Source organism: Diorhabda sublineata, chromosome 10, assembly GCF_026230105.1.
Source record: "Diorhabda sublineata isolate icDioSubl1.1 chromosome 10, icDioSubl1.1, whole genome shotgun sequence".
NCBI lineage: Eukaryota > Metazoa > Arthropoda > Insecta > Coleoptera > Chrysomelidae > Diorhabda > Diorhabda sublineata.
Window position 1 is genome coordinate 24563862 of NC_079483.1, and position 72089 is coordinate 24635950.

General features: G+C 32.3%; 5 protein-coding genes across 8 annotated transcripts; 1 reads left to right on the forward strand and 4 right to left on the reverse strand.

The window, feature by feature from the left end:
• Positions 1-4040: 4040 nt before the first annotated feature.
• LOC130449194 (uncharacterized) lies at positions 4041-4379 on the reverse strand. Its single transcript, XM_056786876.1, has one exon. The coding sequence runs from the start codon at positions 4377-4379 to the stop codon at positions 4041-4043; it is 339 nt and encodes a 112-aa protein (XP_056642854.1).
• A 14944-nt stretch (positions 4380-19323) lies between these two features.
• LOC130449566 (glycosyltransferase-like protein gnt13) lies at positions 19324-36442 on the reverse strand. Of its 4 annotated transcripts, XM_056787474.1 has the most exons (5): positions 36216-36442; positions 35979-36155; positions 35192-35275; positions 34617-34770; positions 19324-21254 (listed from the first exon to the last, which is right to left on the reverse strand). In XM_056787474.1, the coding sequence occupies exon 5, from the start codon at positions 20617-20619 to the stop codon at positions 19324-19326; it is 1296 nt and encodes a 431-aa protein (XP_056643452.1). In that variant the 5' UTR covers positions 20620-21254; positions 34617-34770; positions 35192-35275; positions 35979-36155; positions 36216-36442. The 4 variants fall into 4 exon arrangements, with proteins under 4 accessions (XP_056643452.1, XP_056643451.1, XP_056643453.1 ...); XM_056787473.1 differs by lacking the exon at positions 35979-36155; XM_056787475.1 differs by lacking the exon at positions 35192-35275.
• Positions 25118-26881, forward strand: LOC130449195 (piggyBac transposable element-derived protein 4-like). The gene has a single exon (XM_056786877.1). The coding sequence runs from the start codon at positions 25118-25120 to the stop codon at positions 26879-26881; it is 1764 nt and encodes a 587-aa protein (XP_056642855.1).
• Positions 36443-53636: 17194 nt separating the features above from the next.
• LOC130449196 (uncharacterized) lies at positions 53637-53996 on the reverse strand. The gene has a single exon (XM_056786878.1). The coding sequence runs from the start codon at positions 53994-53996 to the stop codon at positions 53637-53639; it is 360 nt and encodes a 119-aa protein (XP_056642856.1).
• A 655-nt stretch (positions 53997-54651) lies between these two features.
• On the reverse strand, positions 54652-71472 carry LOC130449622 (uncharacterized). The gene is made up of 2 exons (XM_056787565.1): positions 71344-71472; positions 54652-54972 (listed from the first exon to the last, which is right to left on the reverse strand). The coding sequence occupies exons 1-2, from the start codon at positions 71404-71406 to the stop codon at positions 54667-54669; spliced, it is 369 nt and encodes a 122-aa protein (XP_056643543.1). The 5' UTR covers positions 71407-71472; the 3' UTR covers positions 54652-54666.
• Positions 71473-72089: the final 617 nt, after the last annotated feature.

Here is a 72089-nt window from a genome sequence, read left to right on the forward strand (position 1 = left end):
AGAATTAGAATTAGTAGAGATGCAAGAAGATCAAACTCTACAATTAAAATATAAGTCGACGCCGATTACTCAATTTTGGAAATTTGTAACAGAATCGAAGTATCCCGAATTAAAAAAGGCTGCTTGTCGAATTATTTCAATATTCGGAACAACGTACTTATGTGAATCATTTTATTCTACTTTAAAATTCTTGAAATCCAAACACCGATCAGTAGATCAGTATTAACTAACCAGCATCTGAAAGAATTATTGAGAAGTGCTCTGACAAATTATTCACCAAATTTTAAAAAATTATCAAAAAAATAAATCATGTTTAACTTTTAAATTCAATACAAACATTTTGTACTTTTATTTATATGTTTTCAATAAACATAATTTCTGTAAAAAAAGAAAAATAATACCCTTTTTGCCTACATTTTTAAATGCGGCTCGCGAAACATTTCAAATTTTTAAAAATGGCTTGGCAACCCCTGTCCTATATCTTTGTCCATAAAATTGTAAAAATTTTCTAGTCTCAATGAGGCTTATATATGTCTTAATACACTCGAAGACTAGCTGCCGGTACATGTAAACCTGTTTCTAAAGTTCGCAACAAAATTTTCTGATGTGATTCTTCTAATGTATCTAGTGTTTCCTATGTTATATTGGGACATTTGGTAAACACACAACTATCATTACATTTTATAGATTTAAATTTTTTGATCATTTATTGCGTTAATTTTCATAAAAAATTTATTTCGATTATAGTAGGCAGGGGCACATTGATACGTATCAATATGCCCCAATATTTTTTTGAATGTATGGTAATGTAAGACATATATTTTTATTTTCTTTATAGAAAAATCGTTCGAACATTTAAACGCAAAACGAACAGAACTTCAATCGATGAAATTTCTGCGATATTTGACGTGTTGGATGGAAAATTATCAATAAGAAAAACAGCTGCAGATCTAATTAAAGTGAGAAGAATCACATCAACTATTAAATTTTTTGTTGATGCGTTTAGTAACGATGATTCTTCCACATATGTTCATTTAGAAACTTAATTGTTCAAAAATACTTTAGAATGTATTTAGGGAGGATTATGTTGGAACAACCTCATAAACTATTGTTTCTGTAATTTTTTAGCCAAGCCATCTTCAACTATTCTTCATCAAGATGTATTCATTGCCTTTTTATTTCTGCTATTTGGAATCCAACAGAAAGCTATAATGGTGACGAACAAAGTTGAAACTATTATCGAAAATATAAAATTATGAGATACTTTTTATATAAGATTTAATTTATATGCGGAGAATCATATTACTTTTGAATTTTAGTTGATGCGTTTAATAACAATCATTCTCCCGCACGAGTTAATTTCAGTTTTTTCAAAGTTTGTTGGGAAAATTATTTTGGATTCCCGCAAATAATGTATACGTGTAAGTAATAGCTTCAAAACCGATAGGAATTACCGCGCGCTATTTACTTGTCTAGCAAAGCAAGTTAACATTTGTCACCGTTGATTCCATTATCCAAAGTTTAACATTTAAATAAGATATCGTTTCAAATAGACAAATCTAAGTTATATACCAAAAATTGTTTGAAAGTTTTAAAAAATCTCTTAAAATTACGAAAGTATAAAATGTACAAAAGTTGTAAACGAAGTGTGGCGAAATTATAAATTACAAGCAAAGTTCGATAAAGAAGATATTAGTGTATCTAATCCAATCTACATTTTTTTCCAAGGTGGGTGACGAAATCATTTTAGGTACCTATGAGTAGTAGAAATATTAGACGATTATCTGTAAACCTGCAGAAAAAAACACAAATTATTCAGCAAGCTTCAAATATTAAAAACAGGAAGAGGATAAAATAAAACTCGGTAATTAATCACATCAACAGCAATGCAAAAATAATGATAATGCAGATAAACAGAGAGCAAAACCTCCTCAGGAAGCTATGAAAAATAAGATTACTCTACGTGAAAAAAATCTGAACGCTTTGTATTCTGCCAGAGATACTATGCCAAGCCGTGCTGAAGTTTATAAACAGATCATTAAGTTGCGAATACATTTTTATTTGAGATTGCAACAGATGATATAAGACGAACGGAATCTATTCGCAACGTAAAAACTGTTGATGAACTCACAGAAAAATTACGTAAAATAGAATTTGACATTAGTCGCAGTGGGACAGACCTTCGTTCAATTCCCAGAAAATCTAATTCTGTAGAGGGACGAAGACATATATCGACAGTCCCTTTTAAGCTCATTAGGGCTCAAACTGATCACCACCAGAGCTACTTAGCACCTCTCCTAATGCACATGGAATATAGAATCAAATTGCCTGACTAAGATTGGGAAATCGCTGAGCGTCATAAATTAATACCATCTGTTTATGCTGATATCAAAATCACTTCCAATATGCTAGGACAAATGCAAGCCGTTGGATATTCTGGACCAATATACATATACAAGTGGAAAGCTTAGCTCATCTACTGTTCCTGATTTTCCAGACATTAAATGATATTCATAACATGTGCGTGAAAGCCAATACTTGCTTCAAATTGTAAAACAAAATGCTGTCGTCCATGTAGTGGCCTATTCAGATTACTAGACAACAGGTTTCTTCCACCACCTGTAAAAGAAAAACAAACAGTTGATGACTTGGTTTTGGATGAAGGGGGGCAATTTCTTGATCTTCCAGTCAATTTAACTGTACGCTTAAGTGCTTCACTCAAATATTTCCTGCGAATGCCATACAATAATTTTTATCCGACGGTCAAATCGAGGCTATAAAGTCGAACACGCAAAACGTGGTCTTTGTCGTGCTTCCGTCAAGTCATTAAATCGTCACATCGAGAAGATCCATAAAAAAGGAAACACGCACAATGATAGGAAAGTTAGACCTGTAAGAGTCGCAGCTCGTCTTGCTAATGAACTGATGTATATTATTCAAAATTTAGAGGACCATGATGTTGAATGGCTCGATGAGAACGACGTAGACATTCCAAAATCGGATGAAAGTGAGCAGACTCACAACACTGATCAGCAACCCAATATCATCGAAAACTTAGAATTATGGATTCGGGTTTCATGGGCTGAAGACTTTTAATTTGAATGTATTATGTGTGTCAAAAATTTCAAATAATTTTGTTACCTCGTAAGATTACAATATTTTTGTCCCTAAGCCTCGATGACACTGGGTTAGTTTACAAGCTGCTAGTCGGCGAGATTAAAAGCCAGCGAGTGAGCGAGTAAGCGAGTGTCGATGACATGAAAATCTTTCTATTCGCTCAGTAGCCAACTAGTCAGCGAGTTGAAACCACGTGTTGTTTTGTGTGACTGTGTGGCGTGCTGTCTGCATTTTTCGTTTAAATTTTAAGCTGAAAAATGAAGTGGAACACTCGTGATATAATAGAGTTTCTCAATAACTACGAGCAGTACCCAATTCTAGGAAATATAAAAAACAAAGACTACTGTTACACAAAAGTAAAGGATGAAAGTTTCAAAAATCCCTTAGTTAAACTTAATGAAAAACAATTGACTGAGGGTATGGATGTGAAGCAATTAAAAGCAAAAATAAAATCAATTGAAGACGTATACAGGCAAGAAATAAATAAAATTAAAAAATCCAAGAAAAGTGAATGTGGTACTGAGGAAGTATACACGCCAAAGTTGGTATTGTTCAATGTAGCGAAATTTTTGGCAGAGGTTAAGGTCACACGAAGGAGCAAATCAAACCACGTGAGTATTTTAGCTATTATATTAAAAAACTAGATATTAGACCGTTATTCCAGCTTTCTCCCACTGCCACGGCAAGAGAATTTCATCTGTAAAATGGGTAACATATGCTCTTCTGATCTCCTCAGCAGATCGACTGTGATGATTTCCACGTAAATGATTAATAGGCTGCATATTAATAGCATTTTCCCTCCAAAGTCCAGGTGTGATATTTCCGGTATTCAAGTCTCTCCATCTACTGCTTGTTGTGGCATGTAGTTACCAGGATCAGTCTTTCTTAGCCAGTGGTGAAGACAAAAAGCAGCCCAAATGACTTTATCTATTGTTTTCCGGCGCCAAATCAATCGGTCTCGAAAATATTCTGAATCGCCATACTAGTATGCAAAAGGCATTTTCTACGACTCGTCTGGCACGGGAAAGACTATAATTAAATATTTTTTCGACAGCACTAAGACCTATTTTACTGTACGGTTTCATGAGATTTCTCCTCAAAGAGAAATCATTATCTCCAATAATAACGCCATATTCAGGCAAGCCAAGAGTCTTAGTTTTCATTGCAATGTTCAACGTACTATCTCTAAATATTGCACTATCGCTTGCTCGTCCATTTGCACCTACGTCTATGTAAATAAAACAGTAATCAGCATCAACCATAGCAAATAATATTATACCGTAGGTTTTTTTGTAATTGAAACAGACTGAACCGGAACACGGCAGCCTCTTGACGATAACGTGTTTTCCGTCGTTTGCACCAAAACATCTAGGAAAATTCCAACGCTGAAGACATTTATTTTCGATTTCTTTCCATTCATCAGCTTGTTTTGGGACCTGAGAACAAATAGAAGTTAAATTTTAATGTATTTTCTAGGAACTGTCACAAAGTAGGTCAGACACAGCACAAGATGAAGACAATAAAAGTGTCGATTCTGAAAACGACAACGATGTCTTCTCAGAAGAAGTCGCCTGAAAAAATGGGAGCACCCTCGACGCCAAAGAATAGGTCTAAAAAACTACCAACATCCGAAACACCTACTGAAATATCGCAAGCTATTAAAAAATTGGATGAAATTGCCAAGGAGTCATCAGATGAGAAGCCTTATGACCAGTTTAGTAATATTGTAATTGTAATAAATCTACTCACGTTATATTTAAACCGTCCCCCACTCAGTTGTCTCGGGTATTTATTTTCATTTTCGCCGATACTAAAGAGTTTGACTATTCAAACTTCTACTGCTGTTATTATTTGGAGACTACTTTCAAACAAGAATTGTTACAAATAGCAGTTATAAGAATCAAGATGCAAAAACTGCAGATTCAAATAAAGCCATCAATTTGTCAAGTTTGAAATTCAAAGTTGATGAGTAGAGAAATAAGATCATTTTAAATGGAGATTTTTAAAATTTCTTTAAAAAACGAATATTGAAATAATTGGTTTGATATCAGTTTTGTGTTACGAGGGTTTTCCGGCCTGCAAAATTTCTTGTGCTATTACACCGCTCTTATTTTAGGCTTAAACCGCACGTTAGAAAAGGTTTCACGGGCGCACGAACTTTTTCGTTTGGGAAAACCGGCTGGCATTTTCATATCCGACCTGTGCTGACCTTAAGAAGTGGCGTTTGGTGATGTACTAAGTTGGGGCCGCCAGTTTACAAGCTGAATTGATGCGCACCTTATCAACCCTGTTTTTTGTAACCAGCTCTGGGATTAATATTATCTCGATTGAAATAAGATCATCATACCTTATAATGTACAAGCAAACAAGCAGAAAGCGAAACTTATTATTCTCGTTGAACAATGTGAGTGGAAATAGTGGGTGTTCACATAGTCTTCTATGAATATATGAAATTTGAAAAAGACAATGTTCTAGAAGATGTACAACTGCTAAAACAAATTTATCAAACCTAAAATTTCTGGTAGCCCCTAGGGTTAATGTAACAGTATAAACTATAAAAAAATTTGTGCTCGGGCTAGGAGTTCCGAGTTATCCAGATAAAATAAAATTGGTTGATTAAATTGGTACCTTTAACACCAAAACTGGACCATAAAAAGTTCACATTTCCTTTTGCAGTTAAAACCAAAGTCAGTTCTATATCATATGGCTAACCAATTTGGATTTTTCAAGTTATGACAAGACACACTAGTCAACAAGTTGCCATATTTATTCCAACATATGATAATATGATCACTCCTATGTTTCCAATTCAACCAAACTTAATTTGTAGAAGATATGTTAATTTGTTATAACGACCAATGGTTGAGTCTTAAAATGTTTAATTGGAAATAATTTCGAATTTATGCATGAGAATACACCCCCTAAATCTAAATCCCATTGAAAAATAAAGCATACTTCAGCAGAATATGAAAAAATCTTTTTAAAATAAATATCTTAGATGTCAACTATAAATCAAAATCGACAATTCCAAATAAACTTCTTAACAAATGTACACTTTTGAATACAAATTTTATGATCTTGGCTGAATTTGATTAGTACTAGCATGCAAATATTAGGGATAGATAGGATTATTTTTTTCAATAGGATGTTTTCATTTGGTGAAACAAAAATATATTTCATTTACAACTGCTTGATCATATGAATTGGTTGTAGGATAGAACACCTTATCCGTACAGAATTATTCAAAGAATGCATTTCCTATATGGACAGGCAATAATGAAAATGTTAACTGGCTACTTTATAGTCCGGATTTGAGCCCTATTGAACTCTTCTTTTAAATATCTGACTTCCAATGATGCGTATAATAGTTGTTACTGAATGAGAAAAAATTTTCAAGGTAGAGCACGTTTCATATAAAAAGTATAATTAAATAAATATTATGCTATGTATAAAATAGATATTTATGCAACACGCGAGTAAAGTAGTCTTTTTTCGACAAATGTGACAATCACACGAATCGCACACATTATTTTTTCTACTGGCGAACATTTCATCAACATACAGAAGTTTGATGATAATTTTTATTATAAAATACTAATATTGATGATGCACATTATGTAAGTATTACATTTTTCAACTTTTCTCTTCGCCATGCATAAATGCCACCTAAAAATAATTATTGCCATGTAATGGAATGAACTTGGAACCTCACACATGTGAGCCTCGTACTCTAACCACTACGCTACCTTAATAATTATTGTCTTTACGCCCTACTGCTCAAAATATGTTTATTTTGTATTTTGTTTTACTCAATCAAAAGTATGTCAAAAGTACGTACTTTACGCACGGTAATAGAAAGAATATATTATTTTATCCACAACTATTAATTAATATATCTGTTAAATATGCGATTTTTATCAAGTAATGCCATGCATTACCATATAGAATTGAATAATAATGACAGTTCGATGGAATAATATTACTCAATCGTTGCGTCAAATTTGACAATTTGCTTGTCATTGTATTGTAGATATACTGTCAGTCGGTTTGTGAGTTATTTGGTGTGAACATTCTTATCTCTGGTATCATTAGAGAAATGTCTAATAGTGAATCAGATTTAGAAGATATGTCTTATATACCGCCAGACATTTTAAAATTAGCAGCTAGCGCTACAGAAAATCTCCTACCTAACAAGTCAAAAGATAAATATGATACGGTGTACAAAAGTTTTATGGATTGGCAACTGGCAAAAAAAAACATCGTCTTTTTCTGAAAACTTGCTAAAAAATACAAGTCATCACCAATGTGGGAATATTATTCTATGCTGAAAAGTACATTGAATCTTTACCTTAGTATCCACCTAGAGACTTACATGAAGTTACGGGCATTTTTAAAACGTCAGTCCGAGGGCCATCAACCGAAAAAATCTATAACTTTTACACCCGAGGAAGTCAGTAAATTTATTAAAGAAGCACCAAATCATATCTATCTAATGACAAAGGTATTCTTACAATAACGTAATTTTCAGCTTAGAACTTTCCAATTTAATCAAATTATTTTTAGGTAACCTTAATCATGGGGCTAATGGGAGCGTGCCGCTCTAATTAATTATATTCTATGAAAATTGAAGATATAGAAGATTACAATGGAGCTCATATAGTAAAATTCCTTTCACAAAAACAATGATTCTTAGATCATTTACTGTATCAGGTGAATTTTACGGTATTTGCAAAAAGTATATAAATGCCCATCATTATTTTTAAATTATCAAAATGGCAAAGTTGCCGAAGGTTATATAGATGACAACATAACCAATAAAATAAAAAGAAGAAATCAGATTTCAAACGGAATTAACAAACATTATACTAGCTCTAATGAAGAAGTTTAATTTTTTTTTATAGATAAATTATTAAATTATAAAAATTTAAGTAAAATAAAAAAAACACGTGAAAGAATTAATAAAATATTTCAAGAAAAGTTATGGAACTTTGAAGTTGCGCTTGCAAGAATAATTTTATTACAAGCGGCGCTCCATCGTGTGACGTCATTTGACCTAGACGACGCAGCACGTATTAGCTGAGTACGTACGAATGTATTGTTGTGTAGTTGCTTGCGCTGTTCAATTCGCATTTTGTTTATTACCCGATGGCAGAAGTTAAAAAAATGCCTACAAATATTGTATTGTTCCTATGTGTCAAAGCACAACAGTTAAAAGTCCCAATAAATTTTTTTTCGTGTACCAAATAATATAACAAGGAAAAAGTGGTGCAAAGTAATGAAGCGTGATTTAATTGGCCCTAAAAATGTCTGTGAAGATCATTTTGCTGTAAGTAACTATTAATAATAGGTGCCTATTTCTGACCAATATACCTATTGAATGGTAAGTAGGTCTGGAATAACTTATTCAGTAAAAATAACTATATATTTTATGTAAATATATTTGTTATTTACTTCATATGTATGTAAGTACTGTGAATATCGAATTTATTTACAGGTTGAAAATGACACAGAAAATTTAGTTAAACATCGACTAGTTGGGGGAACATTGAAGTTAAAAGCCTCATAAATTTGACTGTCAAAAGACGATGAAACCTCAAAAAGAACGAGTAGCGTATGAAAAAAGATGCCGAATTGAATTTTATGAAAATCTATTAACAAAAGAAGTACCGTCGACTTCAAGTCAATCATCTTCGTTTCAATCTCTTGAAATGATTGTGTGATGAAATGGAGTTAGATGAAATAGAGGATCCGCTACCAGAGAGCATTATTTTTACAGAATCAGATAATCATCCCAATAAAAAGAGAAACAAAGGAGTTCAAGTAAATATGAAAACGTCACAGAAAAATCAAGCAGTGCAAACAATTGTAAAGAGAAATAGTGCGAAAAATACAGGAAATAAATACTCCCAAATTGTTTATGAATCTCCTCAGCACTCTCCATCGAGAATATCGATATCTTCTCAAAGCAGTTCCCAATCAAAAGCATCAATATTTTCATTGAACAGTACAAGTTCAGCTAGCTCCTTCTCAAACACAATCAAGCCTCAATATTGCAATGATACCATAAACAAAATAACTAAAAACGTTATTTTTTATATGGGGTTGCCACAAGAGATTTTTTTTCTCACGAAACTACTATCTGAAAGTGTTGTTAGTCCAGTAAGAGATATTTTAATATCATTGAAGAAAATTCGTTTAGACGATTCCTATGTACGTTTGGCTATAGATTTTGATATTTCTAAAAGCTCAGTAAGTAAAATATTCAATAAAACTGTTTCCTTAATAGCTGACCGAATGAAACAGTTAATATATTTTCCACCTATCGAAGAAATTCGTGAAAAGTTACCGATATCTTTTAGAAAGAGATATTCAACTAGTTAGTATTTTGGACTGTTTTGAAATAAGAATCGAAAAACCTTCAAATGCAATGCAACAAGCTTTGACGTGGTCCCAGTATAAACATTGTAATACAATGAAATATTTGATTTCCATTACACCTGTTGGACTTATTAATTTCATTTCTGAAGGTTATGGGGGCAGAGCTAGCGACACAATAATATTTGAAGATTGTGGATTTTTACAATATTTATCATTATGTTCTGTAATGGTTGACAGAGGATTCAAAAACGTATCCCACTTGTTACAAGGTAAAGGATGTCATCTAATAAGGCCTCCTAGCGTAACCAAAGGCAAAGCTAGTTCGAAACTGGAGGTCATTTTCTATGGTAGCACCTCACGCTTGCATCGATACTAGAGTAATTTATTTGTTAGATTCCATAGTTGTTATTGCTTGTGCTATGGTGAATGTTCAACAGAAATTAATAAACGTGTAATCAAAGCTTATTGAGTTTTATTTAATCATTTTATCAAAAATATGCTTCCAGAATAATGTACATTATTCACTAATTATTTTTCTACAATAATCTAAATTATAAAAAATTTCATAAACATCAACTTTTTGAGATGTCTCAAAATCTGCATGAGCAATGCAAAAAAAGGCTTTTGATTTATTCGCGAAATGCATTTGTAGTTGTACTGGAGCTTCACATTTTGCATTGTTGATGTATTTTTTCATGGTTTCAGTTTTCAGTGGACATTTAATTTCAATAGTATGTTCTTCTGTTATGCCGTCAGGAGAGGCCCCTAACATAGGATGTTCCTTGGACAAAAAAAGACCGCACTTTCCGATCTTGACTTTTTTAACAGTTTCTATGTGTGCTCTAACTTGGTCTTCAAGAAGTTTACCTTAAACAAATATAAAACAGGTACTTAAATACGCGAATATTTCTACGTTAATATAAAATTTATAGTTTTTATCAGTTGTATACCTCTTTGTATAGCAAATGGTTCTTTAAATTGATAAGCTCCTAAAATTTTTTCTACAAGTACACCATCCTCAGTATTACATTTCGATCCTTCATGAGCTATAGAAGTCAGTCATTTCAATGTTAGTATCCATAAAATAGGTCATTATTTGCACGTTGTTAGTTCTACGATTTTTACATTCTTGTTCTACGATTTTTACATTCCGTTACGAATTTGTTAAAAAAGGTTGTATCTTCCGTAATATTTGAATCAGAATACTTTTTGTTTTTAAAATCTTTAGCTTTTATAAATTTAATCTGACTTCCAACTTTAGAAAGTGCTGGTTTGGCCCAGTAACATTTTATTGACGTAGTGGCAGGTTCCTCACTTCTTTTAAAGAGCCATATCAAAAATGCAACAGTGTGTTTGCACCCTCCTTGATTAGCAGCACAATCATGACAGACTATACTTTCCACCATTCTTTCGTTTTCATTACAAACCAACGTGCAGTGATAAGGCTTACTTTTCACTTTATGTTCAGGTGAAATTCTGCATTTCACTGTGCATTTAGAGCCCTCACGTTTCACTTGAACATATCCAATAGCTTCATCTCTGTAAGATGCTCGACCGGCCCTGAAAAAATATTGATACATTTGATATCGTTTCCATCAATGCAACACGGTGGGCAATACACGTATGTATTGTAAACATGACGATCCAAACAACCAGTACTTAACTACAATCTGTTTATGAAATGTTTTTTATTTAGAAATCATAGTTGTAAGTTAGACCATGTGGTTGATGAAAGGAACTTAAAAGTATATACTTACTTAAAAAGTTTAACTCCTTTTATTTCAGAACTAACATAAGACGGATTTGACGAAAAAAAGTCCATTACTGTGTATACAGTGCTTTTCGGATAAAAGTATCCACCTTTAATAACTTTTGTAATACTGGTATTTAGAAAAAATCCAAAAACACGTCAATTTATGTTGGAAGGGGCAAGTATTATGGCTTATTTAAACTTACTGGAAAAGCCACCCCCTCACCCCTGGCAGCATCCCCTTTATTTTTTTAAATTACTTTTCATATTTTTTATGTAAAATTTGGATACTCCTCTTTGAGCTGATTTCAAAAATGTATAATACTTGTAGGTTAAAGTGATTAGTTTATGAGATAAACAATTTTTCTTTCAAGAGCACAAATTTTACTTATTATTTACTTTCACCTTATTTGCCTGTACTAAAATGGGTTGTACAACAGTTCAAACTCTTTAATCTTTTTAACTGTCCTATTTATTCTACTTAAAAAATCCATACAACAAAAAACTCTACTTTTTATTAAAGTTTGATATTGTCAACTAGAATTTGTAGTCACTATTGATAGTGTAATTTGATACATTATTTATTTTGTTTCTCTGAAATGGTTTACTCTTTGCATGAAAGAATTGAAATTGTAGGTTTATACTACCAAAATAATAATTGTGCAAGAGCTGCTGCTAGAATATTTAACGAATTACATGACGGAAGACATGCAACTCATAAGTATGTAATTCAACTGATGGAGAAATTTACCACAACAGGGTCTGTTTGCAATAAAGTGCATAAGCGAGAGGGACTCGTAAATAACGAAGCAATCCAAGTGGCAATTTTAGGGCAAGTCAGCTTAGAGGCTCAACAACCCCAATCGTTGTCAACAATAAGTAGAGCGATCGGTGTTTCATCTTCTACAGTTTTCCGAGTTCTACATAAATTCAAGTACCACCCATACAAAGTTAAGTTGGTGCAAGAGTTGAATGAAGATGATTTTGATCGTCGTCTAGAGTTATGCGAATCAATGACGCAAATTATCATTAACAAACCACAATTGTTAAACAATATTTGCTTTTCTGATGAATGCTCATGGTCATTAAATGGCTTAGTAAGTAGGCATAATTGTAGATATTGGGCTGAAAGTGATCCACATATTATGCGTGAATTCCATACACAACATCCCCAAAAGTTAAACGTTTGGTGTGGTATCCTAGGTGACCACATTGTCGGACCTTTCTTCATCAACGGAAATTTGAATGGTGAATCATATCTTGAGTTACTCAGGGAAGGGGTTCACCCACGTATTACAACAATAATAGAAAATGATGATAACCTTTCCGAAGACTTACTGGTATTTCAACGAGACGGAGCTCCCCCACACTATGCTATGCCTGTCCGACAATTTTTAAACGAAACATTCCCCGCTCGTTGGATAGGTAGAAGGGGGCAGATGATGGAGTGGCCACCTGGCCACCATTGTATGGTGAATGGTACTCATTTTGAACACTTATTGTAACTTCATAATAAATAGCACAGTTAAAAAGATTAAAGAGTTTGAACTGTTGTACAATCCATTTTAGTACAGGCAAATAAGGTGAAAGTAAATAATAAGTAAAATTTGTGCTCTTAAAAGAAAAATTGTTTATCTCATAAACTAACCACTTTAACCTACAAGTATTATACATTTTTGAAATCAGCCCAAAGAGGAGTATCCAAATTTTACATAAAAAATATGAAAAGTAATTTAAAAAAATGAAGGGGATGCTGCTAGGGGTGAGGGGTGGCTTTTCCAGTAAGTTTAAATAAGCCATAATGCTTGCCCCTTCCAACATAAATTGACGTGTTTTTGGATTTTTTCTAAATACCAGTATTACAAAAGTTATTAAAGGTGGATACTTTTATCTGAAAAGCACTGATCAATATTAGACAAATTATCACTTTGCCCTTTGACGAAGCCTTCATTCATTATAGTGAAATAAAAACTACACGCTCATAAAAAAGAAACAAAAATTATAAATTTCGGGTTTCGAAATTTATTTTTAAAAAACTTTATTTTTGAATATTTATATGAATACAATTAATCTCAAGATCGAACTAATTATAAACATTAAATATCGAATTGTTTACAAACATCTTATTTATAGTAAAATAGTGCTGATACATGTTTACGTTATTTGATACAAAAATAGAATAAATGCTGATACATGTTTATGATATTTGATACAATGGTATTGTTTTAATAATGTCCTTCAGGAATTCTTCGCATGTAACTCCTCCATCCCTAAGAATGAAAAATGACGGAGGTATTTTTCATCCTTTGTTGTCTTTCCTCTTCTAATTCGATGTCTTCTTTCTTCATTTCTTCTATTTTTTGTTTTCTTACAAATTTACTTTTATATTTACGAATTATCCAAAATATTATGAAAATTATACAAATTATTATTATTACAGTAAATAGTCCTATCGATACATGACTTTGTGGATTATAAATTTCATGAATTGGTTTTATATTCTTAGCGATGTTATTAATTTCATACAATTTATTAAAATCTATATTAGTTAAATTAGGAGATTTATAAATTTGATTATTCAAAAATTTAAAGTTTAATTTCGGTAGTATTATTGATTTCCCTTTTTTAATTTGTACATTAGTTGAGAAAATTTCACTTCCTACTTGAATATTACAATTTTTTGGAATTTTTATAAGTGATGGATATATTAATTTAAAATAGCGGTCTGATACACATTTAGAAATTACATCAGTTTCAAAATTTGGAATCACTAAAAGTTCATCATTTGTTACTTGTTCCAATATTGTTTCTTGAAGATTAATTTCACTAATTACACAATTTTTACCGGAATGTCCATTTAAAAGTTCAACAGTACAGTTATCTTGTAATTTGAAAGTTTCTTTACAATAATATTTTCCTTCTAATTCGGGGCATTCTTCTTTGATGAAAGTAACTTCATTTTGACTACTGGCCAAGTAAGGTTGCGGAGGGATAAATATTGTATGGTTTTGAATTACGGGGTATAAATGAAAGAATTCATAGGTTTTAGGTTTTAGGATAGGAACATGGGTAGCAAATATTATTTTGGTTTTGGAAAAGGTTACTTGTGAACCAAGAAAGAGATAATATGTCAAAATATTACTAAATTTTGGTATTTGTTCTTCATTATAAATGGTGCTTAAATATTTTATCATTTCTAAAATTTCTTGGCTCGATATAACTGAGCTATGAATTGTATTTAATTTAGAAAACGTTATTGCATTTTCAATATTATCAATCAATGTAATTAAACTCTGACAATCCAGATTAATCTGTGAAATTGTACTTTGAAATGTTATAAAATTATTTAAAGTTGTTATTTTGTTTTCAATTGAAATGTGAAATTTCTCTATATTATCAAAAAGTTTCCGTTGATTATCCCATAGAGTCGTAATCGATTTGTTATAATGATCAATTAATTTTTTATGTAGTGATATTTGTAAATTAACTTCGTGAATTATTTGTTTCTGATTTTGTTGTAGGACATTTATAGCGTTATTATATCTTTCTTCATCGTCCGAATCTAAAGTTCCAAAAAGCCATTTATCTATTTTGCCTACAGCATTTATTAATCCTCTTTTCAATCTTAAATGTGGGTAAATATTTTCTGATTTTTTATCTAAAGTGTTAATTAAAATTTCTGTTCTACTCAATGATTGTTCAGCTAAGTTATGGTATGAAATAGAATTTGTTGCGTTCGCTTGAGATAAATTATTTCTTAGGTTATAATAATATTGTTTTAAATTATTGATTTGTTTATGAATGAATTCTAAATCTATATAGTAGATGAAAATATGTTTAGTATGTATAAGATTACTAGTTCCTAAATTGATAGGTAATAATAAATTATTTACGTTCGTAACTGTTATGTCTTCTGTTTTGGTCATCTTGTAAAGTAATAGTAACGTTAATACTATTGTCAACTTCATTATCTGTAACAATTTTTTTTGTTTTAGTTTTTTGGTTTTCTAATTATATTTTTATGAGATGTCCCTTTGTTTGTTTCTAATAATATGCCAGAATCTTTTATAACTTCGGCTTTTTTGAATTTAGGTAGTTTCTTGTCTCGAAATTTTGTTTTCATGTAGGCTATGTTTTGATTTTCATAGGATAGGGGATCGTTTCTGTTTTCATTTCTCTTATTAATTATTTTTTCTTTAATGTTAGTATTTCTATCTTTAATTTTTTCATATAATAATTTGGAGGTTTCTTTGTGATTTTGTATGTAATTAGATATTATTAAATGATCGTCTAAATCGAATGGATCAGGGTTATTTATATGGCCTTTAATAATTTCAAATGGCGTAAATTGCGTTACGGAATGAATTGAATTATTATATGCTAATATTGAATGTTTTATCAATTGATCGGGAGTCAAATCATTATTATTTTCTTTTATGCACCGTTCGATTAAACTGGAATGAAAACGTTCAACAGGTGAATTAGAATTGCTATTTTTAGACGTGGTATAATGTAACTCAATTTTGTGTAATTTGCAAAAATCTTGTAGGTCATTATTTTTAAACTCTGAACCACAATCAGCTGTTATTTTATAAGGTAACCCATGATGAGTAACGTAATTTAATATGTTATCAACAACTGAAGTTCCATTCACACTTGACATTGAATAAGCTTGACCGTATCTAGAAAAAGCATCTATTATGGTTAAATATGATTGGTTTGCTATTTTAAAGGTGTCAATGTGAATGTGTTCAAATGGTCTACTAGCTGTTGGGGTTAAATTGAATTTTATTATCGGTGGATTTCTATCATATTTATTCTTTTGACATGTTTCACAATTATTAACGAAATTTTCTATATCTTGTATCATTTTAGGCCAGTAATATTTTTCGGTTAATGATTTTTTTAATTCATTGATCCCTCTATGTCCTTTCTTATATATATGATAATATTCTAATTTTTCTTTTTGTTCTTCCTCAGTTAAAATATCTTTTACTACATTTATACAATGAATAAATTTGAATGATGCGTTTTTGAAATATTTTTGTACAGTGGCTATAAATTGTTCTGGTTTTAGAGGTTATCTAAAATATAATGCATAGAGTAATTTTGGGTCGATATCTTCTTTAACAAATTGAATTATATTGCTTTCTAAATCTCTTTTAGATAAGATTACATATATACGAGTGTTGTCAAAACATTTTTCTCTTTTAATCCTTATATTATTTACTTCACCGCTTGTTATTAAAATTTGATGTTTATATGTATTCAATGATCTATTTGAAATTGGAATTTCTAATATTGGTTTTTCTAAAGAAGAATGTATAGTTTCTAAATCTGAATCTCTATTTAACGGTGGTCGTATTTGAATATCTGATATAATGTTTATTTTGTTATTATTTTTATTTTGTATAATTTCTTCGACATCGTCTAAATATGATAAGTCAGGTAATAAGTCATCGTTTATCGGCTCAAAATCATTTGGTAGGTTATCAATTTCTCTTTGAATTATTGAATCTAAGTCATCGATATTAACATTAAGTTATTCTGTTTCTAAAGCATTTACGTCACAATCTGGTTTTATTCGTGATAATGGGTCTGCTACTAGATTGGATTTTCCTTTTAAATATTTAATTTCATAATCATATTCTTCTAGTTTCAATCTCCATCTTACTAATCTTGAGTGACATTCTTTGAGTGACATTAGCCATTGTAGAGGTTTATGATCTGTGTATATAGTGAATTTTCTTCCAAATAAATAGGGTCGATAATATTTACATGCCCATACTATTGCTAATAGTTCTTTTTCTATTGTTGAGTAATTCGTTTCTGCGTCGTTTAATGTTCTTGAAGCATAAGAAATTGGATGTCCTTCTTGAGATAATACTGCTCCTATTGCGTAGTTTGATGCATCAGTAGTCAAATCAAATTGTTTATTAAAATCTGGGTAGGCCAATATAGGTTCTGATGTTAAAAGTTGTTTACAAGTATTAAAACAATTAATAAATTCTTGTGTATGTTCTACTTTTCTATCTTTTTTTAAGCATGTCGTCATAGGTTTAGTAATTTTTGCGAAATTTTTAATAAATTTTCTGTAATATCCTAATAATCCTAGAAATGATTTAATTTGTTTTTGAGTATAAGATATAGGAAAATTTTTTATGGCTTTAATTTTTTTCGGGTTAAGTTTAATTCCTTCTGGTGTAACAACGTGTCCAAGAAATTCTACTTCTTTGCATAAAAATTCACATTTGTCCAATTGAATTTTTAACTGGGCTTCTCTTAGTTTATAAAATATTGCTTGTAGATTCTGCATATGTTCTTGTAAACTTGTGCTAAATATTATGATGTCATCCATGTATACTAAACAAATTTTATTCTGTAGTTCTTGTAAAATTTCGTCCATTACTCTTTGAAATGTTGCGGGTGAATTCTTTAGTCCAAAGGGCATTCTAAGAAACTCGTAATGTCCATTATCTACACTAAACGCTGTCTTTTCTATTGATTCTTCCGACATTTGGATTTGATGAAAACCGCTGGCCAAATCTAATGTTGTGAAGTATTGCGCTCTTCCTAATTTGTCTAATATATCGGTAATATTTGTAATCGGGTATCTATCAGAAATAGTTTTTTCGTTTAATTTCCTATAATCAATTACTAATCTCCATTTCTGTTTTCCAGATGTATCTAATTTTTTACTGACGATCCATATAGGTGAACTCCAAGGGGAATATGATGCTCTTATTATTCCTTTTTCTAACATTTCGTTGATCTGTTTTTGTACTTCTTTTTTGTGTATGTATGGGTATCTATAAGACTTTACATGTACAGGAATTTCATCTGTTGTCTTAATTGAATGTTTTATTTTGGATGTAAATGTTAGTGGATCTCCTGGCTTTAGAAAAATATCGGAAAATTTCTTACATAGTTTAATTATATTGTTCCTTTCTTCCTCATTCATGTGACTAGTTCGAATTAGTTTACAGATATCTATTTTATTTTTTTGCCGATTATAAGTTTCTTGCCAATTATGATTTTCGTTAATTAGTTTTTTATCTTCTTTTGAATAATTAAAATTGTGAATTTCGTATTGATTTATTTCAAATGGTTGAGCTTTCAGGGGTTCATTTAAAGTTATAGGTATTGTTTTAAATGATTCATTTGTGTTATACTGATTATAATTTGAATTTTTATATTATTTTCTTTTCCCATTAGTTGAATAAATAAAGTTATGGATTATATTATTAAATTTCTTATATATATTCTTATAGTTTCTTTTAAAAGTTTACTAAATTTTTTTTTTATATATATATTTTACTTATTTTATTTTCTATTGAATCTAAATCTTATCTATCCTTATAACATAATAATAAAAAGAAAGAAAAGTCTTTGTATAAAAATCCATTTTATAATTTCTTGAATTGCGTACCATTTTAATGAATGATAATATCTATTTTTCCAAAATAGTTCTTCAATTAAACTTTCATTTAGTTTAGCATCTAATTTTCTATTGAAATATTTTGAACTTATTTCATTATTATTTTTATCAAATTCTTTGTTAATTGTTCTATAACTAATCTCAACTTCGTCATTTTCATTATTTATTTCTCTTTTATCAATGATATTACTTTGATTTTGTATATTCAATATATTTGTATTTAATTCAGGTTTTATAACATAACATTCTTTTTCTAATATATCATTATCTATTTTTATAACATCATTTATATCTTTTTCGTCCCTTGTCATATCATTATTTATTTCTCTGTTTAATTCTATTACATTTTCTTTTACTTCAATTTCATTATTCTTTTCATTCATTTTTATTTTATCTAATCCTATATTGTTTAATTCCACTTTTACAAATAATTTACTAAGATCTAGTTCTACTTGTTCATTTATTTCTTTACAATGATTTAATTCTGATTCTTTTATTTTTATTAATTTTTTAATTTCTGGTGATGAATTATTAGATGTGAAATTTATTTCAATTACTTGTTCACTGGGTTTTGATTCGTTAATTTCTATAAAATTTTCAAAATATGTTAATGCATCATTAGGAGTAAAATTTATTTCTTCTATGTTTGATTCTTTTTCCGAGGCTCTTTCCGAAAATTTACGATTCGATTATTATCTTCGTCGCGTTCAAATAAATGGTGAAAATCAATTATTTCTTCTTCTTCTTTATTTTTGTAATTATTATTATATAGTTCTTCCGAAGTAAAATTCGGTTCATTTCGTGATTTAAAATATTTGTTATTATTTGTATTATTATTATTATTTATACGTCTACTTGGTCTGTCAGAAAAATTTCTTGATGTCGTTGACATCGGTTCGGGTCTAGGTAAACGATTTACAGGTATTTGGTTCGGGCGGAAAACATTTTTCCTAGGACCAAATACTTGCGCATTCGTTGGGTAATTTTGTCTTTTTTGCGGTATTGGATTTACATTTATTGGTTGACTAGGGAAATTATTATTGTTATTATTATTGTATCTTTCATTATAATAGTTATTATTATTTCTATCATAATTATTATATCTATTATAATTGTTATTATTAGGTTGTCGGTAGAAAGAATTATAATTGTTATGTTGATTGTTTCTATTATTTCTTGACGGATTCATTTGAACATTAGTATTATTATTATTATATTTAACTTTAGGTTCGTAAAATTGACCATAAAGTTTTTCGAAATTTTCAAACTCGTCTACATAAGCCATAGCGTCTTCCAGAGAAACATAAGCCATAGCGTCTTCCAGAGAATTAGGCTTTTTTAAGTACATATTGTTACGTATAACGCCTGAACATCCCGCAATAAAGGTGTTTAAAGCTGTTTTCTCACAGTGATTAATTTGACATCTTTTATCAATCTCTCCTAAGTTTAAATTATTACTTATAATTTGTATAGTCTGACTTTTTAATAATTGCAATCTGTTACCAAAAGCTATCAAATTTTCATTTTTAAATGGTCGTGCTCTTGTTAATTCTTGTAAAATACAATCCAAATCGCGCCTATCTGCAAAACATTGAATCAAGGCTTCTTTTAATTTAAACCATGTATTCAACTCAATTCTATTTCCCACCATTAACTCGGCTTTATCTATTAACTTTTCTTGTATGCATTCTAATACGTGATTATTAATATCTTGATCATTATAGACTGAATACGTCTCTATAAGGTTCTCACATCGATTTATAAATTTATTTAATGTATTTTTATTTCCATCATAAGGTTTAATATTCTCTAACTTTAATTTAAATAAATCCCAATTTAGGGTTTTTGGATTTGACGTTGCCATTTTTATATATTCTGAATTATCTTTTAAGTTTAATTCACTGAATGTATTTAATAATTTATCAAAATCTTTCATAAAATAATATATTTAAAATTATTAAATTATCTCTTCCCTATTCAAAGTTCTGATAAGGATGGATAAAAAGGAATCAAAATAATAAGGAGACTTGGCACTTACAGCTTGTCTGAAGTCCTGTCCCTCGTTGAATACGTAGATCTAGTGCTGAGGTACTGGAGTACTTAGCCGGACTTTATCGCACTTTGCGTAAACTCGCGACCGCACTAATCCGAATGACTGCGCCAATTATAAATTTCGGGTTTCGAAATTTATTTTTAAAAAACTTTATTTTTGAATATTTATATGAATACAATTAATCTCAAGATCGAACTAATTATAAACATTAAATATCATCGAATTGTTTACAAACATCTTATTTATAGTAAAATAGTGCTGATACATGTTTACGTTATTTGATACAAAAATAGAATAAATGCTGTACATGTTTATGATATTTGATACAATGGTATTGTTTTAAAAATGTCCTTCAGGAATTCTTCGCATGTAACTCAAACGACTGTACGTAAATAAACACGAACGAAGCAAGAACCCTAGCGCAACTCGGAAACTAATACTTGAATGATTCGTGGTGCGGTGATATTGAATAGGTCAAATGACGTCACAGGCGAATCAGAAACCACAGACGTTCCGTACTAAAATACGTAAACTTCAATAATTTATTTCTAAGTCATTTATAGATGGATTTCAAAAAATTTTTCAGTGATTAATTACTTTTGATCTATATTTTAATACCATCACGTTAAATATAATATTAACAACATCATGAAACTTCTCCATTACAATGAAAAACCTTGTACTAGCTCCAGGGCCAGTCCAAGTCCCATGATTTTCAATCAGACTTAGATGACTGACAAAGTTATCCCTGGCATGAATTTTAACAATTGTAATGTAACTATTAATAATTATTATGTAAGTAAATAAACATAAATTTATTTTGTATTAATAACGTAATACCATCAATAAATAATAATGTTCATTTGAAATATATTTTGGATTATTTTAATAAACTATATATATATATATATATATATATATATATATATATATATATATATATATATATATATATATATATGGTGTGTGTGTGTGTGTGTGTTGCAACATCTAAGTGGGTAATAGCCATTATGCGCATCATTATATGCTTGTTGAATAATATACTAATATTATATAAATATATTTTAAATGGACCGCATAAACAAAAAGTATACTACCTAATAATAAATGAAACACAAAATAAAAATCAAGAAACATTGGTAAAAAATATAACTTAAGGTCTAAAAATGTTTTAAAAAATACAAAAAGATTCATTGGAAGAATTTTCATGTAATATAGAAAGAAATGTAGGAGAGGACAGAGTCCTATAAAACTTACGGAAAAAAATGGCGGAATATTTAAACAAAGAGATAACAAAGTTTTATTCATTTGTGTGATATTGTACACATTATATCCACAAGTATAATTACAATTATTGAAGCAATATCCTGAATAAAAGGGAAGTGAAAGAACACAACAAAATAATATCAAAACCTAAGATAAATGCACATCAAAACTTGGACAAAAATAGTTGCCTCTCTTATGTTTATTATATTTATGTTGTATAGGAACACTTTAATCGACGTGGCAGCAATGCACGACCTCTGCGAGTTACAATTGATAATTGTAAATTATCATTGTGAATAATTTTTTATGGCACTTCCATTTTCTATATCCATGTTTATTTTGTTTTTCAACATAATTTGAAATGAAATATTAACTAAGTTGGAATTTCTGGCACCGTTGGCATTGGTGATATGCACGTCAGGTAGTGTAACTGTGAGTGTTTGTGTATTGGTAGTGTAAAAAGTGTGTTCAGTATGGAATATTAAAACACACAATAATGTTAAGAGGTTTAAGTCAAATTTATATTGTTTCAAAAGGTACTTCAATTTATAAAGTGTTTTAACAACCATGGTACGTTAAAAACCAGATGTAAAACAAAAACATTTAATGTCACTGATAGCTCAATGTTAATGCTCCGTACATTAAAGTGCACGTCCCGGGTTCTAATCTGGTCTAGGGAAATTCACTTTTTTCATGTGTACAGAACTAAATTAGGAATATTCTTAGAAGCAAAACAATTATAATATAACTAAATCTAGTATGCAAATGACAGAAGTGTTTAATGTTTCATTAATCACTGCCGGGATGAATGGGTATTATTAAAATCGCGCAAATAAAATAAAATGGCAAAAGTGAAAATATTTAGTTAATTTCAGTTGTTGATAGCCCATGTTTCAAGGTTTTTTATATTGCTTATGTAAACCCAAAAAAATTATTTGTTACGAAATAACTAGTAGTAAAGTAGTTTTTTAAATTGTATGAAAATATAAAATGTGCGTCGTGTGTAATATGAAAAAATAAAGATGCTGGTTTAGTTAATCCATATACTGAGCCTACTTTAAAAATAAATATTGGATTACATTGAAAATTCCTCATGAATATAATTGTAAGTACAGTCATTTATTCACAATGCTACTCGAATTTTACATTGTAACATTTCACCAAAACATCAGATACATGCAAAGCCATATAATTAATTCGATATTTGTTCACAAAAATTTGAATTGTATAGGCGACATAGAACTAGAAGAATTAATGTACTAAGAAAATATGAAACAGTTAATTAGTTTTTAGTCCAACAGTTGGTTTATATCTACTTACGATTCTCCTTGGCGATCACTAGTTATCTCGTGTATCAAGCAGCACACCTATGGGATTACTTGCGACAGCTCAACTATGATATAGGTTTAGAATTTTTAATCAAATACAAGCGGTGACGTGAAATATTGATCGTTCTAGTTGAGTAAAACACAGAAGCAAACAGGTGCCGGTTCCTTTATCACAAACTTTAGTTTTTCTAACTTCCAACATAAACACTGAGTCTGGTAACAGCCAAGATGGCTTTCATTCTCTATTATTACATAGCACCAAGTCCCTTCTTCGTCATACTACTTAAACATTCACAAACTATCCACGCACATAGTACCGCGACCGTTAAATTCAAATTATTAACTTGGTAATAAAATAGTAATATATTCAATATACATATTGAAACAAGAAATCAATTCGCTATATGTATCATATTACTCTGCGAAACTTGCACTAAATTCATCAGCGAAAATTTTCCAAAATTAAACGGAAAAGGGGATTTCAAGTTTGAGTGAGATTGTGGTTACCTAGACTTAGGAACCATTTTCCGAAAAGAAATATGAAGTAATAAATGGCTTCATCAATTTACCAAATAACGCATACCAGCTGCTGTCGTGAATTCTATTTCTAAAATTCTATTTTGATAGTGCAAATCGATAACCTCATATACCCATTTCTAAGTAAGCAAATCTTTAATCGTCATAACAACGAATTTAACATTTAACAGTATAAATCAAACTCGAATTATATTTTTCAGTACTAACAATATTCATTCTTGAATGAATAATATTCATTAAGAAGTTATTTACAATAATCTTATTTATAATAAAATAAATACTGATAAATGTTTGTGAAATTTAATCCTATTGCTCTGAAATTATCTTCATGTAACTCTCGATTATTTTTTATTCGAGATACAAAAATGGTCACCTGATTGCAAACAGCACGATCAAAATCAAAGAACATAGATGAAAACAACATAAACAATCATTACACCATCCCTTAAAACAATTCCCCACCCATTTTATGGACCGACGAGGCAAATTTTTCAAATAGGAATATGTTTAATCGTAAGAACATGCACTATTGGTGTCGAGAAAATTTTTTTTATGAACGTACTTTGACAGGCAGAAGATACGTTGATATCCTATAAGAGGTACTGGAAGAATATTTTAATAATCTCAATTTAGAAGCACGTAACCAAATTCATTTTCAACAAGATGGGAGCTCCTCCCCATCAGGTACGCGAAGTCGGAATGTTGTTGGAAAGACCTTTCCAAGATAGGTGGATTGCTATACAAATGGCTCTAGATCTCCTGACATAACTTCCCTACACTTTTACTTTTGAGGTTATGTCAAGAACGAGGTCTATAAAAGAGGATATACGAATCTGGGCGAACTTAATTTAGTATCAGACACATTATAGCATCCATCGACGGCAGAACAATTTTTAAAGCTACGCAATGTTTACTAACGAATACTCGAAAATGTATTGAACAAAACGGCGATATTTTTGCACACTTAACCTTTAACGTCACGGGCGGGGTCTGCGCAGACCCCACGCACTGTTTATTAAGAGTATTTTTTGAAATTGACACCTTACAATCGCGCGTTTCCGGCTAATCTCAGTGCGCCGTGAGGCCTTTCGGCAAGCGGACGTTCGTCACTCTTCTGTTAAGGTAAGTTCCATTTTTGTACACGTGGGGATACTTGCAGACCCCACCCGTGATTTAACGTAGTTACTTTTTTCACTTTGGTTATCTTTTTATTTGTTTCTTTTTCAGAATTGGTGTTGTATAAATGAAAAATGAATCGCCGACTAAACGAAAATCATATTGCGCAAATTATAAACGATTTTAGTGACTCGGAAAGCGAAGGCATAGGAGACACGACTCAAGAGAACATTTTGGAAGAAGTAGGTGATATAAGTGACTGTGAATCAATACATAGCGAACATAATTCAGCGTCTGAAATAGAGGAAAGCGATGAGTCTTCCGCCGCTGAGTCCGCAGAAGATACAACCAGTAATAGTTTTTACGGTAAAAACCGATTTAAATGGAGCAAAACTCCTCCACATTCATCTCGTATTAGACAGCACAACATTATCGAAGAGCGCGCGGGTTTGAAAGGGCCTGCTCTTTCTAAGAATGAAATATCACCAATAGAAACATGGGAACTATTGCTTGCTGATGATATAATCCAACTTATAGTGCAGTATACTAATCAAAAGCTAGAAGCTAAATATATTTCACCACTGATACGACCTTACTATGCCAAAAACATAGATAGTTGTGAGTTGCGAGCTTATTTTGGATTAATTTTACTTACTGCAATTTTCAAGTCAAATCACGAAGATGTTAGATCATTATGGGCATCTGATTACACTGGTAGAGACATATTTCGTGGCGTAATGGGATTGAACAGATTTTTGTTCATTCATTTCAATATCACATTTGATGACCTTAGCACACGGGAACAAAGGAAGTCCACTGACAAACTGGCTTTGATAAGCGAAATGTTTGATAAATTTATCCAAAACTGCAGTAACAACTATACTTGCTCGGAATATTTATGTATAGATGAAATGTTGGTGAAATTTCGTGGTAGATGCTCGTTCAGGATGTTTATCAAAAGCAAGCCTGGAAAATATGGGCTGAAAGTTCAATGCATGTGTGATGCAAAAACCCACTACTTGTACAACGCTTTTATATACACAGGAAAGCCTCTAATACAAAGAAATTCTTCACAATCCGTACCAACTCAGGATGTTTTGAAGTTGACTGAACCGGTGTATGGTTCAAATAGAAATATCACTGGAGATAGTTGGTTCACTTCGATTGAACTAGTGGATCTTCTCTTACAAAAAGGACTCACATATGTTGGCACCATACGAAAAAATAAACGAGAAATTCCACGTGAGTTTCTCCCCAATAAGACAAGGCCCGTGGAATCTTCCTTATTTGGATTTGTACGTGACAAAACATTGGTATCACACGTACCAAAAAAGAACAAGAGTGTAGTTCTACTTTCATCAATGCACCATGAAATATCAGTTAATGAGCAGTCCAAAAAGCCGGAAATCATAGAATTTTATAACAGCACTAAAGGAGGAGTAGATGCCTTGGATTTGAAATGTTCAAATTATTCATGCTCACGTCGAACACGGAGATGGACAAACGCAATTTTTGGTGCTATAATGAATGTTTCAATTGCTAATGGTTATGTTCTCTGGGTTCTATCCAATCAAAATAAGGAAAAGAGCCGACGAAAATACATAAAGTCTATTGCAATGTCTCTTATAAAGCCACACATTTGCCAAAGACTGGAAAATAATACTAACTTGACCAAAGATGTAAGAGCGATAATGATCAAGTTGATGGACAAAGAGCAGACTTTGCCTAGCTCAGATGAACCTGGTCCTAGTGCCCCAAAAATTAAGCGAAGATGTTATAGTTGTCCCAGATCTAAAGATAAAAAAAGTACTATTGTCTGTAAGTCTTGCAAAAAAACTATTTGCAAGCCTCATTCAGTAGGAATTACTTATTGTTTACCATGCCTACCCAAAGAATAATTTTTAACGTTAGTTTAGGGTAGTACGTTTCAAGTATTGTCATTTTTTTTTCTATAATGTTAATTGTTTAATTTTCGTATAATTACTTCTTTTTGATTCTTATTTTATTAGAAAAAAATATTAAGTTAGTTAGAAGTTGACTTTTTTGTTAAATTTTAGTACATTGAACATGTGCCTTAAAAATTATATGTAGAAGATTGTTAATTTTATAAAAATATTTCTTACTGTCTAAATACTGATTGTTTTATAATTAATAAACAATTTTCATAAATATTATAATGTCTTTTCTTATAATCTAAAACGACTCTTAAAAAATATTTTAAAAAAATGATTTTATAAGTAAATTTATATTGGGGATACTTCTAGACCCCACGCGTGACGTTATGTTAACCTAAACCACGCGTGTACTTAAAGGTTAATCTAGTTTGTATTTGTTTTTTATACTGTAATAAAATATTTAGATTATTCTTGAGGTTTACCTCAGCCAACTTGTTAAAAAAATAAATATCCACAGCCAACTTGTTAGAGAGGAATAAGTTAATAAGTTGGTTATTTTTAGATTTAGACTAATGCTAAATCAGAGCTTTTATATTCTGTGAGTAATTTGGAAAAGTTTCAGCAAAAAATATACAGGGTGTTCTATTAAAAAATATTGTATTTTTCTGATTTACTCGAAAACGGTATAAGCAATTGTTTTTCTGTTTTCACCATCTTAATCAGCGTGAAAAATACTACTACTTTGCTGATTTAACATACTTTGTATCTAGTATATCAAAAAAGTTAGCAATAGTGCGCACTTAATTTGAAACACCCTGTATATATATATATATATATATATATATATATCCCCTATAGGGATCAAAGCACACTACAGCTGAAGGTAAATCGATAGAAAACATGACAAACTCTCTAAATCTCAACATCTTGAACGACGGAAGATCAACAAAGCTCGACATATATACAGGAGCAAAATTAGCGATAGACATCACTTTGTGCGAACCAACTTTAACCCCCACATTAAACTGGGATGTAATACCATATTTATTTGGAAGCGAACATTTTCTCATAAATATGTCATATTCATCAAACTACTCGGAGAATAATAGTTTGCTAAACCCAAAATGGAACCTAAGAAATGCTTATTGGGCAAAATTTAGCGAAACAATTGAGACTAAGATTAGCACTACAAAAGTATGCTTATCACAAAAGTAGAAAATCTTACTAGAAATCTTCACATCCACTATTATAGAAGCAGCAAAAACACACAGGATATAGTAAAATATTAGTAAACCACTATTTTGGTGGAACAAAGATTGTCAAAGCACGATCAGAACATATAAACACTACTTTAACAAGTTTAAACGACAAAACTCAACAGAAAATTTTATCGATCTAGAAAAGAAAGAGCTCAAGCAAGATATGTTATGAAAAAGAGTAGACACTAGACGCGAATCATGGATTAAATTCGTGTCTACTATAAACTCAACCTCTTCATCTTTAGTATGGTAAAATATCCGGAAGATGTCAGGAATTAAACAACCATCAAGAAGTTCATTCTCAGCTATAAATGATACCCTTATCACAAAATCAAATGTAATAGCATAAACATTAGCCTCATAATATGAACATAACTCTAGTGATTCAAACTACGACCAGACATTTATACAGAATACAGGAGATAATTAAGAATCAAAAATTAATAGATTTTACTGGAACTGAAACAAATTCCATCAATTACCCTTTCAACACACCTGAACTTTATGAGGCTCTTAGGTTAAAGTTACTTATTAAAACTACATGTGGATTGATAATATCTTCCCTTGCTGGTGCGATGCCGTGATAACTCCACTTTTGAAACCTCACAGAACAAGAACTAAACCAGACTCATATCGACCAATATCTTTAACTAACGTTCTATGCAAATCATGAAAAAAATTATCTGGGTACTCTGGGTAATAGAGTAGAATAATTTATTGATACCAGAACAAAGTAGATTTCGCCAAAACAGATGCACAGCCGATTATCTGATTGAAATATTTAAATTAAAATTAAATATTGAATTTAGAATTCTGAGTTTAAAATTTTACGAGCTTTAATAATATCAAAAATCACGGCAATCTTAATTAATTATTTCCCAGACGATGGGAATACCTAAGTATTCGAAAGCTCGGAAAATATATTGAAGTTAGTCGTCCACTTTGGTGTGTCTTTGCCACGTTCCCAATAAAAATAAAAAACTACAAATATATATGAGTTGTAAAGAAGTCTTTGCCAGCTATATTATGAGTATATATATATATAACCTAACCAATATAAATAAGCAAATTGTCATTGTTAATATTATATTTTGATAAAAACTTAAAAAAAGTCGAAACGTCAAATTTATCTTTCTTTTAAAAATTATCAAAAAAAAACTAATTTTAAAACAGAAGAGACCTAAAATCAAGAACATTTGGATGCATTAATATATCAAAAGGCCTAAGAAATAAGAAATTGAATATTGAATATAAAATTATATATTGAATATTCAATACTATATAAAAATAAAAATAAATATAAAAATAAATCGGGTTTTCCTTCCTGACGCTATAACTATATTGTATTCACTGTGAAATTGTGAAAAAAAGTAAAAAAAAATAAGTAATTCGTTTCCTAATATTTCCATTGGAAACTATCAAATCAATCACGTGTATTGTGCAAATTTTTATTCAATTTCAACAGCAGGCATTTGTCTTTAAGGTGGTAAGTTGAGCGGTGTAAATTATGTGGATGGTGCATTTGAAGTTGAATTCACCACTCTGTCCATAGTCCAAAATGCCTAGAGGACGACGTGCGAACATCGGCCGCCGCACGAGACATGCAAGCCAGCAACAAGTGTATTCACAGAATTGAGACAATGCGTGAGCACACGAAGATCATTGGCATCATACAATCGCTTGGCATTCCAATATGATCCCACTGCGAACTACAGTGATGATGAAAATTTAGATATTGGACCAATGACGACTATATGCCGATATTGCAATGCGTTACAGTTCAAAAGAGAAACGGCTGGATTGTGCTGGAAAAGTCAAACTGGATCCATTACTTACACCCCCACAGCCACTGAAACCATTGTTCGATGGAAATGATCCCGATTCCAGCCATTTTCTTCAACACATCATTGAATACAATCACTGCTTTCGCATGACTTCCTTTGGCGCTAATATCATTCGAGAAGGCGGCTTCATGCCGACTTGCAAGGTAAAAGATACAACACACATAACCAATCACTCACACCAACACAATGAATTGCAACACATAACAACTACATATACACAACACACTATACGATTAGAAGTTACACCGTATTCTTCAACAAATGATTGTTTGCAATTACAGATACAAGGACAAATATATCATTTGCATGGTTCAATGGTGCCAACACCAGATGAACCGCATCAATTTCTGCAAGTATATTTCATTTCGTCGATGGTGGATCAGCTGAATGTGCGGTGCAATATACAGGGAACACAACAGTTAAAGAGACGAATTATTGAACAGTTGCAAGCATTTTTTTACGCTAATAATGCTGTGGATACACACAAATTTGTCATAAGAGCCAACAGGTGAACATGTGCGAAGATTCAATGCACCCACCGTTAATGATGTTGCTGCAAGTATTGTTGGAGATCCAACTAAATCGCGAGACATTGTCGTTCAGAAGAAGCAATATCATGCATCATGTAAACGAGACACATCGTTTGTACGATGCGTTACAATATCCAATCATTTATTGGCAAGGGCAAGACGGATACGACATCACGTTGAAGATGGTCGATACAATTACAATTTCTATTATTGGTTTCCATTAACAATTCATTTAATTTTGCATTTTCAGGCGTATCAACGAATAAAAATCTAAGCGCAATGAATTACCATGCGTATCGTATGATGATTCGTACACATGAGGAGAATGTCATTCTGAAGTGCCGTCGGCTATTCCAGCAATTCGCTGTCGACATGTATGTCAAAGTCGAGACCGAACGTTTAGCGTTCATCCGATTCAATCAGGCAAAGCTACGACCTGAGGTCTATATACACTTGCGTGATGCTATTCATTCAGATGGTGATGTTCAGAATATTGGACGTCTGACGATTCTCCCATCATCTTATATCGGAAGCCCACGCCACATGCACGAATACGCTCAAGACGCTATGACGTACGTGTGAAATTATGGAATTATTTATTACGTTCACATGCAATCCGAAGTGGACGGAAATTGAACGTGAGTTGGAACCGGGCCAAAAACCGCAAGATCGCCATGACATAATCGCCAGAGTATTTCAGCAAAAACTCAAGGTTATGATGGATGTGCTTACTAAATATCGAGTTTTTGGTGACACACGTTGTTATATGTACTCGGTGGAATGGCAGAAGCGTGGACTACCGCATGCTCATATCCTAATTTGGTTGCTGAACAAATTACATTCAAATGAAGTGGATGACATCATATCAGCTGAAATTCCTGATCCAGTCACTGATCCCCATCTACACGATATTGTGACGACACAGATGGTGCATGGACCGTGCGGTGCATTAAATCCATTATCGCCTTGCATGGCTGATGGAAAGTGCACAAAACGATATCCGCCACCGTTAGTTACTGAAACAGTCACAGGGAACGATGGATGTCCAGTTTATCGTCGGCGTTCAAAAGAAGATAATAGTCGAACTATCAAAGTTAAAGTTCAAAATCAAGAGATTGAGATCGGAAATGAATTCATTGTACCATATTGCCCGCTGCTATCACGAATTTTCGAAACACATGCAAACGTTGAGAGTTGTCATTCGGCCAAATCAATCAAATATTTGTGCAAAAACGTCACAAAAGGCAGCGACATGGCTGTGTTTGGTATTGCGTCGGAAAATGCGAATTACGAAATCAGCAACTTCCAAATGGGCAGATACGTCAGTACTAATGAAGCACTGTGGCGATTATTATCATTTCAAATTCATGAAAGATATCCCACAGTTGTACATTTGTAAAATGGCCAAAGAGTTTACTTCACTGAAGCTAATGCGGCACAACGAGCTGAGAGACCACCATCGACAACATTGACTAGCTTCTTTGCAATGTGTGAAGCAGATCCATTCGCAGCGACGCTGATGTACGATGAAATGCCCAAGTATTACACTTGGAATCAATCAACAAAGAAATTCCAACGTCGCAAACAAGGAACCCCAGTTCCAGATTGGCCACAGGTGTTTTCCACTGATGCACTAGGTCGCATGTATATTGTTCATTCTAGAAATGATGAATGTTTTTATTTGCGACCGCAGTTGGTAAATGTACGTGGACCAAAATCATTTGCGCATTTGAAAACTGTAAATAGCCACCAATGCCAAACATATCGAGAATCATGTCAACTATTAGATTTGCTGGAGAACGATTCTCATTGGGATTTAACACTTGCGGATTCAGTTGTTTCATCAAATACGAACGCTGTTCGCAATTATCATCACCACATGTTTTCCTTCACAACCAATTCAGTTATGGAACAAATACAAAGACGACATATGTGAAGATATCTTGCATCGCTTGCGCATTCAAACGAAGAATCCTGACATCCAAATAACCGATGAAATCTACAATGAAGGATTGATTCTGATTGAGGATCAATGGTTGACTATTGCAAACAAGCTACTGATTGAAGTAGGAATGATTGCGCCAAATCGATCGATGCACTATGCATTCAACCAAGAATTAAATCGAGAGCTGCAATACAATGTTGATACATTGCAGGAATTCGTTCGAAATAATGTGCCGTTGCTGAATGAACAGCAAAAAAAAAGGATACGAAACATTAATGCAAGCAGTGGACAATAATACTGGTGGTCTATTCTTCCTGGACGCACCTGGAGGAACAGGGAAAACATTTGTCATTTCATTGATTTTGGCCACTATTCGATCAAGATGTGACATAGCTTTGGCGTTAGCATCATCTGGAATTGCGGCGACTCTTTGAATTTTTGAATCCACCAAGACTTTGCAACGGTACTCGACTTTCGGTAAAAAGACTTATGACTGAGGCAACCATTATTAACGGAAATTACTCAGGTGAAAATGTATGTATTCCTCGAATACCAATGATTCCGACTGATCTTCCGTTTGAATTCAAACGATGCAATTTCCAGTTCGCCTTGCGTTCGCAATGACAATCAACAAGTCGCAAGGCCAATCGCTTAGTGTTTGCGGGATAAATTTAGAAAATCATTGTTTTTCACATGGGCAGTTATACGTTGCGTGTTCACGAGTTGGGATACCATCCGCTTTGTTTGTGTTAACGTCAGACCAAAAAACAGAAAATGTGGTTTACCAAAGAGTACTTCAATGAAACAGATAATTTGCGGACACGTATAACGCTTCGATTCAGTATTTACTTTGGATTCACTTTCATTTACTTAGAGAAGTTCAACTAAATAACACTTCATTTTTGTAATCGAAATGAATTCATTGCTGTTGTGAAATGAAATAAAATTTTTCATTTTTAAATATAAAACAAAAAAAAATTTTCTTCATCTTTTAATAACCAAACGAAATGTTACATAAAACGAGGCCATCTGGTGGCGAAACGGAGTTCGCCGGGTTTGTTAGTTGAATATAAAATTGAGTATATTCATATATATATATATATATATATATATATATATATATATATATATATATATATATATATATATATATATATAAATATACTATAAATATATAAATTTCTTTAATTTCTTAAACCTTTTGATATGTTTATGATTCTAAATGTTCTTGAATTTATCTTTATAATTTTTGGATTATCTATTTTTTAAAAATTATTTGAAAAAAAAAAACAATTTTAAAATAGAAGAGATCTAAATTACCTTACACGCTCCGGCAGGACAATTTGATTGTAAGGGGGGCAACTCGAAAATGGACTCAACACGAGCTTGGAGTCCAATTGAAGAAAAATGCAAGTTCTTAAAAATTGCGGCCAATTTATATTATAAGTTCGTTTGACAAGACCAAAATCTCAACTGGGTTTTTAGAATCGTCAAGTTAACCTCTCTGCGGCAGATGGTATGCTCCGCGTGGACCCTCAGAAGCATTAAGATCTTGCTAAACAACACAGTTGATTATATCTGAATCAAATACCTTAAAGAAGGTAAACTGAGGCGGCTCATAAGGATCTGTGGTCCAATGATGCCTAGCAAAAAGAAGCTCGTACTGGCACCACCCGACTCGGAGACAGTTATGTCAAACAAGTGGCACTGTAAGGCAAGATCAGTCTCAAACGTGACGGGTCACATGAGTCTGAGAAAAATTTCTTTTCTTCTTTTAAATTAAATCATTACTAAAATTACTTTGAATTTGAATTTTAGTTCCTCATTATATGTTTTGAAAATTTACTTACTGTGTTTCTCAAACAATTTTCTAGTGAATTCTTCCAAAAACCTTTCATTTCTATTTATTAATTTAATTATTCAATTTTTTAATATCTCTTCCCAGAGAAACAACAAAATATTCTGAAATTATTGTTACAAAAAAATATGTTCAAAATGGTTGTCCTTGTATTGCAAGGCTTGTAATCCTAATAAAATACCCAATAAACCAACATTTTAGTAATCATTCAAAGATTATTTCTACTTTGCAAATAGTTTAATATAGTTACAAAGGTTGAGATTAAATTAGTACCTATTTTCAAAAAAAATTACAATCATTACCTTTTATATGGTTGACATCACTGAATCTATCTACATTCAACTGGCGAGAAAAACAAAAATTTTTTCTGTTCTTTCTAAAAATTCCATCAAAATGGTCCCGTTCCCTGGGCTCATCTAACACATGTGATAGGATAATTGGTCGATACAGTTGATACTGGAATTATTAATACAATATCATAAGAAAGACATGTTCTACTATTTCAATGTTCAAACATATTAGTTAGACCTATTATGAAGTTGATCACGGTAAAGGAACTCCAGATGAAACGGGAAAGACATGCAAATAAACAACCAACAAAATAGAAGATATTCTAACTAAAATTCATTATTTTGCTAATTCATTAGATGAACAATGTTATGATATAATAAACAACCAGAGCGTGCCGTCATATTGTTATAGTTCACTATCCAAAGTTTGTGAGTTAGTTTGTGTTCTTTAGAGTTATTTAAAAAGTGTTTAATAAGTTTACTGTTGTTTAAGATGGTAATATGTTTTGTGCAGTTAACTTTGTTTGGAAAGTGATTCCTGACCTTCACTATAAACGTCTTCAGGCCGAAACCGAACACAAACTTACCTAAGCCAACACCCATGTCCATTAGCACACGAGCTACCGCTCCAAATATCCAAAATAAACCAATAAATAAAGGGCCGCCGCCATCTACAAACAATTTTAGACAATCTAAACGGCCGAACTATACTTCTGAAGAATTATATAACGTCGATATTCAAGAAAACTATGATCCCGAAAATTGGGAATATTTGAATAATAATTATGATGATTCTGATCATACTATTGATCAACTTTACCTAAATAATTCTAATTCTAATAATGATGATAGAGTAAATAGAAACGAAAATTTTCGTTAAGTACCTCGGAAAATTTGCCTATAAATAACAGTCCTAACATAATACCTTTTAATAACGCCAAATCAAGTGAATTACCTTTATCATTTTACCCAAATTTAATCTAAAATTTCTCGTAGATACCGGATCAAGTCGATCATTTATAAATCCCGACTTGGCTTTTAAATACTATTCTAGAGAAATTAAAAATGACCCTTTCGTAGTAATAACATTATTCCAAAAGTCTGCTCATAAATATCGAGCCGAAATTCCGGCCTCAAACATATTTAACCTCCTGAGTCCAATAAAATTAAAATTGTATATTTTTAAATTTTAAATTTAAATTAAATTTAAATTTAAATTTAAAACTAAATTTCCAGGATTTCTTATCACTCTTAGTCAAATAAAACTACATTATCACGAAGTTAACGTTGACCTTAATCTTGTAACTGTATCTTCTAGATCGCAACAAGTTGTTAAAATAAAAACAAGTGTCACTCATGGAAATATTATTGTACCTTATCAAAAATTTGACGGCAGCATAGTGAGGCTAAGAACCAAAACATGGAGGTAACAGTGCAAAATACCTTCAGAACGAGACAGCAACCGTAGGTAAATAACTAAAATAAAAAACGGGACAGGAATTACCACTCCGGTACGTGGGAACGGAATTGTATCAACCCCGTCGGTGGACCCTAAATAATCATACAAATTTCACTTAGGCATGAAACAAAATAAATAAAAATTATATTTACCTTATAGCGGGTACATGAGGTTCCAATCACCACAAGACCTATTCGGATTCAGAGAAATAATATTAACGCACGTTCTCACAATCCAGTGAAAGAAATTATTTAAACCATCACCCAACCATAAATGGATGGAGATGATTTAGTTAAAAAACGACTTTTGAAAAATGAAGACACGAGGCAAGGATCTTTTTCATTCCTCCTCCAAAAAAGTGACCAATATTAGGAAGTAACCAAAAATGACAAATGACCACTGACCAGACCAAAGTTCAGAGTCGTTTCTTAGCGAGCACCAATCAAATTGTATCATCACACAGAAGAAAACTGAGTATTAATTTGAAAAGAGAAGATATTACAATGGAGCAAACCTGATTACCATAAAATAACTAAAACGAAAATATACAAGAGTGTACTATGGAATGAATTGAATTAAAGTAATTGCAAATGAATAATCCGGTAGTGCACAATTATTATACTCTAGAGTGAAGTCAGACATGTACCCAGATATGTCGCGGAGAATTGCCTAACAAACAACACAGACTAAAAGTCAAGCAGGTGTTTGAATGACATTCGGATATAAATAAATAAATATCTTTTAAAGGTACAATTCGAGAGAATAGTTCAATTTCAAACTGTTTTCAAAGGGAAATTCGGAAAATAAACTATAGAAATAGAAAGAAGGATTATCAGGCTATTAAATGCCAAAAGGATTATAGTGAAATCTAGGAATTGTGTTATATACATGGCTGTCAAGTTAAAGTTAACTTTATAACATGTTAAAAATAAGGTAAAATTTAATAATTAAGACAAAAATGCCAATTAAATATCAGGTAATGAATAAGAATATAAGGAAAATGAGCTCAAAATTTTGATAGAAATTTTGGTATATGAGTTCGAAGAGAAATATAGTATAACTTGAGTTTGATAACAGGTAGGTTCTAAATAAATAAGATAAATATGTAATACAAAGCTTGGGACAAAACAAAGAGAAAATCATGAAAACGCTGCACATTCCCTCTTCAAATTGAAAAAAAAAATAGTATGAAATGAAAGAAAGAAAATAAGTAGGGAGAAACAAAAACGATCAGCTGTTTGCACAAGTTAGAATGATTTATTCACAATTTAAAGGGGCGGACATAAATTAGATTTTGCAACAAAAAAAACTCGAGAAAGTGATCAGAGTGAAAATCTTTTATATATAATCCACAAATTTATAATATGTACCTAAATCTCATATTCAAAGAGCCCAAAAGTGAAAACTACAATTAGATTGATTAGATAAAACTTTATTTGGGTGCCAGAATTTATCACCGGGCTTAAATGTCTTCTGAGATTGTAGGTTTTAACATTTCGTTCATAAGCTTTACATAATTTTAGAAACAGAGAAAATCATTTCTTTGTATGGAATGAGGAAACATTTATAGCTCGATTCTGATTAACTAAAGTAACGGTCCAATTTATAATTGCAGAAATAGGGGAAGTTATAAAAACACAAGAGATAGAGGAGCACAAGAATAAATTCTCCTCAATCTTCAAATGAAAAAATTTTAAAAAGATTTAAATTCTGAATTGATTGTTTTATTTATATTTATATATTACAAAATATACATTTTTATATTATTTTTTTTAACTTTTTTTTTCTTTAACCTTTTTATATGTTTTTTCAAGATACATCTTGATTTTCTTTTCTATGAGTATCAGTTTGTAATAACATATTAGATTTGAATTGTGGACCTACTTCCGCCAATTTGCGAAATTATTAGGATTCACACCAGCAATGAAAATTTAGTGGTCCAAAAGGACCACCTAAGTTATGAATTAGTTGTCCAAAAATATAACGTGGTAGACAAAAGTAAAAAATTAACATATGCATGCTACACACACTTTTATACATATTTTTACGGCATATATAAATTCTTTTATGCAAAAACAGCACAGTAAATATAAAACATAGGTTTTTTAAAAAATATTTTGGGCGACAAATTTGTCGTCGATGTGTATGATTCTGGCGACATTTCTTGATGATTTGGCGACCTATGTCGCCATGCTGGCGTGAACCCTAGAAATTATATTAATAGATCAGCTGCATTATGAATATCCAAATAAAGATAAAATCAAAGTACAAATAGTTTATAGCTTTCTCCTTTGTATATGAACCATTAGAAAAATTTTTAAATATTTATAATTGAATGTATGTTTAATCATAGGAAATGAGAGTTTCTAGAAATGGTTTACAAACAGGGAACAAGAAAGCTATCAATGAAAAAATTATTATGGATTTGATAAGGGCGTTCTTGTGAAAATAATTGATAATGTTAATAATTGGAAGATTGTTTTTTATTTAAACTACAATTATGGAAGTATGTCTTTACAATGTTAAGGATCAGAAAGAACTAACTACTAACAATAATTTAATATTTTGAGTCTTAGGTTTTATTTTATATTCAAAATAAAACCTGGTTTTATAACTCAAAAACCTTATCTTTACTTTTAGGAAATACTAAAATAAATTATTTTAGAAGACAATGTGCTTAGCAACTGTTATTCAAATAGAAAACTTTCGCTTCTAAATTATAATGAATTAAAAATATGAAAAGTATAATATCTTGAAAAATGACGACTCATCCAGAATTTGAAACAATATTACACTAAATGTGGGCTCAGTTATTCAAAATCTTTTAAAAAAATCCATGTTGTCGTATGTTTCTAAATAATTATTTCCATGTCGATATATTTTACGTCTTCGGACAATAATTTTTCCTCTTCGGATGAGCTAGAGCTCGAATTAATGTAGCACTTTGTCTAGCGGTTGTACCGCGAACCTTTTATTTTTTAAAACTTATTAAAAAGATCCCTGCGGAACCATAAAGTTCAAATTAAAAAAAAAAACATTTAGTCCAAATGTCAATTATGAAACGCGCGACTTAATTTAATGGGAACTTTAAATACATCTTTTCAACTATAATTTTTGGTTTTTATTTGATATAATAAACTAAATACCTAAAATTACGTTTTCAACTCAATGTATCAAACTTATTCAAACTTTCTTTTGCGATATTGGTACTGATTCCTGTATCAATGGACCCACATTCTATTTGTTTCTTCGCTCTCAAAATAATGAGAACTAAAAAATCTAAATCTAAATCATCTCTAAAAGATCTATATAAATACTATAATACATATAGACGGAGAGCTAGGCTACATAAAAACGGTTCGAAAGGGTTCCCAAGATGAGAGCCTGAAAGTTGCAAGTAAAACCATAGTACATCATTAAATGGCTACTCTGCTGGTGCGGTCTTAACGAACAGCGCTAAGCAGTAGCAGAGGTTTCATCATACCCAAAATCCTTGGCAGAGGCGATTGAAAAGTGGCGGAAATAGTTTTTTCTGATAATGAGTTTATTTGTATCATGGTCGCATTGCATATTATACCAGTACAATAATTTACTACAAATTCCAAATCCATTCAATCTTATAAACTCATCAAAAGTACTTGAATCATACCCAAATTTAAACTTAGAAGCCACCTTTATAGTAAAGACAAACAGAATAGACTAAAACATTTTCGAAAATATTTCAAACTCATACATAAACACAACTAACCGAATACAAAGGATTGAACTTTGATATTTCACTAAAATTGAAATACATAGTATTTTTTGTTATTTTTTTATGTTTATGAACTAAGCACATAATAATAAGGTAGTATGTCTGTGTGTTTATATTTGGAAATTATCCTATCAATGAGGCAAAAATTTCACCTGTTCAAATGTATATAGACTGATTTTTTATCACATATGATAATATGGTTATAATACTATATTCTATGCCATAACAATTAGGTAGAAAATTATAATTTCCTCCATTCTCAAGTTATACATGAAAATTATGCTTTTGTTTTATCCAGCATAGAATGTTTGAATGAAATAATATCAAATATTAGTTTTATTTGAAATTTACTATAGACATGTACCAACAAATCTTCGATACGACGTTTCGTGCCTGCACGAGGCAAATATATAGGTTTTTAATGAGGATATGCTTATTTATTATAATTATTAGTCAATTTAAGCGATATAGCACACTTTTATCTCGAATAAATAACATCACTAATGATTATTCATAAATACGTTTCTGTCGTAGATACTCGTTTTGATTTTGTCAAAAAATGTACTCAGAGCTTTACTTTAAACATTACCTGGTGTTTTTAATATAAAAAAGAACTTTTAATTTAATGTCCCTCCATAATATAAGCTTTACGAGAAGAAATGTATTCTGATGTTCGACGAAATGTTTATTAAGAGGAATCTTGGGTACAACATAAAAACAGATTTAATTGAGGGTTTCGAAGGTCTGGGCGAGTTTGGAAGAAAGCCTATATTTATAGCAACCGGAAAATTCCTATTGCCTACTTTGTATCGAATGGTGGGGAGTCATATGCTTCTTTTTCATAATGAGAAAAAATATTATGTTTTTTTTTTGATGCTCCTAATCTGTTTAAATGCGTTAGAAACAATTTTTTGAACAATAGTTTCATATTTAATGGGCAGTACATATGTTTTTCTGATATTCTAAAAGTTTATGATCTTGATAAAAGGAGCAAAACAGGAAAAGCCTTATTGAAACTGACTGATAAGCACATCAATCCGAATTCTTTCGAAAAAATTAAGGTTAAATTAGCTGTCCAATTGTTGAGTCACAGTCTTTAATCTGGTGAACTTGTTTCTGTTGTAATATTCGTTTCTTCTATAATATAAATAAAAGAAATTTATACAGGTTCTTCTATACTTTTATTATATTAGAAGTAAAACTACACAAAATGACTTGAATCTGAAAGTAACCATTTTTTTTTATTCTTGACATAATAATCATCCTTGTCAACTAAATTGCTGGGTTACGTTCAGTAATTTTTTACAACAGTTTCAAGTACAGCTAAAAACACGGTTAACTAACTTTGTTCTAACCATGAACAATTTATTTGATGCCCTGAATAGTACAGGTTTACATTCAACAAAACCCTGTAATCGTGTTCTGAGCGATACGAATCCAGAGGTGCTGGCAGCTTTAAGCTCAGGATATGATTTATTTGAAAATCTATACAAAGTTGAAAAAAAAAAGGAAATTTCACCAGACCCGATAGCTTTGATGGTTTTCTCCTCACCATTAATCACCATTTAGAAGCTTCTGATGACATAGACAATGGACAAGAGCTTCTTATATTCTATAAGAATTATTATTTAAAAGATAAGTGTGCATTGAAAACTCCAACATTATTGAAAAATTTCACCATGATAGTACTTAATAGCTTCGACAAAAACATAGGGAAAATTTCAGATAATAAAATAATATTAAATTTGAAAAAGAAAATTGTTGGAAAAATAGAAAAAATTCTTCCCGAGTGGTATGCAACAAATGCAATCTGTTGTAGTAGTCATAGGCAATACATTTTCAATTTATTATTACGAACTCCGATTGCGATTTTCAAATATTGTAAAACTTTTTCAAGTTCATTAAAAACTAGACAAACTAAAAAAAATGATAAATTATTTATCAATAGTTCAGCATAACTGAACAACCAATATATTTTGTATGTTTCTTATGGTATATTCTTTCTGTTTTTTTTTTTTTTTGGTAAATCTTTTTTATGTCACGTTTCGGTAGCGTTAATCCAGCTACCGTTATGAAGAATAATGTTTTATAAAATTGTTGGCCCATAGCTGACATTAATGAACAAATTCGAAAACTAGAACATCAATATTATATATAATAAGATGGTTTAGGACTGATGCAAAAAATTGTAGTACATTTTTCAAGGTCCATTCACGGTAGATTATATTTTCGATAAAAGGTGAATATTGAAATATTTGTGTGGATTGTAGTTTGATTTCCAATATTCAACAACAATCTGGGAACATTCTTGATGCAGTACAGTGATTGTAATAAAGCTTCTTATTGTCACCAAATAGAAATCTTATCCAGGTCTTCTTTAATTATTGCCAGGCTACAGAAATCCTGCCATTTGCCACATAGTATATTGTGTCTCCAAAGTGCCATTTTAAACTGTAACAATATATTCCTTGGTTGAAATAAAGGTATCTTGTACCATTTTACTTAATAAAACTGAAAGTCCCAACCGACCTTATATACCCTCTGGCAATCTGATACAAATTTGTTGAAAATATTCGCTATTGAAGCCAATTTATTAGTCTCCTTTCTCTGTGCTCTGTCAAGTGTATTGTCAAACCGAAGACAGTGAAGCAAGCACAGAAATCTGTTTTTAGACATAACACATCTAAAAACATCTCTTCCGGTACTATCAGTAGCTAATATTAAATCTGCGTCTTCGTGGTTAGATTTGAATACAGCTGTGTACATCAATAGGCCAATAAAAGCTTGCAACTCAATCATATCAGTATCCTTTAGTTCTGGGCGATTCTGCTTCGTATATTTACATCTTTATTCAGCCAGCTTCTCATTGGTTCTTAGCAAAATATTCGATAACATCTCGCTATTTATATATTGTTTTCATAAAGAATAAGAATCCTTTCCATCATTTTCGGTCAAATTGGAGGTAGATACTCGGTTAATGACATTATGCTGTGGTGTTCTAACAGATGATCTGTTTGGAGGTGATTTAGACCACTCATATTTATTCTTTCCTTTAAAACATCCCAGCCTTGAGAGCGGAACACCTTCATCTGATGACGATGACGACGCATCCAGGTATTCAGGTTGAGTTTCTTTGGTATCAGAAATATCAGTGATATTATAGTATCTGTATTATGCTCACTGTGCTCCTGACAAAAATCTTCACTAATTAGTAAGTATAATTTGGATTAGATACATTTATAACTATCTGAAGTCTCTTTGAATGCTGTAAATCTGTTGCAGAACTATGTCTCTTACAACCTAAAGGTTCTGGTCTATCCATAGTTTATAATATCTGTAAAAATAATAGTTTACTGTAACAATGAAATAAAACAAAAAAACTTACGTAAGTACCCATGTGAGGACTGAGAGGCTGCATCGGAATTTCAAATTGTAATTATTCACCAAATGCACGCGCGACGACACGCCAATTATATTTTCGATAGCCGAAAATATGTTTTTAGAAACTTTATTAAACTCGAAATTACAATAATTTAATGAACAAAGTTAATTTCACAAGCGAATCAACTATAATTCATTGAATGAACTAAATTCATTAAAAAGTTATTTACAATAATCTTATTTATAATAAAATAAATGCTGACAATGTTTATGACATTTGATCCTATTGCGTTTCATTTAAAGGATCTTCTGGAATTTTCTTCATGTAACTCACCTTCCTGTTTCAATGTCAACGTGGGCACTGTTCTTGCAGCTACTTAAAAGCAGGTAATTACATCCTTCATATTAGATAACTAAATAAAACACTCAAAGTTTTAGTAAATGAATTTATTAGAAAATATCGAACAGAAATAATAAATAAAGTAACAATAATAACTACACTTTTTATGAAATTGTTGATATGAAATTATACTAATTATAGACTGAGCGTTTGAAAAAATTATCAGATACTATAATTAGTATGGTCCTGTGTATATTGCTTGTGCATTTTACAGCTACAACATTGTTAGTGGAAAATTCGAATGGCCAACAAATAGTAAATTTATATAAATAATAAATAAAATAAAATAAATAAAATAATAAAAGTTCTTTTTTATATCGAAAACACCAGGTAATGTTTAAAGTAAAGCTCTGAGTACATTTTTTGACAAAATCAAAACGAGTATCTACGACAGAAACGTATTTATGAATAATCATTAGTGATGTTAGTTATTCCACATAAAAGTGTGCTATATCACTTAAATTGACTAATAATTATAATAAATAAGCATATCCTCATTAAAAACCTATATGTTTGCTTCGTGAAGGCACGAAACGTCGTATCGAAGATTTGTTGGTATATGTCTATAGTAAATTTCAAATAAAACTAGTATTTGATATTATTTCATTCAAACATTCTATGCTGGATAAAACAAAAGCATAATTTTCATGTATAACTTGAGAATGGAGGATATTATAATTTTCTCCCTAATTGTTTTGGCATAGAATATAGTATTATAACCATATTATAATATGTGATAAAAAATCAGTCTATATACATTTGAACAGGTGAAATTTTTGCCTCATTGACAGGATAATTTCCAAATATAAACACACAGACATACTACCTTATTATTATGTGCTTGGTGCATAAACATAAAAAAATAACAAAAAATACTATTTCAATTTTTGTGAAATATCAAAGTTCAGTCCTTTGTATTCGGTTAGTTGTGTTTATGTATAAGTTTGAAATATTTTCGAAAATGTTTTAGTCTATTCTGTTTGTCTTTACTATAAAGGTGGCTTCTAAGTTTAAATTTGGGTATGATTCAAGTACTTTTGATGAGTTTATAAGATTGAATGGATTTGGAATTTGTAGTAAATTATTGTACTGGTATAATATATATAAAACTATTGGACGAATTATCTTTTATTTGACGATAATTAAATACCTACTTATGTTTAGTATTGAACATTTGTAAACAGTTATTTATTCACATTCACTATTTTTTATTCCTTTATGAAAAATAATTGTCTTAAGAATAACTACCCGAGTGTATGATCCATGTTTGACATCTGGTATGATCATTCACAGGAAATCTGTACATTTCAATTGTAGGATCTGATCTCTTACTTAGGCCACTCTTGAAATAAACACTCTTATTTCCAGCCATTTACAAAAAATTGTAAAGAAGAAGTGAACATTTGTTATATATATATATATATATATATATATATATATATATATATATATATATATATATATATATATATATATACATTTTAGTAATTAGTTCGCTAAATGTACAGTTTTTTTTTCGAAATTGTGAGCTGTATATTAATTGGAATAATATCCACTTACCTTAAAAATGAAATATATATTCAAGTTCAAGGATTCTCAAATAAAAAATAATCCAAATGCACAACCAATACAACTCAACAATAACACAACGAACACAATACAATAATGAGCTCACATTGCAAATTTGCTATAGGCACTCAAAATAAGAAACTTTACAGCACAGCTTAAGGGATGAATATAATATTTTAAATAATTTTGACGCCATTTGTTATTGGGGTAATTCGGCAACCAAAGCTAAGAAAACATGTAATTCAAGCTACAGTAGCTTGTACAATAACTCTCCACTGCCATCTATTGGTGGCGTCCACCTCGTCAAATGATATCCTCATAAGGTTAACCTACTATCCTATTCTTTATACAATGGTATTACTACCTGAAACCTGAAATAATTTCTTACTTCTTGATTTTGAAGACGTTGTTTCCCTGGAAATCGCAATCAAAGTTTGAATCAATATCAATCATTCGACAATTCGTTATATCTTGGATACTAGTGTTGATATTATCTTTCACAAATATCTCGAAAGGTTCTCATCCCTTTTATAAAACAAAAAATAGTAATTAAAAAATTGGGTTATTTTAAATTTTCAATATTTTTATTACTAATATGAGCACACCAAAAATCAGAAATATTATAAATTTATCTATGGAAAAATCTAGATAAAAACACAAATAACTTTCACTCTCACTATATTAAATAAAACAAATGATAATTATTAATAGGTAGTAAACAATAACGTTTGTTTACAATCGGCTTAGTTTGACGGGCTTGCCGGCTGCAAATGCGCATACATGCATACAATTTCGGTTACTGTAAAAATCATCTGCTTTTTTCTGTATTAGTAATAATCCTGTGGTGAAGACTGATTGGTTTCTAAAGTGTCGTTTAATAATGTAGTAATTCCATGTTATTTCAGTTGGCCAGTTAGATAAATTTTCCACAATTTACTGAAAAACAAAGTCCTTCACTTCATTGTGAAGTGGAACAGGAACAGGAACAAATTAATAATACAAGTGTAGTTCATGGTTATTTTACAACTAAAAATACTTTGTAGCGGATAGAGAGATGAAGTAAGTATTAAAAGTGCTCCTAGAATTGCGCTGAATAAGAATATCGCCACATAAGTATCCTGATAAATTTGAAGGAAAACGCCAAATATTATGACAATAATAATACGAAATAAAATCACTCCACACCCTTTGTCTAGACTAGCAAGTTTTTGAACTGTTATTTATCGTATACATCTGTATACTTTTTCGACTTCTCTATTATTGAAGATAATTCCTTCTCTCTCCTCTACATAAAATTCTTAAAAGATACATAAAGCACTAGCATAAATTGAGCGCCACATATTTACTGAAGCGCGGCAGATCAATATACAGGGGGTTACCTTATACCTGTCTAAATACCTCCGCCAAATATGAGCCCCATATTTAAGGGGGATCTGATTAAAAATTTTCATCAGAATTTCTCGTCAGATTAAGGTAGGGTGGGTTAGTTACATGCTAAAAGGTTCGATTCCACTAATTTGACCATTTGAGAGTTTCGTTGGGTATAAATTCTTTTTTTTAATTTAGATTCGTGACTAAAATCCATGTTTATACTCACATTTTTTCACAAACTGAATTTATTCAATTCATGCTTAGTTGATGCAGTGCTTTCAATTTACAAAAAATTGTTTCTGTTTATCACTTATATTTAAATCGGGCACGGGCTGATTAAAATCAAGTGATTAAAATCATGATTTAAATCGCTCGATTTTTAAAATTAAAATCAATTTTCTTCATTTTTATTCAGAATCGGATAACAACATAAAATAAAAGTTTTCTCAAAAATGAAAATAAGTATCTGCTTTTAGCAAAAACAACAAAAAAGAAGTACATAATTCTAAATTCTTAAACTAAACGTAACACCTAAATTTTATTAATGTATATTTTTAGTCTATTCATTTTCGTTATACAATTTAAACAAAAACACGAGTTTTCCTCCTTCTTCTATGCCTAATCAGTTTCTATAATATCCGAGTGTACAAGACCAAAAGAGCTAATTACGCGTTCTACTGAAGCTGAAGACGCAGTGGCACACAGGACTGTTTTACTATCGGCATTTTGTGATAACCACCGTTTACATAACTTGCTTAAATGGAGCATTGCGGGCATTTAATTTTATTACTAAAGGTAACAGTCCAGTGTTTTCATATAATTGAGTGCAACGTCAATTTATAGGTTGAGAAGGAAACCTCGACAGGAATATTCTTGCAAAAAGCACAACAAACGCGTTTGTACTCGGCAGTACTCGATACTGTGTAATGAGACAAGAATTTTCTTGCAAGAAGCGCGACAAATGCGTTGTCACAAGTTTTTGAGTCGCAAATTGTATTATAATTTTTAGACTTATACATTAAAATAATTAACAATAATTTCGAAGAATCAAAATGTTCAAATTTTATATTCAAATTTAAAAAATAATAAATCGTGATTTTTTAAAAAAAATCAATGGTTTTTGATTTTTTTTAAAATCAGATTTTGCCCCAGCCTGTTTTAAATGAATACCAATGCCATTCAATTTCTTTCTATTATTGTAATTTTACTTAGTTTATATTCGTTATTTATTAATTTAATATGGGTGATGCTTGCATTCATGAGACATAAAGATGAACCATATATATCATCTTAATCTGACGAGAACTGGTGTATTCAGTGTGTTTTGATCGTCGCCAATAAAATAAGAAATTTTTAGATACATTAAATATGGAACATATTGAAAAAATCAAGTAAGCGTACTATTCCATTATTGTACTAGAATTGAGTAAACACAATAACTTTCTGCTAAAATTAGCAAGAATATAAAAATAATGTATTCACAAATGTTAACTTTAACAGTACAGAATGAAAAGAAAAAATAATAAAAAAGGCAATTAACAGCATGCGGCGTTCCTAAGTGGTCGCTAACTGCGTGAATCGGGCGAGAACCTGTTCAATGTTTTAACGCTTATCCATAAAACTAGAACGCCACCAGCTAATGTTAGCTGGCTTCTGTCATAATCGAGGTCATCAGCTCCCGTTGTATGTATTTCATTACTGTTATAACAATTAGTTTACTTTCTCATAATGAAGTTAATATAGAAATGTCGTTTGCAACACTTGTAACTTTTTTAAAAATATTTCATTTTCAAATATACAGATATTAAAAACTTTTTGGATTTTGAATAGTACTTAAATAGATTTTACTACAACAAAGATTACAATAAAGATCTTACTATACAAAAAGCCGTGAAAAACATGTGTTTTGTTATTTTATAATATCTCATCTGCTGATTAAGCATGTCGGTCGGAAACCATCCTATGTTTCCTTATGTTTACATTTCTCTTCCCTCCTTTGGCTCAGACTTCGTCCTCGAAGTCTTCGAAATGTCTTGTTATATTTCTTCTAATACTTGGACCTGGGCTGGTTGCAGCTTGGGTCCAAAAAGGAATTTTGAAATTCTTCTTTTCTTCTTTAATAAAATTACTAATAAAATTGCTGAAACAGAGATTAATAAAGTAACAGATGCGGCACTGCGCCCTGTAGAAATCTGGGGTAGATTTTCCAACGGCTCTATTGGTTGAATTTGACCATGGGTTTCTGGAATTTTCACTTTTTCTATTTTGATTTTATGGTCTGGTGTGAATTTCATGGGTACGGCTTCTGGAACGGAAATTACTTGGATGGTTTTCTTCGTGTAAAGTACATTTCAATAACAATTGATTCTTCAGTTAACTGGACACTGGTTGATCGGATCAATTGATCTTGGATTTTAATAAGATGGACTATTCCTATTAACATGACTTGTGATGTTTCCTGCACAAAATTTTCGGTTGCTATGCATTTGGTGCAGTTATTAACATTTGGAATTAGGCATCTCGAAGATATATGATTTATACAAATAATATTTTCGTCTCGACCAATACATTTTTTCATACCATCTGTTGTTGGCATAGAAATTAGCAGGTGGCAGCAACATAATGTGATCTTCGTTGGGTATAGGATAAATTCTGAATGTAGGATAAGGGTTTATATGAAGGATTGGGATCTTGATTATTATGAGCATTGTATTGGAGGTTACGCAGATAAAAGATCTAGAAGATTCTATGAGTTCATAGGGATGTTCATCGTTAATAAGAAGGGCATCTCTGGAGTAAATTTGAATAAGTTCGTTTTTCACAAATAGCAATTCTTTTAAAGTAAATAATTCAATATATGTTATATCTAAATGTTCTAATTAGTTTAATGATGAATTCGTTTACGTTCTGAAGATTAATTATTTCATTGTGAAGAGCAATATAACCGTCTAAATCAGCAGATAATTTCTTAAGTGCAGATACAATTGCAATACTATTATTATTTATTTTTATCAACAGTTTATTAAATCTAGTATCTAAGGATTGACCGAATGAGATTTGATTATTAATTTTTTTTATAATTTCGTTCTCTTTCAACTCTATAGCTATTATATGTGTTTTTAACAAAGTTAAATCTGAGTCATCCGGATTTCCTGTGATGTATTTTATAGTTGTATCAAGAAAATTAAAAAGTGTTTCATTTGCTTACGCGTTATTTTATGAAGGTCATCATCAGTTGTTTGTTTATGTAGGTGATTATATTAGCATATAGGAGTGAGAGAGGTCCGTCTTTGATAGGAGTTTTGAGGAAATTATTTGGATCAATAATTAAGGTTTTGGCTAATAAATTTAAATCTAATAATGTAATACATGTCTATGGTAATGTGAAATTTCTTTTGATTTTCCCAATTCTTCGGCATAATATCCATTATTCGGAATATTCCGGATCTTGAGAGGATGTCCCAGGGATAGGGTTATCTTGCAAAGAAGTTGTGTCATGAGTCATGAGTGTGCGTGTGAGTGTATGTGTGTGTGCGCGTGTGTGTGTATGTGTGTGTGCGCGTGTGTGTGTGTTTTGTGTTTAGATTAATGAGGTGCAGGGGGGAACCTTCAAAAGGTACTCACTTGGATAAACCTTCTACCTGCCAGGCGAGTTATGTGGGATTCTTACCGCACTAAACCTTCCCTAACACCTCTAACTCTGCTCCTGGAACGGTGGTTCCCCGACGGCACTCTTCCCTCCCTCTCTCCACTCCTCCCGTGTCTCTTCATAAGAGGGGCACTGGAAGATCATATGCTCCGCATCCTCGGTCGCATTGCCGCAATGATGACAGTTTGGGGAGTTATTTCTCTTGAATCTGTGCAGGTATGCCCGGAAGCACCCATGTCCAGTCAAGAGCTGGGTGATGTGGTACCCGACTTCCCCGTGCATTTTATGATATCTAGGATAACTCGATGTGTACACCGACCTTTCGTTGAGCAGTCCCATCTCTCTTGCCAGAGACGAAGACTCTCAGGCCTCTTCTCGTCGCAGAGGACCTTCCGCTGCTCTTCCTTCTTCCGCCTATCTTGCCGTTGTCGTTCTCCTGCCAAGATGTCAATAGGCGTGCATGATGCAACGACATTGACCGAGTCGTGTGATACCATTCGGTATGCTGACGCCACTCTGATCGCTGATAGCCGCTGGACTGATGACATTGTCTTGCGGTATGATGTTATCTCCATCGATTTTGCCCACACTGGTGCTCCATACAGCAGGACGGAGCTGACTACAGTTGCCAGTAGTCATCTCCGGGTTTGCCTGGGGCCTCCGATGTTGGGCATAATCCGTGAAAGCGCGCCCTGGACTGCTGAATCCTTCTTGCTGACGCTAGCTATATGCTCCTTGTATTTTAGTCGGGCATCCAAGACTACTCCAAGGTACCTAATATTGGGTACCGACTGTATGTCGTGGTCGCCTACTCTAATGGTGATGGTCTCCATTTTCTTCCGGCTACTCACGAGAAGTGCCTCCGTCTTGTGCTCCGCCAAAGACAGGTCAGCTGAACGCATCCACTGTCTTATCCTCTGATGGTTGTGGAGAATGCTGCTTGTAGCTCCTCCAGATGTTTCGCCATGAGTACGACTGCCACGTCGTCGGCGAATGCAACGAGTGTTGTGTTCTCTGGTAATTCTAGGTGGAGAAGACTGTCGTACATCACGTTCAACAAGAGTGGCTCCAGGACAGAACGTGTCGTTCTTGATGTCGAGTGTGACGATGAGACAATACTTTTTGCAACCGCCTTCCCACCTCTATCCTGAGATGGCTTCCTTCGCGATGTTCGTGACGAGTTAAAGTGCGTCGATGGTAGATTTGCCTCCTAAATCCACATTGGAATTCGGAGAGTTGAGGGTCGATGTACTGCTACAATCTGTCAGCCACCATCCGTTCCATGTTCTTTCCTTTTGAGTCAAGCATGCAGAGTAGATGAAAGGATGATGGGTCGTCCGGTGGTTTCTTCCATTTTGGGAGAAGAACCAACCTCTGCTGCTTCCATCAGGATGGGAATACGCCTTGTCGGAGGCAGGCGTTGTACATGTCTATGAACATGTCCGGTCTCGCGGCAATTGCACTCTTGAGTGCGATGTTGGGCGTGTCGCTTGGACCTGGTGCCTTGCCGTTCTGCAATCTGCTGCATTCCTTCATGAGTTCTTCCTTGGTCACTCCTGGGATATCCATTTCTCCATCCGACCATGGGTGGTCGGGGAGTTCTGGTTTCTCTGGTAATAAGTGTACGATTATTCTGAGTAGCTTGTCAGGACATATTGGTGTTGTTGTGGGTAGGCTTTTAATCCTATGCATGACCGTTTTGTACGGTCTGCCCCAAGAGTCCCGATCAACTTCCGTGCAGAGTTCCTTCCAGTAATCTCGTTTACTCGAGTTGATAGCGTTTCTAAGGAGACGCCTCTTCTCTTCATAGTTTCGTCTCAGTTCCTCGGTCGTTTCCCTGTTTCTCTTACGGGTTCTCTGGTGTTGCCTTCTTGCCTTGATACATTCTCGCCGATGTTGTGCGATGGTCGAGTTCCACCAGTGGACTGGTGTTCGGCCGTTACTTGGGCGACACCTTGGCATTGACGCGTCGCTAGCTGCCTCAATGGCCGCTGCTACCTCCTCTGTGATGCCTTCAGCAGTTGTTGACTGAGGCGCTGCAGATCCCCTCATCACGAGGTTGAAGGTCTCTACGTCCAAGTGTTTGCTATTTTAGCCCACTGTCTGCCTCCTTATACCTTTTTGGCGCTGCCCGTTTCTGGAGTTGATGTTGATTTCCCAGATTATAGCATGATGGTCGCTATTTGTGAACTCCTCATCTATCTTCCATTCACAGCCCCCTCTCGCGAGGGCGCTGCTAATGAACGTTAGGTCGATGATGGAGCTCGCGGCGCCCTTACGAAAGGTACTCGTAGTCCCCTCATTCATCAAAACGTGTCGAGAAAACTTTTGTAGGGCTTCACTCTCCTGTCCATCTCGCGGCTGCCCTATTCGATGAACCAGGCATTAAAATCTCCGGAGATGGTGGCTGGCTCGTGTCTTCTCACGTTCGCTACTAAGATGCCGAGGAAGTTCTCGAACTCTTCGAATGATGCACTCGGTGGTGCGTAGCAGCTATATAGGTGAACGCCCCCCCTATCTTGGCCCTGACGCACCCTCGGGTGGGGTTAGTAGGTAGCTGTTCGAACGGCAGTCTACCACATGCCCATATTGCTGCCTTTTTGGTGGTGTCTGAAACCCAAGGCTTTTTTATAAGAGGGGGGAATCGTTTTTACGGATTCCATGCATAGGTGGTACGCCTGGATATGTGAGACTCGACTCTGCAGCGCTAGTGCCCCTACTCACTAAACCCTAAACCTCTTATCTTCTATTCTCTCATCCCCCGCAGACCAGCCTTTTAGGCATTACATCGCAGAGGGAGGAATTAGGTGCTCTTCCTTCTGGTAGCTAAGATTTTATGTCTTCTTTCTTCTAGTGGACGTCATTCGCTCTTCTTCTTTCAATGGAACGCAGTTCCGTAAGGACTTCCGTGACAAACGAATTGATAGCGTTCCAGACAGCTTCTGATGACAGCATTTCTTCTACTATTATCTCTGGCTGGATTCTCTTCTTTAGGATCGTCTCCAGCTTATCTCGTTGTGGATAGAATCGTGGGCAGTCAAAGAAAACGTGCTCTGCGACTTCATTGATTCCTGGGCAGGACGGGCACTCCGGTGAATCATCATACTTGAAGCGGTGAAGATATGTCCGAAAGCATCCATGTTCTGACAACATCTGCGTCAGATAATAGTTGACCTCGCCATAACTCCGATTCAGCCAAACGTCGATCTTTGGTATGAGCCGGTATGTCCATCTTCCTTTTGTTGCGGCACCCCACTGCGATTGCCATCGTGTGATACTGTTCTGCAGTTCTTCAGCTCTGAGTTCCTCGGCACTTAGTGTAGTTGACCTCTTTCGTTGGTAAAGGTTCCTTCTTTCCTCAGCTAGAACTCTGAGTGGCAAAGTTCCGGAAATGACACAGACTGCTTCCTCCGATATTGTGCGGAAGGCGCTGGCTACTCTTACAGCATTTACACGATATACTGGTCCAGCCTTTCTCCTTGCAGCTCCAGCGCATCTGCCCAAATGGATATTCCATAAGTGAGCACCGATGTGACAACTGATGATAATAGTAGTCTTCTGCTCTGCTTTGGGCCACCGACGTTAGGCATCAGTCTTGCGAGATTAGCTCTTACTACCGATGCTTTGGCAGTGACGTGTTCTACCTGCTGCTTGAAGTTGAGTCGGGCATCAAGCATCCCTCCCAGATATCGGATATACGGTTGTGATGTGATTTCTTGTGTACCGACTATCAGCTTGATTGTCTCTACTGCTTTTCTGCTGTTAATAAGCACTGCCTCAATCTTGTGCTTCGCCAGTTGGAGATTCATTATGCATGTGCGTGTTAAGAGTTAAGAGTTAAGTTCAGTCGAAACGAAAAAAAAATTTTGCGAAAGTATTACAGAAAAGTGTTTAAAATGTGGACAAATACATGATGTTATGGATGTTATGAAATGTGATGTGAGGAATTTTGTATAAACTGCGAACATAACGATCACAAGTCTGCTTACCATTTACCAGGGTCAGTTAAAGGCTATGAACCAAATACCTCAGATAATGAAAATTGAATTTCTTGGTCGCAGACAAATCCTTCTGAATAAACGCCAGACAATTTCTCTTTTTATAGTTAAAAAACTTCCCACCTTCAAATCGCTAGCCACAATTACCAGTTCTGCTCCATATATTGAGCAGAGACATACATTAGCGTGTCCCTCTTTTATTTGATTTTGTTGATAAATTATCTTGACTTTAATAGAGACTGATAGCAGTCGAAATGTCAATATTATATGCTTTTAAACGAAATTTCAAATATCCAAATATTTCAAAAAATTCAGTAGTATCTCTATATAGGATAAAGACAGCTAATATAAAAATAAGTTGTTTCGAATTTTTTATTTGAACAAGAACCAATCTCTACTCACAATTCTCATTATATTAGTAGTTTTCTATCAAAATTGTTAGAACCATTTTTTCTAAGATCTTGTGATATCAATAAAAATTTTATTGGTGCCAAGAAAGTTGAGAAGATGGATTGTGTTGCACGGTTCTTGGAATACAGTGGTTTCTAGCCACATTTGCGATTTTCTTTTTGGAAAATAATTTCTTGGAAATGTTGATTCCCATGTTCCTATTTTCTGTGATATCTGTTAGTACTTTGGATAACCGGTATCTTTTCTTCTGTATCAAATTTTTGACAGTATTCACGTGGTTATGATGCTCTGGATTTGTACCAACTGTTTTTAATTGATCTATTTCCGAAGTATCCAGAATTGAACGAAAGGCTGAAATTGCTCGAGAAACTCCTATCTGAAAATAATATATTGTCACTATTATATTATTGTACATCAGTACCAGTCAAATGTTTTATTTTTAACAAAGTCTTTGCCAGCTAGTTTATGACCCTTTTTGTAGTGGGAATGTGGCAAAATTTAATACTAAAATGTACTCATTCTAATATATTTCCGATACCTGTGTAATCATCTTCACGAAATTGATTAGTTGCTTGCGGCGTTTTAAATTTAATTGTTTCTTTTAATAAACATCCATTGAAATCAATCAAGCTGGACAAAGAGTCAATTGTTTGATGAACTTGATATCTCACTTCAATTGCTGACCGCAATAGATTGAGGCAGCTCAGTCGTCTTATTTGTTGTGATATTACAATTTTTGATATTGGAGGACGGATGAAGATGTATTAAATGATAGTATGCGAAAAAAGGATTCGGGGGTATGAGGTTTCTAGGAAGACGTTAAGAAGAATTTTCAGGTTCTGTTGTGAAAAATGGGATTAACAATCCTCAATACTCCATTTTTCATTTGTTTTACCAAATTCACTTTTATAGAATGTTTATGGTATGAGTGGTAAATCAGGTATCTACTTGAGGAACACAGTTTCCTGTACCAATCTATTACGAATAGAATTATCCAATCTAAGAATAAATCTCATGTCAAGAAATGGTACGGAATGGTTGGTGTATTCTACTTATATTGTGAATTGGATATGTAGGTCATAGCTGTAGAAAGTATCTAAGATTTTGTCCAATCCATCACTAGGTACAGAGAAGATAATGTTATTAATATATTTCCTAATGAAAAAGGGTGTGAAGTAAAGCACAGGGATAACCATGTCCAATACATAGTCCACAACATTGGATGCCAGGATAGGTGACATCGAGGCAGCGATTGGTGTACGAATGGTTTTTTTATTAAGTTTATTATTAAATATATGTGTTATTAAAAAAAATGTTATTAATTGTAAGAATTGATTGTTATTTATACTGCAATGGGTACTGATCTCTTGCCAATTTTTATCAACAGATCTTAGGCAAGCTTCTAAATAGATATTACTGAAAAGTGAAACGACATCTAGGCTAGCCAACACGTGATTGTCTGAAAATTTTATGTTATTAAATTGAATCAAGATATCAAATAAATCCTTTATAAAATAGTCATGATTTTAAGTAATTATACGATTCAGTTAAAATATCTATTACAAATAGCTCAATTTGTTCCGTTGGTGCCCCAATGTAGGCTACAATCGGTCTCATGGATAAAGTGGGTTTGTGGACCTTTGGGAAAGTGTAAAATTTATGTGAATTACAATTATGAGTATAAGTGTTTTCTTACTAGAGTTTGTAGTCTAGTAGTATCTAGTGGGATTTCGTTATTATTTCAGTCTGCATGTTCTTTGGAACGACAAGTAATTTTAATCCATTCTCGTATTTATACAATATATCATGCTCTATATAGAAATCTTCATACTCGCTATTTAAGCCGTCTTCTTCGTCGTTTTCGCTATTTAAGTCGTCTTCTTCGTCATTCGAACCGTCTTCTTCGTCTATTTCGCTATCTAGATCACCCTTTTGGTTTTCTTTATCAATAGGGCGAGAGAAGTTTACTAAAAAGGAGCAACTTGAAGTCGTTTTTGTCGTCTGTATAATTTAGTCCAAGTATTTGACAAACAGCAATTAGATCAAGTTCAAATTTATCTATAACTTTCTCCATTCTATCCAGATATTAATTAGATTCGTGACTAAAATTGAATCCTGGAAAAGCACGTAGAGTTCTTCTCGGTTCGCCGTCATTAGAAAAACAAATATAATGTAAAACTTCTATAACTTTGAGTTTTGCATGCGTAATATTGTACCTACGAAACCTAACGTTGTCATCATTAAAATAATAAGATTTATTCTAAGCAAAATATATGAAATTTGAAAAAATAGAAGAAAATAGCTCTTTGTCTTTCGTTTAGAGCTTAAAGTAGAAATTCAATCGAAAGTTCCGCGAATTTGTAAAAGTGGGCATGTGTCTAATCAATCGTGTTCTTTTTTTCAGTTGTCATAACTTTGGCAGATTCATAATTTATATTCATTCACATGTATCAGGATATAATCGAAAGTCGAAAGTTATCGGACTGATCACTGACCTTTTCGACTGACCAATGTACTTAACAAGGTAATGTCACAGTCATTATGGAGAAACAACAGTATTTAGATTTATCCAAAGAACGAATCCACCATTATACATCACACGAAAAACTTAATCAAATTCTATGAAAATTTAACACCATTAACAAACAACTTACCTCATTTAACCTATAAATTTCAACTTTACCTATAACGACCTAATCCATAAAATTTATTGAGACTCATATTCTAACCAATAAAAGTTCAGCTACAATCTATTAAAATTTGATTTTATCCATAAATTAACCATTACACCCATTACAACCATTAACATAATTCACTACAACATATCCTTATCTAGCCTATAAAGATTCAACGTCATTCAAAATCTAACCAATTTAAAATTAATAAAAATTCTTGTAGTAACTAAAATCAATATTTCAAATAATCAATATTTCTATCAACATCAATTTGAATATTGAATTTTGAAACCTATGAATTTTCAAATTTTCTACAAGAATTTATGTAAATAAATAGTTCAATGTTGTGAATTAAGTTATTCAATGGCGCAATCAGGTTGGATTTCCATAATTGCAACAATTTCGTTTCAATAATTGTAAGTGGAGGCGTTCGCAGTGGATTAGTTACCAAGAAATCGAGAATATTATCCATGGAGGACCACTACGACTATTCACAACGTCTATCATCGAAAGTTGAGACAAACATTGCTCAGTCTTGTAAGAAGTGCACACCTAAGAAAAGGTTCTGTTCATCCTTATATATTTTGGATAGAGAAATATTGGAATTCATATTTTTATAAGAAATTTTGAATCAATTTCATATGTCTATTGACTTATTCAGTGAGTTTGATTTGATAACTTAATCGATCTTTCTAGATCAGAGCTAGATTCAATAGAATAATGAAAAAGAGAAATATTAAATCCAAATAAAATTGTAATAATATGGCAGATTTCAAACCAAAGTATGTAAACTGCGTACCAGACTTTGACGGTAACCCTAATGAACTGAATAGGTACTTCTTCGTATGCGAATCACTTATTCCTTATTTTTATAATTGAGAACAACAAAATCATTTCCAGAATTTATATTTGATTAATTCCTTGATTTCTATATATCGTGGTAATGCTAAACTGGTCCTAAATAATCCAAACGTCACTTCTTGGACATCACTTAAGGACACCCTTTCTAGAAATTTTGTAGATATAAGAGATAAGGCCTGCTTAAATCGTGATCTTGTTATGATGAGACAGGGAAATAACGAGCGACCTCAACATTTTAATGACAGAAATTTACAAATTTAAATTAAATTTGAGTTACATGCAAAAACGCATAATAAATTATTAACGAAGGACTGGCATAAAAATTTAGTTCGGAAAAACTTGTCAGGTCTCAGAGAGTAACTTCGAACAACTATGCGTTGTATGTACAAAACTTTCAAAATAAAAATGTAAATAAACAAAACCTAATTAAGAATAGGATCAATTTCAATAATAGAGATAATTTCAATAACAGAAATACCTTCCACAATCAAGGTCATAATGTACAAACTCTAAATAATGATAGTTTTTCAAATGATAATTCATTTCAAGTCCCAAACTCTTTTCCGATGAGCCCCGTAAATATTTAACCACGGTCTTCAAGAAACCAAAATTTTCCAACCAACTCTCAAATTTTAAAACGAAATAGAAATATCAATATTTTTAGACTTAATCAAATACCAAAACAAAATTTACCGAATCCAACGCTACTGTCCGTTTCTACTCATAATACCAACAACAACCTAACCTGGAACGATAAAAATTTCGCAAATTATTCCAACTAAAATCAACCTCGAAGAAATTTTGTATCCGAAGAATTATTACAAGCGGAATAAAGATTTTACCCTCAAAATTCTAATTCAGATCCCTATAATACACAAGTAGATAATTTTGGAGATTATCTAATTGATTTCAAAAATCCCGAAATAATTTTTTAAGGCCAGCCTTACAACAGTTTTACCACATAGAACTACAAATAATACCTGTTACAAGAGTGAATAAAAGTGAATTACCCAACAAATATCTTCCTGAATACAAATTAAAGTTTTTAATAGATTCCGCGTCTTCAAAATCCTTTGTTGACTCAAATGTAGCACTTAGATTATTTTCTAAGTATTCTAAAGACGACCCATTTATTGTATAAACTGCCTTTCAAAAATATGCTCATAGATATAGTACTTTAATACCTTTGTCAAAAATATTTAAATTACTAGAACCTTCATACCAAAAATTTTTGTTCAAATCTCATAGTATATTAGACGGCTTAATAGTAATGGATATATGTAAAACTTTACAAGTTAATATAGATATTAATAAAAAATACTTGTCAACCCCTTATACGAAAATGCAGTTGCTTTGTAATCCCACTAACAGCGAGGTAAATTTGATAAACATAGCGCCTTGTTGTGTATAAATAGTAGAAGGTGAAGTTGAAATTTATAGGTTAAAGGAAATTAGTTGGTTGTTAATGGTGTTGAATTTTTAAAGAATTTGTTTTCGCACCTGTAACGACCTAACACATAAAATTTATTGTCATTTATATTCCAACCAATAAATATTCAGCTATATTCATAACGAACTAGCCCATTGAAATTTAATGTTATCCATAAATTAACCAATCAATATTGAACATCATTTACTACAACTCATACTTATCTAACCTATAAAAATTCAATGTCCTTCATAATCTAACTAATTAAAAATTGATAGAAATTCCTGAAGTAACCAGAATCAATATTTAATCAATTAATCAATATATCCATCAACGTCAAATTAGATAATGAATTTTGAAACTTATGAATTTAAAATTTCCACAAAAAATAATACGATTCAAAACTTCCGACAATCTTAATCAATGATTGTGAGTAGAAATTTTATTATTTTTATACAAATTTCTATTGTATTTGACCATAATTTCAATCTCTGACGATGAATACACAAGTATTCGAAAGTTCAGTTAGGTTAGTCCACTTTGGTGTTTCATTATTGTCACGTTCCCAATAAGACCAATAAGAAACCGCTAATATATATATATATATATATATATATATATATATATATATATATATATATATATATATATATATATATATATATATATATTGTTATGGTATGATAATGTGTAATGTTTATTTTTATAAATTTTTTTTAAATAAAATCAGATTTTAATTTGGGCGCCATTAATAATTATTTGAATTTCGTTATTTTATTATGTTATTATTATTATTTTTTTATTCTCAGGGTATTATATTGTGAGTTCAAATTAAAAAATTTTATTGCGATAAATTGTTATGGTTATAAGGTCAGATGATAATAGTCTTAAGACCGGGTCTGTCCTTTATAATGAATAAAATATTCAAAATATACAATTTCTTAACTAGCTATTACAATTATTTTATTTTACAAACATTCATTCATTCATTCATACTCGTAATTACACTCATAAAACTAAATTATATGGAAATGTGAACACAAATATTATATACTAAAAGAAATACTTAAACTTAATAGAACAGTACCTTAAGTGTTTGTTATGTTGTATTTTTAATTTTTTTTTTTTAAATTGGAAATTGTTACGGCCTTCCAGAATAAACGGATACTCCGCTGTAGTTCCACTCCTGTTCTTTTCCTTTTCACAACTTCTTTATCTTGGAAATTGTCCCTTTGTGAGTATTTTCACTTATTTCACTTTATTTAATTTTTTTTCACTAATTTCTTATTACTACACTTATACAATTATTAATTATCAATCCTTTGAATATTTTATGCCTTTTTTATCAAGATTTTAATTTTTTTAAATTTCAATTAAAATTATTTTACTCTTTTCTTTCTTGTCAAAAATTTCTCTCGTTGTTGATTCTTTTCTTAATTGTTTTTTTTTAACCAATGATATTTATTTTAAAAGTTAGTTACTAAATTGTCATTTCTAAATTTTTAAATTATTGTGACTTTATTGAAATAATATTATTCTATAATTTCTTTGTTGTATTTATTTCATTCCTATGTTAATAATTTTATCATTGCAGTTGTCAAAATTTTTATATTTTATCATTTATAACCTTAAAATTTATGTTGGTATGTCACATAAATTTTTGAAGTTGGTGCTCCTGTTTTTATCTGTCAATTTATGGATTAAATTCTTTGATTATACAGGATTTGTCAAAATTAAATAATAGTTTAGAATATAGTGTTGGCCAAAACTTAATATAAAGAATGTTATTTATTTTATTGTGATAAACTGCTCTAAGTAACCGAATAACAGAACTGAACTTATTGCTTTATTTATATCTTATTATTATTTAATAATTTATTTTGGATATATTCATACCATAACAATATATATCATTCAGTGTCCTTAGTGGCTCAGAATATTTTAATTTAAAGAAGAGTTTCAGTCTCGTCTCAATGGCAGCGTTTAGAGGACATTAGTGACATGATTTAATAGTGTTCTAGGAAACAGGATTTGGTAATGCAATGTTGAAAAACAAATTGACATTTGGTAAAAAGTCCCATTTGCCAAATATACAAATGATTTCACCCAATATCTTTGTAGCAAATTCCGCATTTCCACTACATGAAAACATCATGCGACCTCATCCAGGGATACACTTAACCCCTTCAGCCCCACCGGGACATATATGTCCAACACTACCTAGGGGCTAAATAATCATGTAACTTGGTATAAAAAATGTCTAAACTGGTTTTTGGTGATAACCTTAATATTTTAGTTGTATCGTATCTTTGGGGAACATTCTGCACAAAAAGAGCCTGAGCTGATTTTGCACTCTAGTTTTGTTATGCATTGGAAAAAATTTTTGTCAGAGGGTCAAAAAATAGAGATGAAGGATTCCCTAACCTTTTGTTCAAAACACCGATTCTAAATGACAACGTTAAATCTGAAAGAATCGACAATATCGGCAACAAAATCAGCGATCTCAGAACCGCTAGCCTCCTAAGGTTTGGGAATCGATCACTGAGGTTTATCATCCAGACTGTGAAAGGTTATAAAATACCTTTTGAATCAACCCCTATTCAAATTAATTCTTCACTGTCCAGAAATTGTCGGAGCAGGAATATACATTCAATCAGAAATTGATATACTACTTTCAAATGGATCAATTGTGAAAGCTGAGGAAGTTCCAGAACTGTTTCTTTCTTCATTTGTTCTAGTTTCTAAATCTGATGCTCAGCATTATTCTGAATTTGAGAAACTATTGTCTTGCTGAAGAGGTCAGGATTAATTGTAAATTATGGAAAGTTGAAATTGGTGCCCGAAAGGAAATATATATATTTGAGGTTTATTTTGTACTCGGTTTCTATGTAGGTTGAGCTTTCGCAAGAAGAAAAGATCATTCAAAATATCATTTAAGATGGCCGATTCATAATTACTGAAGGAGATTTGTTTATTACCAGCATATGATAGAGTAACTGCGATACTAAATGTTCTAGCTGGACTTAGACCGCACCCAATTCGACACGTATCAGTGTAATATTCAGAATACAATAAGTACCGTGTTTCGATTTCGGCAGTCATTTCATACTTTTCCAAAATTCTATTCAATTTGCTGCTATAGTTCATTTCACTTGCGTCACTGCAATAACCACTATCACTCATATTGACTTTTCAGTAAGGATTGATAATCCAGAGTGGAGTTCATCTCAATTTATAGTCTACACGTCTTTCTTCAAAACTGTATTTATACACAACGTATCAAAAACTAGTTCCCACAAAATATCAGTGTTTTCTATCCAACTATTATGTTTGCTATCCGAACTGAGCCATTTAACGTACTTTTTGGCGCCTCTTTTTCTAAGTACCTTTTCTATTCCGTTGACGATTTTGAATCCGTAGTCCAATTGGGTGTAAAATCTCTCTCAAAAGTATGCTTTGATTTACTTATGCGTACAATATTCTAACTTTAAATTATCGTGGACCAGCGATTTTCACATGACTATAGATTCGATCTAAAATAGTCTTTTCGTTGGATTCATTCACTTGAGATGGTTTTTACTTTGTTGTCAAATGTTCGTATTGTTGTATTCTTTCTTATTTTAGGTATAACGTCAATCCATTTGTAAGGGCAACGTAAACTGAAATGTTTGTACAGATTTGATTTCAACGTTCTAATCGTACGTTCACCAATATCTGCCTTTCTGTGCTAGATGTATTGTAATGATTAATATTGTATTTTTTCATCAAAGTCTGAAACTTGCTGTTGTAAAATTCCTTTCCTTGATCTGATTGTAAGTTCTTCGGGGATCGTCGAGTTTGAGAGAGAATGCTCGACTTCTTCACCCGTTTGGGTTTTAAGTGGACGTGTCTACAGAAACTTTGAAAAACACTCGATGACAATTAAAATCATTTTGTAATTTTTATTTTGAGGAGCGTAACCCATTTCAGCCAAATTTGTCATATATTATCAAGACTTCTAATAACCGGAAATTTCCTTCGCATCGGTTTGTGAAGCTCGTTTTCAAGCTGAATTTGCTCTTTGGACGACATATTTAGAGCTAACTTTGCTTACGTGTTAAGATTTCACACTAAATTTGTCTTTTTAATAGTATCCTGACATTTGTTATCTCTGAAGAAAGGTCAGATATTTTGGGTATTATTGTCATTCGAAACTGCTTGAACTCCCTTTCCAATATTTGAACCATATAATTACTGTCTTTGTATTTTGTTTTTAATTCCTTTATGAATACTTCATGCATGTTGACTTTATCTTTGATTTGTTGCTTGTTCATGTGTCAATGCCTGAAATCTTGGTTCGTCGTGTATTCTTTTTAAATCCCGAGATAAACAATCGTATAATTTTTGACTGCGGGTTTCAAATTCCTTTCTTATAGTATCTTGGTAACAGCAACTACATCCTCTACATATTTTTTAGTTGGCATATTTTTCGAAATGTCATTTATTTTATTTTGCAATGCTTGTGTATATGCTTGTGATATGGGAATTTTTGTTTTATGTAGTTTATTCCTAATATCTTTAAATCCTATCGCTAAATCCTGTATATCATTATGTTGTTGCTCAAATTGTAATTGAGGTACTTTATGGAGCTCGTTCAATTGCTTATCAATATATTTTTTCGTAACCGCATCACTATCGTTTGTCGGATCATTCACATTACAAAATTTCAAACTTTCAATATAATGTCACCATATAAGGTATGGTGACAATGATATTTAGGTAGTCAACTGAAAGTTGATGTCCGAATTTATCGACAGACATGTTTAGAATGAATAAATTTCAATATATCCATGTATTATATCTGCCCCTTTCAACTCGTTTATAATAGCAATTATCTCGTTCTCAAGAGATGTGTTGCCAGCTTTTTACGGCTGAAAGCTCCAGCACTTTTTTATCGAGCATATGTGTGACCTTCCGAATTATTGATTATAAGACTTTATTACACACTGTCATTGTCCTCCAAGTTCTCAAGCATCATGTTTTCTTCGTAAACGAGCACTCGAGTGAATTGTCTATTATCTAAACATTAAGTTGTATCAGTCGTCATGTCACGTGCAAGTGAACAGTATTAACCATATATTTACTTTTCAACCTTCCACTCTAATTGTACTAGACCCGAAGACAGATTATGAAATTGCATCTTGGTCTTTTCATTCCTATTGTAGCATAACGAATGTGGATATCAATGTGCAGATATCAAGGTATTTATTCAAAACAAATTGGGTGCAGCCAATTCGACTAGACCGGAAACTATACTTTCACTGAAACCAAACAAAAATATCCTGATCCTGGATACGTCATTGACGAAACGCCTCAGAACTGTTGTATCTACCTGTCATACCTCAGCGTGAAATAACTGATATCACAGTACTGGCTTTAGATCAAAACGAAATTCGAATCAACTTTTGAGGGGAGCGTAGCACTTTAATCCCGGAAATTTGAGCTGGAAGCCGATGAGCCTAATAATAGATAACAAGAAGCAATCGATTTCTCAATTAGTACAGAAGGTGTCCCAATGAAAGTATCTTATATTCGCAAACAAATTCTTTCTACAGCTTTGGGTTATTCATTAAAGAAGAAGAATGATTAAATGACTACGTCCAAACGACATGCATCCAATGTTTGATATTTATCGGAAGCTTAGATTTGATAAGTTCATTCGAAAGGCAGAATCTTGAACTTATGCTCCATTTATCAAATCATTCAACTGCAGTAACATTGTAGAGTACAGCATCAACCAAGTTGACTCATTCTTTGCAATGAACGAAGCCTTACTATACATTAAAGGATGTCTAAATGTTCATGGTACTGGAGATGTAAAACTAGTCAACAATTTTGGTGCTTTTGTAACTTCAATGAAAGTGCACGATAAAGGGAGGGAAACTGTTTGAGATCCCGGAATTGTTATTGCTGTACGTGCCATTTTTTGTTATTATAAAGAAGATTCACATCATTTGGCCATTGTTGGATGGAATACGTGGAAAAATGGAAAAATACGTCAACGTAAAAGTGTTGATGCTGCTGCTACTTGAATTGATCATGTTGAAGAGTTGTTGACTTAATCCTCTTCAGTGGATATGTTGTTGTTGTTGTTGTTTGAGGTAACTTAAAATGCTGCTGCTGCTTCAATTCTTCAGGTGCCCAATTTATTTTGTAGTATACTTGCGGCGTTTTATCGTTGTTCGATGAATGAACAAGATATATATTTTGGAATCGTTTCATAACCGTACGTTTGTCAGAATGAAAAATAATGTCTCAATTCAATGTGCTGATTTTAACAATAAATTCCTCAAGTCTACTTCTATAATCTACTGCAGATATAATTGAACTGAAGTATCTTATACATTCTACTAAATTTAATGACTAACCAGATAGCCGCTGTCGGGTATGCCTTATCTGGCTATTGACATATCTTCCACCATTATCAACAAAATGCCTTTCTATTATTAAAAAATACCCACATCCCGTATAGACGATACTTTGATGCCCATTAATTAATAGTGAGTCAAGAATGATTCATTGGAATTTCTTAGCGACCAAATGACATCAAATATCACTTTGGTTATTTTGTTTATTAAGATTATCATTATATCAAGGCTCATTAGTTGCATTTTTCAACTTTTTCGGTTATACAATTTCTCGACTCATCTGTATTCGCTGCCGGGTATGCCAATACCCTTATGTCACTTGTTCGCTTATCAACAAAACGCCCTTTCATTATCAACAAAACTCTACGTCACGTCGGGAGTTATCACCTCGCTTTTTTTAACCCCGTATTTCAATTTCGTCTACCCACACAATAGCCTGTATTTAAATTTGGTCGACTTACAAAACATGTACGTTGTTCGTTATCACTTTGCAAAACACGTCTCGTCACCTCTTTTTAACACTCCGTATTCCAATTTTGCCGTTATCGCCTTACACGTTCGTCGACACAGGTCACATCTTTTTAACACACCCCGTATTTCGATGCCGCGGTTAAGCAGCCGATAAGATTCATAATACGGTACTTCCGTCCCAGAATCTGTTCAGAGCATCTACTAGTATGTGTATATTCCAAAAAAATGACACAAAACATGATTAAAACCTATATAACAATATCTTAAAGTTTATTTATGTTCAATTGGTGATAAAACGTATTCTTAATGAGATAACATGTGCTCCAAAAATACTTGTTCAATTATAAATTTTGTTCTTGAGTGCTCTTGAGCTCTTTAACAGTGTTCTTCTTCTTTCCCACATTTGATGATATTGAAAAAGCATTTTCAATACAATTAGCCATTTCAGTATGATCTTGAGCTTCCCTTCTATTTTCTTGAAGTAAGAGATGTTTTTCAAGTATACTGACAAAAGTTGTCTTCGGTCTCTCCTCATATGTTTTAATTGATCCGAAATTTGTGTTTTCAACACTTTCCAACTCACCCTCTTCTATTTCCTGGCTGCAGTTCTGTGTCAGCAAGATTTTTGTGTCCCAGATATTTTCTTATTACTGCGAATCGAATTGTGATGCTAATGCGACATTTAGTTCTGAAAATAAAAATAATTAGAGAGTGCGCAAACAGACTCTATTTATTACAATACCTTCGCTTTACTGCGAAAGGTGTTAAAAAGGTCATGGAGAGTTCATTCGCCTCGAGTATATAATCCGGAAGCCATGTTTCGAAGGAGCCGAAGGTTCTGAACTTATTTCACAAAACTGTCCACCTACTTCTGCATTATTTAGCTTAAATATGGGAAATTATTTTCAAAGGGTGAAAACTAGTCCACTGACCTCTTTTACCAGCATTCACTCCTATAGTTTCCCAATCATTTTAGTTTTTTTTAGATTCTATCACACCGTCGAATTGGTCTAAAACGGATATCTGAAGCACTGAATATTTTATACGAACGCGTTCATCATATAGTTCACGTCAATTTGGACATGAGAAAAATTGATGCAAAATGGATGCCCGAATGTTTGAATCTTGACCAAAAACAGAGACATCTTAAATCGAATTGTTACTATGGATCAGAAACGAAATAACAATCGATGGAGTGGCGACACTCTGGTTCGCCAAGACCTGCTGGAAAAGTTCTTGCTTCAGTTTTTTGGGATTGAGTAATCATGATTGATTTTTTGGTTAAGGGTTGAACAATAACTGGAGATTACTATTCGACATTACTGACCACTCTACGGGAAAAAATTGAAGAACAAAAATGCGGAAAGCTATCCAAAGGTGTTTCCTTTTTGTAGGACAACGCCACTGCACACAAATCTCATGTTGCCATGCAAAAAATTCGTGATTTTGGGTTTTAATTACTAGAACACCCCTTTTATTTACCAGATTTAGCTCCATCTGACTATCATCTCTTTCCTCATCTGAAAAAAAGTTTGAAAAATCGTAAATTTCCTTCCAACGAGGAGGTAATAGAAGCTGTGGAGGTCTGGTTTGTAGAGCAAGAAGAAAAAATTTTTTTGAAACGCCTAGAGATGTTGCAGGTTCGCTGTAATAAATGTATCCAATTAAGAGAAAATATATGTTCAGTAATAAAATTTTTTGACATTGAAATTTTGTTTGGTTCTATAGTAAGCTAAGAATTTTTCAATATATCCTCGTATAATATCATGTATTAATAATCAGATTCTCATATTTCATCAATATACTTTATGTTTTCTTCCCCACACAGTCTCTAATAGTTCCTGAAAATGATGAAATCTGATTCTCAATAATGTGTGTTTATAATAAGAATGTCAAATTAGTCCTATTCCTTATTGTCTTGCTTTCGCTACAATATTGCCACTATGTGTCCCCTTCTTAGATTAGATAGATTGAATTGTTTCGTGTTTTCTATTTTTATTCCCTGACGAGGTATTCAGCAATGTTTTTTAGAAATCAACTATTGGTGAATTGACGACATCTGTTTCCATAATTTGAAGAGTTTATTAATATTTTATTTTCATTTCGAAACCTGAAGACTGGCAGCCCTATTTACACCTACGTCGTTGGCAGTTGAGTACCGTTCTAACTACCCTTGTTTTGCACGTTTCGATTGCAAAACGCCGTTGGTCTTGGCTGATAGAGGTATTCAAGAATTTTAGAAATTTCTCCGGAAATGTATTTTTTCAAATGGTAGCTTATGTAGTAACTATTAATGTGCACGCACTAACCATGTGGTTGTTTTCCGTGATTTTTAATATTTCTTGCCTTTTTTGCAGTCACTCTGGAATAATTGTATAGACCTGTATGGTGACCTACCAGTGGTATTCAAGTTTTGTGTCGTGATACATCGAGAATAGTGGAGCCCCACCCATTGGGGATTATGAAATGCTCCCTACCAGTTTTCTGGTAATTGGTTTTGGCGATGGGGCTGTTATATATGTATATTGAATTTGGGACAGATATCTTCACCTTTATAACGGATTAAACACCACTGAGAGACTTGTCAGACTGTTTTTGTACGCTCCCCATACTTTATTTTGAATCGCCTCAATGTTTAGCAACTATTTGAAAGTAATTTTAATAAGATATTTGGATCCATGATGAAGAAATAGAACACACTCAGGACTGAGTGATCAACTGGCTAAGGAGCGATGGTTGCTATGCTGTCCCAATGCAGATAAGTTTTGAAGATAATTGATTTTCATCATCAATTTCATGTCATTCTTCATGAAAAGGTGTATGCAGCTTTATTATTTACTATATATTTTGCTTCATACACAAGTTTAAGTTATTAACTTATTTAAGTGTTATATTTTAAGGTCATATTTAGATTTTGTTATGTGAAGTATATAAACCACTCGGTCTTAGAGTCATATTTGGTTTTTTGTAAAGTCATCGTATCACTCGGACTTGAGGTCATACTTAGTTCTTTTTTTTTGTAAAATGTATGTATAATTGGATTTTAGGATAAATTTTAGTATATTCTACTTTTTTTCCATAAAGTGTCTTGGTTGTTTGAAATTAGACAGAAGCATTAGCTGAAGATAACCAGTTGTGATCTCAAGATATCCTGTTTGGGGTGGTTATAGCGTGTGGTCTTTTTAGATAGCATATGCCAGTGTTCCTGTTTACTCTAACTTATATTGTATACCGCTACTTTTCCAGTCAATTCACATATAATATTTAGTAAACAGTGATTAACTTCTTATCTTTTATGATAAAATTTGTTTATCTAGTTGCTTAGGCTTTTAGACAATTACCATAGTTCTGGTACAAGGTGATATAGGTATAGATTAGGTATGCCTCTGCAAGATTCTAGTCATACATGATGACAATATTGTGGCGCGGAAATAAATTCTTTGAGTATCGGTATTGGTGAACATTCTATTCTCTACTGTCTTAAATCTAGTGACTGGCCACCGCCTGTATATTTTCTTCATTTGAAATCAAATAGATAAGAATTAGATAGAATACCTAGGTCACACAATAACAGCAGAAACAAACCTATTATTTGAAAAACACGTATTGAACGTACGAAACCTCCCTAGATTTGCAACTAAGAAGCAGCTGCAGGGCTTCTTAGAAACATCAGGCTGGCTCAGGGAGCTCGTCCAGAACTACGCCAAGAAAACATCTTCTGCTGAGATGAGATTCATCTAGATCGCAGAGACAGAGGCCTCTTTACAAAACATAGGAGCAGTATTACGGCTCCCTCCTCCACCTGTCCAGATCTGATCCAATGCAAAGTCTCAGCCTCAACACCTCAACAACCCAAAATGGAAGCAGTCTTTTATAAGAGGGGGGGGGGGCAAAAGCAAAAGAAGCATCTGCTATGTCAGTACCAAGTTGAGTCCTGTCGGACATATAAACGAAATGGGGATATCCAGAAGCCGTAATCACAGACAGGTCAGTTCCGAGGCAACAATTTCTTCTTTCTCTTCATATTATTATATTTATATGTTACTTGTTTCTCAATGAAAAAACAATTCCAGAAGGTTCAGTCGAAAATAGTATAAATACGCAACCGAATCAATGTCTGTCTGGTTTACTTAATATGCTAGTATATGGGAAATTGAGAGCCCATTAGAGTTTCGAGGATTTGTTTGTAATTTTTATTATTATGAGAGAAATATGTATTATTAAAAATGAATGTCATCAATTCAATATTTCCTTTATTTATTACACCAATTCTATTGTAAAGCCATTGGGCAATGAACTGTGGGAATACTGTATCTTTAAAATATTAAATAACTTTGAGGGAGTCTTCGATATAGTAATAATTGTTAGTTATAATTTTTGTCAAAATTTTTTAGTTAACCAAACAGTAACAGGCTCATTTCGAGTTTTTATTGGCCTAGATGAACATGTGAGTTTACTAATTTTTTGTGACCAAATAGCAGAAATACCGTTATTTTCTGTTCATGTTTCTTTAGTTTGTTTCTCAATTTATTTGTCATTAAAAATTTTTTTATTCATTTATCACCATTATTAGATGTTTCAAGCGTTGGATCATTAGTAAGTTCTTTATATGATATATTATTGTTAATAAGTTCTCTAGATAAATATAAATATTGCTGTTTCTCCATTATTACTTGTGACATTACCTTTGTCAGATGGTATCACTAGCAAATTTTGATTTTCGTTCAAAAACGTCTTGGTTATATGTTGTTTTTTATATAGAGATTCATTATGTTTATGAATATGGTTACTTAGATATTTGAGCTATAACGAAAAAAGATATGAAATCAATATTTGCTAATATACTTCTAATTAAAATATCTTTAGTGATTAGAAGATCAATAATGAATATAAAATATATTTACATTTCCATGTTTGATTGAATGCTCAATTATATCGGCACCCATAAGCTCAGTGTGTACATCCATTCTTATAGTTACAAAATGGTTGATAATTCCTAATAAAATGAATGTAGATAGGACTCCCCAACTTAGAAGGCAAAGTGCTGTCAAACACTGAACTCCAAACAGATGCCATCCTCCACCTGCATAAAAATGAATGGAGTCAAAATAAATTATGTATTTTAATGAGTTTTTGATACAAACGAAACCAACATGCACGACTTTTGCTTGTTAGAGATTTGATATGTCAGATTTTGATTATAAATTTTGATGAATATAACAAAATATAAAATGTGGGGCACCGGTCTAATCCCAACCAGCATAGGATTTTCTTATTGGTAAACATGTGGGTGTTGGAAAAATTAGCGTTTGCAGAAGACTGCGTCTGTACCAGACACTTTATAATTTTTAAGGCAAAAAAAAATTTCTGATAGATGTTTATGGGAAAGTACGTGAAATGATACTTTTGCGCACGAGTCGCGAAAATGAAAGGCACGAGGTATATAGGTATATCTTCAAATTTCTTTTGTGTTTATGTTTTTATATCGTCTTGACCTTAGGTCTCTTCTATTATAAAATTGGATTTCGATGTTTCGAAGATAGATAAAAATTTTGACGTTTCGACTACTTTCAGTATTTATCAAAATATGATATTGACACTGACAATTTGTTTATTTATATTGATCAATAGAATCAATAAGAATCAATAG

What these genes read in the sequence shown, in the direction of transcription:
- LOC130449622 (XM_056787565.1), bottom strand. Translation starts at nt 71,406, where the DNA reads ATGGATGTACACACTGAGCTTATGGGTGCCGATATAATTGAGCATTCA. An exon ending in ATTCAATCAAACATGGAAAT is followed by an intron (nt 54,973 to 71,343) that starts GTAAATATATTT and finishes TATTATTTTCAG; the next exon opens with ATAGGAGTTTCTCGAGCAAT.
- LOC130449566 (XM_056787472.1), bottom strand. Translation starts at nt 20,619, where the DNA reads ATGAAAGATTTTGATAAATTATTAAATACATTCAGTGAATTAAACTTA.
- LOC130449196 (XM_056786878.1), bottom strand. Translation starts at nt 53,996, where the DNA reads ATGAATCTCCAACTGGCGAAGCACAAGATTGAGGCAGTGCTTATTAAC.
- LOC130449195 (XM_056786877.1), top strand. Translation starts at nt 25,118, where the DNA reads ATGAATCGCCGACTAAACGAAAATCATATTGCGCAAATTATAAACGAT.
- LOC130449194 (XM_056786876.1), bottom strand. Translation starts at nt 4,379, where the DNA reads ATGGTTGATGCTGATTACTGTTTTATTTACATAGACGTAGGTGCAAAT.